Source organism: Muntiacus reevesi, chromosome 12 (genome assembly GCF_963930625.1).
Source record: "Muntiacus reevesi chromosome 12, mMunRee1.1, whole genome shotgun sequence".
In the NCBI taxonomy this organism is placed as follows: Eukaryota; Metazoa; Chordata; class Mammalia; order Artiodactyla; family Cervidae; genus Muntiacus; species Muntiacus reevesi.
In genome coordinates, this window is record NC_089260.1 from 24,183,156 (window position 1) to 24,255,244 (window position 72,089).

Sequence of the window (72,089 nt, forward strand, 5' to 3'; positions counted from 1 at the left end):
GCATTCTCACAACACTGGTTATAGATGAGTCAAAAATTAGCATTTAACTTACCCTCTTTGGGAATCCTCCCCTCTAGTTTCAGCACCTTTGCATTATAGTTTAGAAGAACCAATACCATACACCAGAGATGTGAAATCACAACACAAGCACCAGACCTGACCTGTGTTCTCCAAACTTAACTGTATGTTATCAGGTGTCAAATAAAAGAAAAATATGCATGTATCTTTATCTTTGTACCATTTGTTGAGAGCAGTTAACAGATATTTCTGTTATGTGACTGGGTTTTAGTTCAACAAAGTAGAAAATCAAACCATTTCTAGGTAAAGGAAACCGTATATAATTCTCGAATACTTTATATTTAACTCTGTGTGTGTATGTGTACACAGACACATGCACATCATATTCAATAAGGTAGTTATAAAATTCAGCTTACACTCCTATTTAAGTCTCTGTAGTAGCCTAGTGAGTGACTAAGGAGCCACTTTAACTAAGACATTAAGAAGTAGTGGCCTTATTTGTTAATAGCCCCAACTTGAGACAATCAAACTATTCTAAAAGAGGTACAGGTCAAACAATGTGGTACATTAATATCATGGAATACAACTTAGAAATAAAAAGAAACAAACTATAGACATACATGATAACATGGACAGATCTCAAGGGGATTATGAGTAGAAAAAGCTAACCTCAAAAAGTCATATACTGTTGCTATAACATTCTCATAATGACAAGATTATAGCTTCACTGTGGCTCAGATGGTAAAGAATCTGCCTTTAATGTGGGAGACCTGGGTTCCAACCCTGGGTCAGGAAAATCCCCTGGAGAAGGGGATGGCTATCCATTCCACTATTCTTTCCTGGAGAATTCCATGGACTAAGGAGCCTGGCAGGCTACAGTCCATGGGGTCACAAAGAGTCGGACACTACTGAGTAACTAACACTTTCATACAACAAAATTATAAAGAATACAGATTAGTGGTTGTCAGGGGTTAGAGCTGGTTGGAATAGGCATGACTCCAAAGGGGTAGCATGAGACCTTCCTGATGATGATGAAAGCTCTGTATCTTGACTGTAGAGATGGTAACACAAAAAGTGATAAAATGGCACAGAGTTATTCATACCACTGTACCAATGTCAATATCCTAGTTTTGATATTGGATTATAGTAATATACAAGGGAAAAATTGGGAAAAACTATATTTAGGTTGCATAAGACCTCTCGCCGCTATTTTTGCAACTTATTGGAAAACTATTGATATAATTATTCCAAAATGAAAGGTTAAAAAAAAAACAATCACACACTTATATACACAAAGAAATAAAATGAAACGGTCAATTTTATTCAAATTCTCCAAAATTTATACTAAATATGTTGTTTCTAAAAGGTTTCACCTTTATATAATGGTTTTATTATTTCACTTTTCCTTTAAAGCTTTTTCAATTTTCCTGTATAAGTTCTTCAATAGAAGCCAGAGTCCTGAGCTGCCCAGTTAGGAGCCTAAAATACACAAAGAGAAATCAACAGGGTGAAAAGAAATAATTTCTGAAAAGCCAACTTCGAAAAAAAAGTGACACTAGCATTTTTTTAGCCATACTTCTGCCAATCTATTCTCTACGACTTTAACAACTTCTGCAATTACTAAATGTGAGGTGTTTCAGAACAACGCAACAAAATACCATCTGATATAGTTTCTGACCAATTATAAGGTATAACAATGACAATATCACCAATATTATAACCCAAATCAATACAACTTGACCCTTAAGCATACAGAAATAACAACTACACAAGAGTTATTTTTCAGGCTCAGTTAATTCTACACTTGGATGGAATAGGCAAGGACAATAATGTTTAAAACTGAAGGACTATGCTAAGGAACCAACTCTGTTACTAAAACTTCAATCAGATGAGATCCTTGAATGCAGTTGTTTTCTAAAAACTTTCTACCCTCTAGCTGTAAGTAATCATAATGCCTGAAAAGTATTAGAGGTAGTTTGGAATCCCAAAATTTCACAGCTATTCAAATTCCTTTAATATCTAATATGTAGGATTTTTACCAAAAGTGGAAATCTATTTTTCTGACACTTATATATGAGTATCAGATAAAATCAAATTTTGTAAAATCAACACTAACAAATAATAAGATCAACATTTTTGCAGAAGCAGTTCTTTAGATTTAAAAGGAACACAAATTTCAAGCACTTGAAAGAGAGATAACACATGTAACTTATCATCTGCCAGTATCAAAATGATGTGTTGAAAACTCTAAGGAAATGAGATAATGAAGGCACACAGGAAGGGTAAAAGAAAAAAAAAAACCCAACTGTAATAAAACTAGGAACACATAATTTAATTTTTTTTGTTTTCTAACTAATGCATGAAACATCTAAGAAAAATCTTTTCAGTTTAGTGATTCTTAAATAAAATTACCCCCAAATACAAAATCAGATACAACCAAAATAAATCTGTTCTCAAATGATGCCCATGTAACAATTATATTAAATTACTTACTGCCAAATTCAAGACAACAAAAGATGTGTGGTTCTTACCTCTGACCTACTATTCTGATTAAGTTTCTTCTCAATATTCATGGCCAACATCTGGCTTCTAAATGAAAGGCTTTTGGTCTTTTCAATCACTTGCTGATAGGGTGAGACTGCATTGTTACCCATAACCACATGACCCTAAAATGAGACAGAAAAATTGGTCCTATAACGTTAACAACTGAGTTTCTCAAGTCGTAAGTATGACATCACAACCTAAATGTATGTTGCAAATATTTCTATGCACAGTACAGATGACAATATTCATCCAACAACAAAAAGGAGACTGCTGCTGCCTTAAAAAAAGAAACTATTATACAGTAAAACAAAAATTCTAGAATAAATGTCCTACAACTTCCCCCAAAGTATAATATAATCAGTAACTGATATCTAGTACATAGCACAGATAACACTCACTAATTTAGAATCAATCTTGGCATCCAGCCTTGCATTTCTAATCAAATTTACAATCCACCTTTCAGCTTCTTCTGGAGTCATGTTCAGTTTATCTGCCAACATGCTAATGAAAAAGAAAAAAGAAATAAAATGACATTAACTGAGTTAAAAACTTAGCTTTATATACACAGTCTTTGATCTATACTCTATATGGAAACTTAAGTACTTATGGGTCATCTTCTCTTAAGTATTATGACTCTTAAAACTGCACTGTTCATGTTCGTGCTATTTTCTTAAGCTGTTCACAATCTAGCTCGTTTCACCTAACAGATTTAAGGTTCTTGAAGGGAGGGCCCCATATTCTGTATTTACCCAAATCCTTCTAACTTCCATAAAAGTATCTTACTTAGTAGTGCTCCACTACTAATGATCTAAGGGAGAAAAATGTTGTATGATGTATGATGATTATAGACATTAAACCTATTACAAGGAGCATTAGTTATTAAGAACAATAAAATGCAGCACACAACTAAAATTCAGGGCTGCTGAACTTCATTTTCTTCTGCACAGTCTTGTGTCTGCACTGACACTGCACTTGCACTGTCTGCACCCTTGAACTGTACACTATAGATACCTAAATGGCCACTGAGTTTAGGGAAAAAGAGACATACATACACAGAGAAAACAGGAATGGAGGAGACAGGGGGAGAAGGAGAAAGATGACAGATACCAAGACCCTGATTTAAAGTCTTTGATGTCATCAACCAATTTGCATTTTCTAATCAATGATCAGAGGCCTCTTGAAAAAGAGGCCACTGCAGGGCTTAATTTACCAGGATTAATACAAACACAAGCCTTCATAGCAGGTAAGTCAGTCAGTCAAATAATGAAAGAGTATCTATGTATGTATGCATGTATAATATTTAAAAGGACAGTATACATATATGCATATACAGATGTTTAGACACAAATATTAACTCTTTCACTTGTCTTCAATGAAGATGTTATACACTTGCCAGATCTTCTAATATTATCACTACTTTAATGAAAAAACTAGAATATCAAAATTCTTAATCTGATAGCACTCCCAATTTTAAAGTATAACTTTTTAATACACTGGAAATCATATAGCTATCTAATTGCAGAGGTCTTAATCCAAAAGTAATCTATCAAGTTAACAAAAATACCTTTATGGGAATAATATAATCTGTGTTATCTCTATTTCATATTTACTGACAAAGAGAAGAATTTCATTCCAAATGTAAAAAGTTAGGCTATCATTAAAGTTACTGCTAAATCAATGAAGATAATCATTTAAAATTTATCCCTAAAATAAGTCTGAAGTTAAGAAACATCATGATGATGAGTATGAGCCAACTCAACCATAAAACTCCTTGGATTTACATGTGAAGTTCTGTTCTCTTTTTATGATCAATTTTGCCTTAAGTACACATTCTCAGCAAACAAAGAACATCAGTTCATGACTACTACTTCAATTTCATGATCAGGTTTCATTTTATTCTCTTTATCATTGTTCTCTAAGCAAACACTATTTTATTTATGTTACTAAAAAGAGGGAAGTGTGTCATTTTTTTGAAACAACCAGGCACTTTTTTGACTAGGAAAAATTCCTGCAGCTGCTGTTTCCTATGGCTTCTCAATAAACTCCCTGTTTTTCCTACTGGTACCTGACTTACTTTAGAAATGTGTACATTTCATTTTCTTCTGCACTGCTAAAGTAAGCAATTGCCTAATACTTTTAGATGAAGCTGCTACTCTAAAGGTAAAAAACATAGTTTCCAAAACATTATTTTATCAACTCCTGTAACAATTTCTCTTTTGTATGTCTCCTCCATTCCCCCAAAATACAACTCTTTAAAGTGAAGCCAAGACCATTTTACTCTAAAATGCACAAATGAAACAATCTGTACTAAATATATTAAAACTCCAATCTTCAAGATCTCCATATACCGCTTTTAAAAAACAGATATGTTGTTCCTAGTAGCTACTAACTGGGTATGGTCAGTTTTTAAAAGATTTTTAAAACTATAAATAAAGCTCTTTATGGAGGCTATTTACATAATTAAAATTATAATGAAACATTCAGGATTACTTTATTGGATACTATAAAGTGACTAAGAACTCAAGCAGAGTAACCAAGGCCTTGTAGTTGCATAATGTCTGCTGTGCTTAATCACTCAGTTGTGGCTGATTCTTTGCGACTCCATGGACTGTAGCCCTCCAGGAGTGGGTAGCCATTCCCTTCTCAAGCAGATATTCCCGATCCAGGGACCAAACCCAGGTCTCCTGCATTGCAGGCAGATTCTTTACCATCTGAGCCATTGAGAAGTCCTATCAATTATCTCTTTAACCACCGACTCTAACCGAAGTTCCCTACCAAACTCCTTTCATCTTGAAAGACTCTCCCCTCCACCAGCCACACTAAACCTCACTGTTCATTAATTATGACATGTTTTAAACCACTTCAGGGCCTTTGCAAATGTTGTGCCTTTTCTTTCAAAGGCTAATACACCTTTTTCTTCACTTAGCAATGTGTTACATGGGTATCAGAGAAAACAGTACCCTCACTGGCCTTCCAAGACACCTCTCCCAACCATTATATATCTGTTTAATGTTTTCACAATTCTCTGTTTTTTGCAGAGCATTCATAGGTAGTTTAGATGGTAAAGAATCCATGTGCAACTCAGGAGACCTAGGTTCGACCCCTGCGTTGGGAAGATCCCTTGGAGAAGGGAATGGCTACACACTCCAGTATTCTTGCCTGGAGAATCCCATGGTCAGAGGAGCCTGGCAGGTTCCAGTCCATGGGGTCGCAAAGAGCTCGACACAACTGAGCAGCGAACACTTTCACTTTCATAGAAAGTGTGAACTGAGTTGTGTAACTGAGTATCTGCTTTCATGACAGACTGTCCATGTAACCCAAGAGCATGCACCACAGCTCCCCTGTTCACGTCTATATATTCAGCGATTAGCACAATGCCCAGTAAAGAGGAAGCAATTAAAAAAAACTTACTGTCTGATTCCTACCCTAGTTACTAATCCAGCACAGGCTTTATGACTGTTTCATAATATTCTAACTAATCTGCCTCTTGAGTCTCACCTTATTATCTTACATAGTTGCCAGCTTAGTCCTAAAGCCCAACTACCAGCTTATTCCTAAATTCCTTTGAAAAATATGAGCCCTTCTACCAAAACAATAAAATTCAAACTTCCAAGTTTCATGGTTCTCTGCAATTTAGCTACAATCGAACTTTCAGCCTTCTTCCTCATGAATAACATAGCCCATCCAAACCAAACCAATTCTTTTTCTTTCCTGTCACTTATTCAACAAAATATGAATTGTGTTAGATGCTTGTGACAACATACAGTCTGTCTTCCACTTTTATAAAAGTTTAAAGCTGGGGCTGGGGAGTAGGGGACAAGCACCTAATCCTCCAAATATATAAACTATTTCAAGTGTAAGAAGGAAAAAGAGGAAGAAGCTATGTGAGTGTAAAAGGGTTTAACCAGTTCTAGTCTGGAGGTTTGGGGATAGTTTATGTATGGAAATATTTAATGTCAAGTTATAAAACAAAAGAAGACAATTTTATTCTGTATAATTCTACTCAGAATTTTCTATTCCTCTTCTTTCTTTACATACATATTCTAAGTCGTGTACTCCATCATGGCTGGAGCAATCTGAAAACATGCATCAAGACCCACAAACGTGTGCCTGCTCTGACTCATAATCCCACTTTGAGGATTTACTATTTTGCAATGTGCTTGTTGATCCTTTACTTATTAAATCAAGTCAAAGAAAAGTCTGAAATAAGTTCTGAGAAGTATTAGTAAATTACTGACACCCTCTCAGGTTATCTGGGCTTCCCTGGTGGGTCAGATGGTAAAGTGTCTGACTGCAAGGCTGGGGACCTGGGTTCGATTCCTCGGTCAGGAAGATCCCCTGGAGAAGGAAATGGCAACCCACTCCAGTACTCTTGCCTGGAAAATCCCATGGATGAAGGTGCCTGGTGGGCTACAGTCCATGGGGTTGTGAAGAGTCAGACATGACTGGGCGACTTGACTTCACTTCACTTCTCAGGTTATCTAGGCTACCAAACACTTTAAGAATAAGAGAACGTGGCAATAATCCAGTTTAAGTAACAGGAAAATACACACAGTAAAAGAAATTAAAATAACAGAGGGAAGTTCTCTAAGTCCACAATTCTCTTACATTTTGCTGATTTTATGGGGAAAAAAAAGTAAAGATTTAAAAATAAAAAATAAGTATCTTATTAAAGCTTGAAGACACAAAATCTTGCCTTTAGCTATCCTACATTGTGCTTATTCTATGTTATTTAAAATAATTCAGTTTATCAATTAAAAGACAAAATATTTCAAAAGGCAGAATTTCTTGGGAAAAAATCCTAATTCAATCTAAGCTTCAACTCAAAAATAACTTCCAGATTATTCAGATAACATTAAAATCTCAACCTTGTCTGCAGGTAGCTTAAGGAAGACATTTTAGGTTTAAAAACTTATATTTAAGACATGACACAATTTAAAACTCTGAGAAGAGAACATAGGCAAAATATTTCCTAACATAAACCATACTGTTTTCTTAGGTCAGTCTCCCAAGGCAATAAAAATTAAAGTAAACAAATGGAATGTAATCAAACACAACCTGTTGCATAGTAAAATAAACTAAACAAAAAGTCAACCTACTGACTATAAGAAAATACTTGCATATGATGTGACCGACAAAGACTTAATTTCCAAAATATACAAACAGCTCACATAACTAAATAACAACAGAAATACCTAATCAAAAAAAGGGCAGAAAACCTAAAACAGACATTTCTCTGAACACACACAGATAGCTAATAAGTGCTAATCATTAGGGAAATGCAAGTCAAAATTACAATGACCACCAGTCAGGATGGCCACCATTAAAAGTCTACAAACAAATAATGGAGATGGTGTGGAGAACAGGAACCCTCCCACACTGTTGATGGGAATGTAAATTGGTGCAACAACTGTAGAAAACAGTATGGAAGTTGCTTAAAAAACTAGAGTTGCCATATGACCCAGCAATCCCACTCCTGGAGATATAGCCAGACAAAAGCATAATTCAAAAAGATACATACACCCTCTTTGTTCATAGCAGCACACTATTCACAATAGCCAAGACATGGGAACAACCTAAATGCCCAACGATAGATGAACAGGTAAAGATGTGGTATATATACACAACAGAATACCATTCAGCCATAAAGCAGATTGTGAAATAATGCCATCTGCTGCAACACAGATGGACCTAGAGATATACTAAGTGAATTAAGTCAGAAAGAGAAACACAAATCCATATGATATAACTTATATGTGGAATCTAAAATATGACACAAATGAATTTATCTATGAAACAGACTCAAAGACAAAGAGAACAGACTTGTGGTTGCCAAAGAGGAGGAGGACTGGGGGAGGGATGGATTGGGAATATGGGATTAGCAGATGTAAACTATTAAATAGAGAATGGATAATCAACAAGGTCCTATTAAAAAAAAAAAGCACAGGGAACTATATTCAATATCCCATAATAACCCATAAAGGAAAGGAATATGAAAAGGAATATATATATATATATTTGTTGAATTTGTTACAATTATATATATATATAAATGAATCACTTTACTGTACAGAAATTAACACATTATAAATCAACTATACTTCAATAAAATAATACTGGAGTGGGTTGCCATTCCCTTCTCCAGGGGATCTTACCCACCCAGGAATTGAACCCTGGTCTCCTGCATTGGAGATGGATTCTTTACCGACTGAGCTATCAGGGAAGCCCATACAGAAATGAATCACTTTGCTGTATGGCAGAAATTAACACATTATAAATCAATTATACTTCAATAAAATAAAGATACATTAAATATTTTGTGTAAATCCCTTATTCACACCTTTTAGATGAAAAGCTCTCCTGCTCAAGTGACACAAGATACTCAACGTGTTTTTTTTTTAATGTGGATCATGTTATAAAGTCTTGAATTTGTTACAATATTGCTTCCTCCTTTATGTTTTGGTTTTTTGGCCCCAAGGGATGTCTGATTTTAGCTTCCCAACTAGGGATCAAACCACTGGACTGCCAGGGAAGTCCTCGAATATGTTAGGTAATACATAAAACCCCAAATGCATGTTTAGTCATTCAGTCATGTCCAACTCTTTGCAACTCCATGGACTGTAGCCCACCAGGCTCCTCTGTCCATGGAATTCTCCAGGCAAGAATACTGGAGTGGGTTGCCATGCCCTCCTCCAGGAGACCTTCCCAATACAGGGATTGAACCCAGGTCTCTCACATTGCAGGTGAATTCTTTACCATCTAAGCCACCAGGGAAGCCCAAAGCTCCAAACAGCCTTTCCCAAATCTTCAGAAAAAAGAACAAAGCTGGAGGCTTTACATTCCTTGATTTCAAACTATATCACAAAGCTACAGTAATCAAAAGAGTATGCTACTGGCATAAAAAGACACATAGATCAATGGAATAGAATAGAGAGCTCGAACTGAAGCATATATGGTAAATTAATTTATGACAAAGGAGGCAAGAATATACAATGGAAAAAGAACAGTCTCTTTCCAACAAATAGTGCTGGGGAAACTGGACAATTACATGCAAACAAATGAAACTGGACCAGTCCTCACTCCATATACAAAAATTAACTCAGAATGAATTAAAGACTTGAACATTAAGACTTGGAACTATAAAACTCCTTTTAAACACACACACACACAAGCAGTAAGTTCTTGATATCCATCATTGTGAGGATTTTTTACATCTGATACCAAAATAAATTCAAACACAAAGGTAACAAAAGCAAAAATAAACATCAAACTAAAAATAAAAAGCCCATGCACAGCAAGGGAAACTATCAACAAGATGAAAAGGTAACCTATCAAGTGGGAGAAAATATTGCAAACCACATATATAAAGGGTTAATACCCAAAATATAGAAAGAACACATATTAACAGTATCAAAAAAAGAAAAAAGAAAAACCAATTTGATTGAAAAATGGGCAGAGGACCTGAATATTTTTCCAAGGAAGACATACAGAGGGCTAAGAGGTACATGAAAACATGCTTGACATCACTAATCATCAGAGAAACACAAATCAAAACAATGAGATATCATCTCATACCTGTTAGAATGGTTATCATTAAAAAGGTAAGAAATTAAGTATTAGCAAGAATGTGGAGAAAGGGAAACTCTTGATGCAATGCTGGTAGTCAAATTGGTACAATCACTATGGAAGACACTAAATGGATTCTTTAAACAATTAAAAACAGAACCCAGCTAAAAATAGAACCCAGTATGACCCAGCTATTTCACTTAAATTTATCTGAAGGAAATGAAAATTCTAACTTGAAAAGATATAGGTAAACTCATGTTCACTGCAGCATTACTTATAATACCAAGCAACCTAAGTGGCCATCAATGGATGAATGAATAAAGACAATGTGATTACACACACAGTTATTTAACCATTAAAAAATTAAATTGTACTATTTGCAAGCTGAGGGCAGTATGCCAAGTGAATTAATCCAGACCAAAAAAAAAAAAAAAAAACACAAATACCATATGATCTCACTTATATGTGGACACTAAAACAAAACAAAAAATGCTCATAGATACAAAGAAGAGATGGGGGTGGATGGGACTGGATGAAGGGTCAAAAGGTACAAACTTCCAGTTATAAAATCAATAAGCCATGGAATATAATCTATAGCATGGGGACTACAGTTAACAGTAAATCTCATCACAAGAGAAAAAAATTGCAACTGTGTGTCAATGAACGTCAACTACACCTATTAAGGTGATCATTTCACAATATCCACAAATATCAAATCATTATGTCATACACCTAAAACTAATGTTCTGCTATATGTTAACTATATCTCAATTTTAAGAAAACTAGACAACAGCAAGTATCATTAATATCCTTAGTAAAATTAAAAACTGTGGAACTGCATTCATAAAATAAGAATAGAAAAAAAAAAAACAGAATGCTATAAAAAATATTCAGAAAAAGAAGAGTGACAGAGGTCTTTTGGAAACTGAAAAATAACATCAGAGACTATTTTTAATCTACAGAAGATTACTCTGGAAAAATCTCCCAAAGTATAGAAAACAAAGATAATGTGATGGAAAATAGAGAAATGATAAGAAAATTGGAAGTCTGATCCAGGAGGTCTAATACATGAATAACAGAAGTTCCAGAAAGAATAAACAATGAACATAAAGAAGAAACTGTTAAATAATTCTAATTCAAGAAAAATTCCCAGACCTAGAGGCCATGAGCTTCTGTCCAATATGAAGAGTTGATCTCCTTACTGGAGCCCATTATACAGAGTGAAGTAAGCCAGAAAGATAAAGAACATTACAGTGTACTAACACATATATACGGAATTTAGATAGATGGTAGCGATAACCCTATATGCAAAACAGAAAAAGAGACACAGAAGTACAGAACAGACTTTTGAACTCTGGGGGAGAACGTGAGGGTGGGATGTTTTGAAAGAACAGCATGTATATTATCTATGGTGAAACAGACCACCAGCCCAGGTGGGATGCATGAGTCAAGTGCTCGGGCCTGGTGTTCTGGGAGGACCCTTAGGAGTCGGGTGGAGAGGGAGGTGGGAGGTGGGATCGGGATAGGGAATACGTGTAACTATATGGCTGATTCATGTCAATGTATGACAAAACCCACTGAAATGTTGTGAAGTGATTGGCCTCCAACTAATAAAATAATATTTAAAAAAAAAAAAAAAAAGAAATAAAACCAGTCAATCCTAAAGGAAGTCAACCTCAACCTGAATATTCACTGGAAGGACTGAAGCTGAAGCTCCAACACTTTGTCCACCTGATGCCAAGAGCCAACTCATTAGAAAAGACCCTGATGCTGGGAAAGATGAAGGCAAAAGGTGAAGAGGGTGGCAGACGATAAGATGGTTAGAAAGCATCACTGACTCAATGGACATGAACTTGAGCAAACTCCAGGAGATAGTGGAAGACAGGGAAGTCTGGCATACTACAGTCCATAGGGTTGCAAAGAGTCGGACTAACTTAGCGACTAACAACAACAGTAAATATGAAAAATTAAAACAGACCTACAGAAAGGTGTATCACTGTAAAATTTCAGACAATGGGCACCAAAAACCCTCCTCCCTCCCCACTGCTAGAGAGGAAAACAAAACTCCTGTATGAAAGATGCTGCTGCTGCTGCTAAGTCACTTAGTTGTGTCCGACTCTGTGCACCCCACAGACGGCAGACCATCAGGCTCCCCCGTCCCTGGGATTCTCCAGGCAAGAACGCTGGAGTGGGTTGCCATTTCCTTCTCCAGTGCATGAAAGTGCAAAGTGAAAGTGAAGTCGCTCAGTTGTGTCCAACTCTTAGCAACCCCATGGACTGCAGCCTACCAGTCTCCTCCATCCATGGGATTTTCCAGGCAAAGAGTACTGGAGTGGGTTGTCACTGCCTTCTCTGGTATAAAAGATGAGGAATTAAAAAAATAAAAAAGTCTTCTGACCTCTACAAAACATTCTGGAGTAGTTTTCAAATGAGAGTACCATGCCTAGCAATACCACTACTCAAGTATGAAAGTAAAACACAGAATTTCAGATGTGAAAAAAGTTTACCTTCAAAGTACCCTACCTTCTAAAGCCACTAAAGAATATGCTTTACCAAGTAAGATAATAAAGGAAGGCATAATACTATGCCCAAGTCCAGATTTTTTTGAGGAAGATAAAACTGATAGAATAATCGATTTTGAAAAGAGATTTATAAACTGGCAAAGAGTCTGAAGCAGAATTAATGAAAAAGTCATTAAGGAAAACAACAAAGCAAATGGTGGGAAAGTGGCAATTATCAATTCCAGAGAAAACAAAATACTGAATACTAGATAAACATACTACAAATCTACCTTATTTGAAACAAGGTGCTAAATTAACTCAGCACAAGTTCAGACACTAATACACAATTAATAAAAGATTAAAGAGTTGAGAAAAAGTCCCATAAACAAGTAATAATCTCAAATACAATAGGGATGGCATTTCAAATAAGTGGGAGAAAACAGCTTTTCAATAAATCATGTTGGTTATTTTGGGGACAGGGAGAGGAGCTACTTTCTATTTCCAAATAAGTCCTTGATGGATTCAAACAGAAGAAATAAAGTCACAGAGGTCCTAGAAGAAAATAGGTGAATCGCATATAAACCTATTATGAGAAAGAACTTTTAAATAAAATACAGTCAGTACCATAGGAAAAGCTTAGTAATAACTGACTAAATAAATATGCAAATCATTCCTTTGGCATGTGTGTGCATGCTCAGACACATCCAACTCTCTGTGACACCATGGATTAGCCCAGTAGGCTCCTCTGTCCATGGAATCTTTCAAGCAAGAATGTTGGGAGTGGGTTGCTATCTCCTAATTCAGGTGATCTTCCTGACCCAGAGAGCTTCCTGACCCTGTGTCTCCTGCATTGGCAAGCAAATTCTTTAATACTTTGCCACCTGGGAAGCCTTCATTCCTTTGGGGCAGAGGGGAAAAAAACAGAATTCTAAGTGCAATTTTAAGGCATGAAAAAAATTTATTTTATCCTCTATTCAATTTCATTAGTAAAACATATCCATAACTCTGAGCAAAAAATCAGATACTTTTCTTCTTTCTGGGAAGGCATTAAGATCAGTCATCCCACCTAAGAACATAAGGTATATAAATATAATCTAGAGAACCAATTAGGCTTTCATCAACTCTAGGCTGATTGTCTATCAGGTTTTCAATGACTAATCTTTTTGACAGTCTCCTTTTTCTGAACCCTTCCATAGCCCTTACCCTGATGTATTTTAACCAATAAAGATTTGGGGTCCAGAATTGCAGAAGCTTATCAATTACCTGTTTCATAACCTGGCTTTCCAAATTTTAGTTGATAAGCAATTTATTTAAAAAAATACTGACTTAAGCCATTAAGTTATGGGAAATCTCTGGCCTGTTTTCCACTGAAGACTGTGGCTAACTATTTTATATATCCAAAGAGCTCCAGTCTCTTATAAGGATATCCTATGACAAGTAATTAAAAAGTAAGCATTAAGTGTAAACTGTATTTAACTGTAAGATTAGGAGGAAATAGGAGAAAAAAAAACAGGAGAAAACTGAGAAATGAAATGCTCTGTACGACAAATGAAAATTCTCACTGAATCTACCAACATCTCATATGGTCAAAAATGACACTATATTACTTGACAATTAACACAGAAATACAATGATAATGGCTGTTAAAAATAATCTCCATCTGGAAACACACCTTTTATCTCTAATATCAAAGTATAATTAAGTATAAATTGCTATATGGTAATAAAGCCTTTAAGAAAAATATTAAGATCTCAAATGTTACTGAATAAAATAAGCAAAGTGGAATGACTTCATAACTTAAATGCAAGAGCAGTTGGCAAATACATACTTTTGTGAAAAGCCAAAACTAACCCCCATAGGGAAATTATATTAATGTATGCTCCAACATGTTTATCATACACATTCAAAATATTACTTCCATACTTTGTTTTTTATCTACAACTGAAAACTGGTCCAAGAATTATTCCAGAACAGCTTTTAAATTTCAGACACACCATATCTGATAAACTATTCAGCTATACTAAATTAAATCCCACCACAGTAATCTTTTTTGACAGATATTGCATACTTCATGGTAAACAGATTTGTAACTTATCCTATAAATCTATAGGGCTGTGTATAAACTGATAAAAACATTCTTAATACGCATTTTTATAAAGATAAGACTATCACATGTGCCATTTAGTGAAGAATCCTATCAACAGAGAATGTTCCAAATCACAAATGGAAAAGGGTTATTTAATAAACAACCACGGGTTTTATAATGCTGAATAGCATGATATGTGTCCACTAGAGGAAAGAAAGGAAGACAGAGACAAATCCTTCCCCCTAGCCCTAAAAAAGATCAAATGTCAAATACTACATTAATTAGAAGCAGAGATAGGCCAGCGTAAACTAGTAAATGGAGTGATCTGTCATAATTAGTATATTATGGAAGAGTCTATTCTTAGTATATGATGGAAGATATTTTAGAGAGCTATCAGGGTTCAGTGAAACTTCAATCCAAATTACTTCTCTGACTTTTCTGTATACAAATTATGTCCATGTTATTCTAATTACTCTGTATTTGTCTTCAAAATGCCTATCCTAATTATAATCTTATCTTTATTTAACATCTGTTTCTTCCTCTGGATTTTAAGCTCTGAGGCTGTGTTCTCTACTTTCTATCCAGTGCCTGGCACTCATTCACATGTGTAATATTTTTTTCTTTCAAAAACTGTTACAGTTAAACTGCTCTTAACTAATTAGATCATAATCCGTATCATATGCATTTATCCTCTTCAGAAAGAAGAGGACTACCTTGAACACTACTTTTTAAAAAGTTTTGCACATCCTTTAAATGACAAAATTACAGAAATGGCAAAGAGATGAGTGGTTGCCAAGGGTTCATAAGGGGCGAGAGGGAAGTGGGTATGGGTAGAAAAGAGCAATCTGAGGAATTTGTGTGGTGTCAGAAATGTTCTATATCTGAATGTATCAACATCAATAGGGTGGTTGTGGTATTTTACTATGGTTCACCAAATGTTACCATTGAAGGAAACTGTAAAGGGCACAGAGGATTTCCTCATTAATTGCTACATCAGAATTATTGAGAGGAGCTCTGAAAATTACAGGTGCTGAGATCTGCCCCTTCCCATTCTGAGAATGCTTTAATTTTTTAGGGGTTGGACCTGGGAAGTTTTAAACCAGATTCTCAAGTCTTCATCCCAGAGATTCTGATTCAGAAGGTCTGTGGTAAAGCCAGAAAAATCCATTCTTAAGTTTAAGTTATTGGTGGTTTTTTAAGTTCTCCAGATGATTCTGATGTATAGCTAGGTTTAAAAACCTTTGAACTAGAGAACAATAATTTTTTGTATGTACTGTATGAATGTAAACAATAGCTAGTTTGGTCATTATCATGGATTCCAAGTCCCTGGTGTCTAACTGAAGATATTTGCTGTATTTATAAAAGCCCAACTTAGATGCTTAACATTACTTTCAGTCATATTTCTAACCCCTTAAAGCAGTTCTAAAAACATGAAGAAGCCTAGGCCACTGGAATGAGTCCTACTGGTCCCCATACTCTCCGGTACCACCCCCCAACCTTACAATCTGAGATATCACTGTTGCACTAAGAAGAACTATTTATTCACATGAAGCTGTACTTTATTACACTTGTCCTCTACCCTGTTAATTCACTGCATGCTAAAAACATTAAATCACTCATTTTTCAATCCATTACCCTAGCAGGCTATCACTATGTGCCTAAAAAAATTTTGTGACCTGATGCAATGGTTCTCAATCTTGGATGTGCTTTGGAATAATCACCCTAGCGGGAACAGTAAAGTAGCCCTATTTAGTGTAACACAGAAGCCCTACACAGCATAACACAGAAAATTGGATTCAGAAAGTTTGTGGTGGCTTCAGAGAATCTATATTTGTAAGATAAAAAACAAAACTCTACAGATTCTGGACAAAAAAATTAAACACTGTCTCATGGTTTTTCCCATCTTTATCCTCTGGCTGAAATGATACACTAATGACAAATTAGTCTAAATCGGCTATTTCTAAAAATATCAATTGCTCACAATGAAAAAGAAAGCATTTATAACCAGGGTCAAGACAATGAATGTCAGAGAACTATTAGCTCAGAATCTTGTATTCAGTAAGCTCTAAGCTGCTTAACGTCTCTGAGCCTTCAGTTTCTCAGCTATAAAGGGGGAGCTACAAAACAAAGGAGTTGTACTGAATAAGTGTTTCATAAAACTGGGTTTCCAGAGTCAGTTATATGGTTCCACTGAGTCAGGAGGAAAGCTGAACAGAAGTACAGGCAAAACAAGGGCAAAGGGCTCGTCCTTTATCTGCTTGTGCATATACATAAGTATGTATACTTACATAGATAATACTGCATTTCATGACTAATGACTGTTAGGAATTTCAATGTATTCCTTAAGGGAACTAGATCGGGAACCAGATTTTTAAAATTACATCAGTATGTCTGCTAGCTATAATAAAGTACTAAACAAGGTCAAAGCTTCAACTCCCAAAGGAAAAGACCCATGTTCACACTATAATTCTAACTCTGAATAACCACTTCAATGACAACCCACTAAAATAAGGCAAGCAAGAATGGATGACTTAGTGAAAACAAAAGGCACTAAAGAACAACTTTGGTGTACATACAATGCCTAAGAGGCAAACATTAACGTAGGAAGTTTTTAAACATTTAAGGAGCATTTACTGTTTGACTTCATCTGTGGTCAAGGGGCACTGCTATTTTTCAAATTCTAATACATAAAATCAGTTTCTAATAAGCTTTGTAAGTTTCACAATTTTTTTCCCAACAATTTCCTCACACAACAGAGAAAATTTCAACTGAAATTCTCCATAACTTTTCCATGTTTCAACATTTTAGGATGTCACAGGAGTTTACTATGAGAATTCAAATATATAATTAAATAAAATAAATTCAATTAACTAAAATAATTACCAAATGTGGTCTTTTCAACAGCATTTCCAAATTACTAAGGACTAATTCCTTAAGTGAACTCCTGCTGAAAACCATTCTAAAACTGGTCATTGCTCTTTTCTCCCTATGTAACGGTATAATAGTTTCTCTTAAAAGGTAACTCTCTGACAATCATAATACTGCCTTGAAGTAACTTTCAATAATCATGCTTTACCACACATATGGAAAATAAGAAGGATCTGAAGCATCCCAGAATTCAAACAAAAGTTAGGATTTTTAATAAATCACTATGACATTTCCTTTTTCTACTACAGCACAGAGAAATAAAATAGAAATACAATTAACTGGAATCCTAGTAAGTGTAACTTTACAATAAAGGAAAGCTTATAGGAATTTACAAGTAGAAAGTATAGATTAAATCAGTATTCTTACTTAATGCTGATACACTGATGGATGCGACAAAAAGTCTCAAATATGAAGAGACGGGCATTTTCAATGAAATCCTCAAGACAAGCCACTAAGAAGAAATCATTCACTAGCACCTATATGAATAAAATATAAGAGGAAAAAATTATTAAGTGCCAATGAGCAATTTTAAAAATTTGTCTCAAATACGTTCTTTGTTCTTTACTCATTATCCCATTCACTACAACTCTTTCATCTAATATCACAGGTTCTACTTCATAGCACTTTTTAGAACACTATATTCAAGTCTCTAACAATGCAAAGAAGATGAAGCTACAAGAAAAAGAGTTAAGAACTACAATGTTTCCTAGTCCAACTGATGACCTAAACAACCTTATGACAAAGTAGCTTTGTCCTGTCATTAACTTATATAAATGCTCTGTAAATAATGTATTTCCAGCTTTTTAAAGTAGATATGGACTAAAGATATGCATACTTCTCTGATAACAAGTAGACCAGAAACCCACAGGAGAAAAAAATTCAAAGGGTGACACCTATTTCACAGATGTATCATAATTAAAAGAGAATATTTTAATTTCAAGAATAGCAACCAAGTGCCCCACTGCCTGGCACAGCATAGATACGTAGTATTACAATAAACACCAATATTTAATAATGTCACATTTGATTGCATGTACACAAGTTATTACACCACATATACACAAGTTGTTACAAATTTTGTTCAATGTTTGAAAATCATCTCTAAAGGTATACTTATGTAATTTTCTTTTCCTTAGACAAATAAGATCTTAATCCTTCAACAAACTCTTCCCCTTTCTGGGCTAGTAATTGTGTTCAAAAATGAAACCAAGAGCTAACAATTGACAGATTTGGTAAATGCATTTAACAGGTAATTCTTAGTTTTTCAAAACTTGCAAACCAACTTACTAAAGAAAAAGACTGTAAGCCCAACTCTTTTGGATGCTCTGACAGTACCTTAGTTTCTGCTAGCTAACAGAAGACAGTTTAAAATTCACTCTTAGCTTGACTGATTTATAGCAAATGTTAAAATACAATCATAAGAAAAATTTTAAATTAGGCCTGATTATGTAATAAGCTGGAATCACAACTGTGATGTAAAACTTGATATAATCTGCCTATACATATAAAGCATTTCACGTATCTATTCATTCAGGATAAAACATGAAATTATGCGTGAATTTATAAAGTGCTTAATGTTTTAACCAACTGTTAACAAAAAGGATAGACACATAGTAATAACATTAAAAATGTCTTCAACCCAATACATTTCTAAACGGTGTGCCATCTTAAGATTAATAAATATTTCTGACATAATTAATAAAACCTAACCCTGTTAGGTTAATTCTTATAATACCTCCAAATTAAAGAATTATTATTAATTTGTAGCAAAAATTTATACTTACTGATTCACATTCCCTTAGCTTTTTCTGAGCCCCATCAAAGTCAAAATTGACATATAAGCATTCAACAAATTCTGTAATTGGGTCTTTATATGTGTAAGACTCCTGTAAAATTAAGTCAAAGGTTAAGTTGGACTTGATTCAACACTGTTTAGTAGTAGGCTGCCCCCAATCTTCCTATTTTCTCCTCTCTTACCATTAGTTTCTAACAAATTACCAAGTACTATCTTCTCAAAGCAATTGCTCATATCCTAATTCAAGGCCACTTGACTTTATAATCTTAACTTTATAATGCCTTCTAAACCAAGTTCTCTAAATGGTCATCCTAGAACCATTCCAAAAGCTTTCAAATTCCTCTACTGCCAAAAGTCTCCCTTAGTCAATAAACAGTGATGAACATCTCCAAGTAAAAGTGTATTCATATTCTGATGAATAAAACTGCCTTTTTCTATCTAAATTATTCTTAGATAAAATAAATATTTAAGTTCTTTTTGAACCCACAGTTAGTTTTTGTCGAGAAATTCACTAAAAACCAAGCAGTAGTGCTATAGCTTTTGCACAACATGGGTACTATTAAAATTATGTAAAGATTAACTACTCTGGTATTATGTAGGTAGTGCCCTTCAAAAAAAAATTCCAGGCTCCATATCTCCTTTACTCTTTGCAGTAAGAGCAACACTAATACACAATGTATATTAAGTATCCAGCTAGCAGAAAGCAGTATTCATTCATGCCACATCTACCATAAATATATCTTGAACTGAAAGGCAGTGTATTTGGCAGCCCCATTTGGGGCTCTTTTCATATATTTTTAAAGATTTTTACCCTACCAACAGGGGCTTCCCTGATAGCTCAGTTGCTAAAGAATCTGCCTGCGATACAGGAGACTCCAGTTCAATTCCTGGATTGGGAAGATCCTCTGGAGAAGGGATAGACTACCCATCCCAGTATTCTTGGGTTTCCCTTGTGGCTCAGCTGGTAAAGAATCTGCCTGCAATGTGGGAGACCTGGGTTCAATCCCTGGGTTGGAAAGATCCCCTGAAGAGTGGAAAGGCCACCCACTCCAGTATTCTGGCGTGGAGAATTTCATGGACTGTATAGTCCATGGGGTTTCGAAGAGTCGGACACGACTGAGCGACTTTCACTTTCACTTTTTTCATCCTAAGACCTAAGAGTCCTACTTCTTCAAGAAAAAGAGGTTAAAGTTTAGGCACATTTTAAAAATCAATAAGATTTTAGTTTTTACCTGTTGAATAACTTTGACCAGATCTTTTAGCACCTGCCGGCGTTTTCGAACATCTTTGTTTGTTATGACTGCTGTGGTCAAATAGCGAAGAATATGTGGACACATCGTTTGAATTGCATTAAGATACCTAAATAAAAATATGAAATTTACTTAATAACTTATCCAGTTTTTCTAGATCTATAATCATCTGTGATTTAAAGAAAACACTTGAGCAGCCCATCAGACTGCACTGTTTCAGTAACCAAGGGTTGTAAAAAATTACAAGTAAGTATTATTAGGGCCATTTTCACCAAGAAAAAGTTTAAATGGTAAGAATGCCAGCTGGTATTTCTCAATTTGGAGTGAGATAAGAGACTCAAGAGGTAAATAATTCTATTACCACTGCTGAGTAAAAGGATTTTTAAAGGCCCTTATACAAGCCATCAGTCTGTTTCAAAAGATTTCATTTACCTGTAAGAACAAATGTGAGAAAAGTTATGTGCAAAACACTCCTCGTAATTAAGAGAATCAGGCGCTTACACAAATTAAATTAAAAAAATTAACTTCAGGGGATGGAAGACTGGAAACTATTCTGATGATCAGCAGTTGACCACCCTTGGTCATTTGGTGCTTATCCTGTATTTCCTGCTCAATTTCCTCTTAAAGCTCCCTAATTTTTATCCAGTAAGAACCTCTGAGCACCAGGTTGAAAATATTTATCAATAAAGTCCATTTCTCTGAGTTGAATCTTCAAGCTCCAAAGTACCCATTCAGCTCTATCTCCCAGCACACCACTGACTGCCTCCTGCTTTCCTCACTTCTTATAGCTCACTCCACATGAACTGCTCTCCCAAACATATCCCCCTGAAAGTCTAAATTCTAGTCATTCTTCAAGATCCAGCAGGGAAACCTTATCTCCCAAGTTCTCCCAGACTATAATGTTAATAAATCTCTATATTTTGTCATATTGTAGATACCCCATAAAATGTTGTTTGAACTCATCAGAGGACCCTAGAATCTGATAATAACCTAACATTTAGATAAAATCTAGTTCCACTTAGTCCTCTTTAAATTCCCTCTAAACAAGGCAAGGTATAAAAATAACCCACATTAACTCAAGAACAAAACAATTTCTAAGAAAAGATAACTAAATAAATCAGCTAAAAGCTTCATTATCTGAAAAATTAAGTCTGAGTTTTAGGCAGAAAATTTTAAATGCAATGTTCGTTATTCAGCACAAGTGACTGCCTCAATACTCTTACCAGAGAGATGGTGTATAGGAGACCATGATTGGTTTTCTTAATCAGATTTGAAGTAGGTAGTTTTAGTATACATTTATGGAACTCATTCATAGATTTATTCATACAAGATTAAAATTTATTTTTTTAACTTATCCTTTCTTTATATTATTGCATTATGTATAACTTCACTGTTTTTATTGGAAAATGATGTCCTTAAGAAATCATCTCTCTCTATGTGAGTATATAGCAGGATTAGAAAATTATTGTGAAGGGCCAGATAATGAATATTTTAGGTTTTTCAAGTCAAGAGGCAAGACTCAGAATATTAATCAAGCACCTATATAAAAATAAAACAAATTTTAAAAATATTTTATTATAGAAACTCAAAATATAATCGTTGACTACAAATATTTACAATTCAAGTCTACCAATTAAAAACAGTAAAATTCCCTTAATAGGGTAACTTTGCTTAATTGGGTTCAAATTTAGAGATCCCTATGAAAATTTATTACAAATGTTTATTTTTTAATGCTAATCTGCAACAAGATTTTACTTACATATTTAACTCCTGACAATGATTTTTCAATGTATGCAGGTACTACCAAACATTGGTATCAATGATAAGACTTTAATTTAGCATATTTATCACTTGGGGAAGGCTTTTATAGAATTCTGGTAAGATCTTTTGATATTGACTTTTAGCTATCATTACATTGCAAATAAATCATTTCAATTGCACAGTTAGACGGATTTTCATACACAGAAACTTCCTCTGTACTTACAATGAGATCTGAAACTTTTTGGAAATGTAACTTGAGCTTAAAAAATGTGTCTGCTACAAATCTGTGTGGGAATGAAGGTCTCATTTCTTCTTTAAACTTTTGAAAGAACAGGAAAGGTTAAAGCAGCTAGACATTACTTAGGATTCATGCTATGTTACTCATCATCAAATGCCTGCTGCAGTGTAAGTCTGCATGTAAGTACTGTTCAGATTTGTAATTTCAGGTTGAATTAAGAAACATTAAGTCTACAGCAATATTTAACTTCCAGAGTCATTCAGGGCTTGCTCATAGTGGTTGAGGAAAATTTTTTGTTTAGGAAAATTTCCATCTTACTCCAACCTAGAAAAAGTCACAATAAAAGTTTTGCCACCGCAAAACCATTTTATCATTGTGGTACTAGGGAAAGTCAAGATATTCTATCGATCAAACAAAAATTCAGGGACCAAGAACAGTTAAGCCCACAAGAGAAAATGAAGTTCACTGCTGATGCTAATGGTTTAATAATACACCATGGATTCAGGAATCTTCCACAAAATACATGGAAATGTATAGTGCAATGGATAACTATAGGCTTTCAACACCTCACATTTTCACAAGCTTTGTAAATTTGTCCAATAAGAAGCAATTTTCTCCCCTACATATATTTGCCACCAATATTTTTAACACAGTTTAGCAGATTCCACTTCAGGTTGTACTCAAATAGTCTTTTCTTAACTCTGAAAATATTTTCAACTGTAGTTGTTCCACAAACTATTCATAAAGGCATGTTCTTCAGACACTTCAAATCCAACAGTGATTCCTCAAACCAACAACTAGCCATATTGATAAACATCTATCAACAGAATCTAAGAAATCACTAAAAAATCATATACTTTATTTTTTAATTGACTACTGATGTGATGCTTCCAATATCTTCAATTCTAAGGAACAGTTCTCAGTACAAGGCTGTAAGTTTTAAACAAATTCTTTTTTTCTGGACGTACTTTTTTGGCTGCTGCAAATGAACAGAACTAGTAAATGGCTTTCCTTACTTGGTTAACAAAAGAGCTGTTCAGAAACTTACTTTGGTTGAAGCCTCATTTTCCTTAATTTTGTGAGGAAATTCTGCTGCAATATGGTTTTAAATTTCCTAATTTTTCTGAGAGCTTTTGGTAACCAGTTGGGAATATTGTAATAAGTGCTTACGGCCTGGTTATATGGATGAACACTGTACACTTTTAGCATATCTACACTGTCAGTCCAATGCTTTGCTTTCTAATTTGAAACAAAATATTTCCACTGCATTGTGCCTTAAAAGTTAAGCACATCTGAAATCCACTTTTCTCCTGTTGTTTTGGCATGATGAGTATGCACTGGTAAGATGTTGCAGTGTAGGGATACACATGACCCTTGAAGAGGCAGCATCACTGGGATTCAAACAGCACTGAGTAGCAGCGAAGCCAGGAGAGAGCAACAATGTGTGACCATCTCCATCACAGCACTTCTTCTCGCCATTACTGTCTGAAAGCAGACACAGATTATCTCTGCATCTCTCCATGTCCATCTATCTCTACACATGCACAGATCAGATACATCAATATAGATTAATGAATATGTGTTCCAATAAAAACTTATGGACATTAAAGCTGTAATTTCTTAATTTTCATATCACAAAATATTTTCCTTTTCATTTTTTTCCCTAACCATTTAAAATGCAAAAGTCATCCTCAGATTGCAGGCCATGAGAAAAAAGGCAATGGATCACAATTTTTAGCTCACAGTCCATAGATTTTGGTATACAGCATTACCACAGTAGACTTCCAAACACAGCAGGGAATTCCTACCTGCTAGGACAGAAGTGATCCTGTCTATGTATGGGTGTAAGTTATCTATATTGATTAGTACAAAAAGTAAGGGAGTAAGGATTAAGGGTGATTCTGGGCAAGTCATCTCAGTTTACACTTCTGTAGGATCAGTAATTACATGATTTAGTTCAAATATAAAAAAACCACAGGAAAAACAGAAACAAACAAAAGAAAAAACTGCAGGTATCACTATTTAACAACCTGCTAGTAACCACTGTGCTCTTCTATTGTACATCTTTTTTATCATTCATCTCCTTTCTTCTTTATCAATCAAAACTTTAAAGTCAAATCAATTTTCATCTTCTTCTAACTTCTCCAGGTCTCACTGGTGTCATAAATTTATAGTGTTTAACCACACAATACAGCTATATTTAGTTAAATATTTTCTTAAGCTACTTGTGTTATTTGTTTGGATTATAAACTTGTAAGAAAAGAGCCTATACCTCCTCTATTTTTGAAATCTAACTTAAAATTATTTTTCCTTTAAAGAAGAGGTTCAGTATTTATTGTGTCCCAAAGTACAATTTCAGGATGGTCAAAAGCAAAGTTTATTTTTTCTCTAGCACAACCCTGCTCTAATTGTATAATTTTATGGAAGTGTTCTTACAGTATTTTTTAATTAAAAAGTCAGAGTGTTTAGTAATCAAAGGATAAGACAAAATAAACCACCAAATAAAACTCTCCTCTCAAACATGCTTATACTCTAGTTGGGGCAACAAGGTAATTTTAAGTTTTTTTTAGAATATTGTCACCCTGCTTATTTAACTTATATGCAGAGTACATCATGAGACATGCTGGGCTATAAGAAGCACAAGCTGGAATCAAGATTGCTGGGAGAAATATCAATAACCTCAGATATGCAGATGACACCACCCTTATGGCAGAAAGTGAAGAGGAACTAAAGAACCTCTTGATGAAAGTGAAAGAGGAGAGTGAAAAAGTTGGCTTAGAGCTCAACATTCAGAAAACTAAGATCATGGCATCTGGTCCCATCACTTCACGGGAAATAGATGAAGAAACATTGGGAACAATGGCTGACTTTATTTTTCTGGGCTCCAAAATCACTGCAGATGGTGACTGCAGCCATGAAATGAAAAGATGCTTACTCCTTGGAAGGAAAGTTATGACCAACCTAGACAGCATATTAAAAAGCAGAGACATTACTTTGCCAACAAAGGTCCATCTAGTCAAGGCTATGGTTTTTCCAGAGGTCATGTATGGATGTGAGAGTAGGACTATAAAGAAAGCTGAGCACAGAAGACTTGATGCTTTTGAGAAGACTCTTGAGAGTCCCTTGGATTACAAGGAGATCCAACCAGTTCATCCTAAAGGAGATCAGTCTTGGGTGTTCACTGGAGGGACTGATGTTGAAGCTGAAACTCCAATACTTTGGCCACCTAAAGTGAAGATCTGACTCATTTGAAAAGACCCTGATGCTGGGAAAGACTGAGGGCAGGAGAAGGGGATAACAGAGGATGAGATGGTTGGATGGCATCACCGACTCGACGGACACAGGTTTGGGTGGATTCTGGGAGTTGGTGGTGGACAGGGAGGCGTGGCATGCTGCGGTTCAGGGGATCACAAAGAGTTGGACACGACTGAGTGACTTGAACTGAACTGAATTAAAGTTCAAGTATAAGGCAGGCACAATATTCAGGACCTTATGTAGGAAGTACACGTGAGCTAGATCTTGAAAAACAGGGAGGCTTTGAATTGGTACAAAAAAGAAGAGAAGGGTATTTCCAGAAAGGCTAAAAAAAAATTAAAAAGGCTAGACTTAGTATAACTGCAGAGGATAGATTTTTAGAGATCATCCTAAGCTAAAGCAAGTAAAACACTTGCATAAAAAAACTTTTATTGTCAGGAACAATTAGAAAGTTTCGGAAAAATAACGGCAGATGGTAAGTGAGGACAAATTCTGGACACAATCTAGTTGACTGTTAACAGTAAAACTTGAAATTTCTCAGGAAATACACATTGTTTTATTTAGAAAACAAATCAAACATTCTTTTGCTAATTGAACTTTAAATCTTTTTTTACAACTGGAGAGTAACGAGAGCATTGTATTACATATGCATTCTTCTTCCTAATAGCACCTACATTTGGTGGCAAAGCCTCATCTCTAATAGCCTACGAACACTGTTCCAGCTTACACTTGATACCGTATCTTATATATCATATTACATTTAAAAGTTCAACATTTTTCAAATGTGTAAATCATCTCCATTTTAGATTCAGAATAAATTATGGCAGAAATGATAATGTATATGATGTAAGAGACTCAACCGGCAATGGCATCTAAACTTTCACTTCAAGGACAAAAGTATAAATAATCTTCACAGTACTTTTTGTACTTTAAAAAATCCTGAAATCACAATCTATATAAACTATCAACTTAACATATACTCAACGAACCACATTAAACTGTATTCCTGTGCTATCAGAAATTAAAAACAGAAAAATATGATACTTTCTCCATTAAAACCTACTATATATCAATGACAATTGAAAAAGACATACTGACTGTAGAGACACAAATACAAACTACACACTACTTACTAAAACCTACTCTACTTAAAGAATATGCAACCTAGGAAAATGAATGAAACAATAATCTGTCAAGCCAACTGGGTGTATTCTCACACGAAAAAGTTATAATCAGGCAAAAATGAGACTATGTCCTTAAGACATTACTAATGAGGAAGAAAACATGATGGCAACCTGACCCTATGGCAAATGAAAACGGTAAGTACCATATTTTGGAGTAATTTTAAAGTTGTAATACTGAGTTGGGAGGATGAAAATGTTTAACATTTACTAATACATTGCTAATTTTATTTTCACTGCCTTTGTTCTGTTTTTCTGTACTTTTAATCAAGGTTTTAAAAGTTGAACAAGTATTCAAGGCTATGAACTAATTTCTGAGGGCTACTTTGGCAGGTATTTCATAATTATCAACACTTAATCTCTTTGATTCAGTTATTTATAAAACTTTTAATAATGCCCAGTTTTACTGTACTTTTGTCTAGGAAGCACATGCTATGAAATCTCTAGTTTTTAAAAACTTATTCACTGATTTTTAATGGCATAAGGTATTCTTTTTTATACATGAACCCATGGAAATACAAATGAAAGCATTAAGCTGACTTACAGAATATAGCTTCATAATTAACTATCTTAATTCTAAGTTGTTATTTCAATTATATTTCTATAACCATGAACCTTTATCTTACTTTAAAATTTAAAAAACAAATCTATTTTATTCATTGTTTTCCTTTGTAAAAGTTTGATTTTTTATCTTCAACAAAACTTTCTGCTATCTCAAGCACTACCTTTATATTTCTAGTATTTATAATAAATGATTCTACTAAGGAATTAAATAGTTTTAATTATATAAAAGCCATATGGTTGTCAAGAATGAATCCATACTATTTCTCCTTGATTTATATTATACAATTTTTATAGTGGGTTTGAATATTTTTTACTTTTCTTGTTTACTTTCTTAAAGATGTGTTTTTAAATCAGCTCAATAATATCCCTCTCTGGATACATATGGAACTACGAAAACTACAGGAGAGTGAGTCTACCTGTAAGCAGTAGCGTGGAGAGCCAATTCCTAGGGATCCCTGTAACTGAGTACAAGAAAACCTGTCCTTATAACCCACCTGCCAGGTATCAAGATTAGAGCCAGCTATTACAGTGTCCAATGTCTGAATCAGGTTTGCTCATTTAGGGAAGGTTCACACTCCCACTCATGACTTTAGAGATAATAATAAGTTCGTAAGACAATCTTTCAGGTTTATTAGTCAGAATGGAGGCAAAACACTACATGACAATTTTATTTTTAATCTCTTCTCATTTGAATGCATGTCTGATTAACCTCCATAAATACTGAGAAATATATCCTTAATTCTTGAATTTGAAATTCTCATAAAACATCTGTTTTTCATAACATGCATGGATAGTTTAAAATTAAAGATAGGTAGTACTCATCAATTTAGTAAGAGAAAACTACCATATCAGGAAGACTTGAGAACTTGATAAAAAAATATTTAAATCAACATTGGGGGCCAGGAAAGAATGAAGATGGGAGCAAAGTGAGAGGTAGTGATCTGAAACAGAATCATAAAAAGAGAAGTATAGAAAAAAAGCAAATCTTGGAAAAGCCCACTCAAATATTTAGGGTGACATACACACCAGAACATGTTTATGACCTGGATCCTGGATAGACCTAGTGACAAAAATATTGTGGAAATGGATATGTTAATCTGATGGTGCTATTAAACATTCTAGTCACATAAATTAATATTCTATCCTGATTCCAAGTATTCATAAAGAAATCTTCTGTACTCCATAGCTTCCTATATAAATATTAAACCTATAGGGTCAGAACAATCTGGTCAATGTTTCATGTTCTTAGTCCTCTTTGCACTTCTCATAGCAAATGATGGCATGTTGAATTTATCCATCACTTTTTTGAGGCTGGTTCAGCTTTTTTCTTTGCAAACAAACACCTAAAATACTACCAAATAAAGTTGTGGGCTTCCTATACCAAAAGCCAGAAAAAAATATAACATCCTTGTAGGATCTCACTTTAGTACACAGTGACTTTCCTTTTTTGACCTTTTCTAAGAGCTTACTTAATGCAATAAATGTACTATAACTTAACTTTCCAGATTACAATCTATTATTACTTCCAGCAAACAGTATGCAACTATAAAATTTTGGGGCTTCCCTGGTGCCTCAGACGGTAAAGAATTCACCTGCAATGCAGGAGACCTGGATTTGATCCCTGGGTTGGGAAGATCCCCTGGAGAAGAGAAAGGCTACTCACTCCTGTATTTTGGCCTGGAGAATTCCATGCCATGGACTGTATAGTCCCTAGGGTTGCAAAGAGTCGGACAAGACTGAGCAACTTTCAATTTCCTACAAAGAGGGTTTCTTTAAGGAGAAACAGCAGCTCAGATAGAAACAAGCTTCTATGTCCGCTTTAGCAACTATTGTAAATCGAGATGGCATACCCGAATGCTATAAAACATCTCTAATAAAATAAATAACTGTAAACCATGTAAATTATAAAAAATTTTATCTCTTACAATTTACATTGAAAATTTAATGCTGGAATCATATACTGTCTTCTACCTCACTTAAGGCCATGTAGTTTTTGCTTTTTTAAGGAAAGATCAAAATAATTTCCTGTTACAAAAACTTCCTGCCTGTGTTCAGTTTTAACAAACTGGACTAGTGTATCATGATAGAAGGGCTTCCCTTGTGGCTCAGTTGGTAAAGAATCCGCCTACAATGCGGGAGACCTGGGTTTGATCCCTGGGTTTGGAAGATCCCCTGGAGAAGGGAAAGGCTACCCACTACAGTATTATGGCCTAGAGAATTCCATGGACTGTATGGACTATGGGGTCGCAAAGAGTTGGACACAACTGAGCGACTTTCACTATCATGCAATACTGACTAAATACACTAATATTGAACTTAAGTTGTAATATTAATACAGAAAATAAGCCAAGCAGATTTCTGATAAAAGTGCTTCTATTTGCCAGATTCAGGGGAATATTTAGCATTTAATGCAGAAAACACAATTCATACCATTTAAAAATGGCTCCCTGTTTCTACATTTAAAAATTACCGGCACTTCTTGGTTGGCAAATATTTTTCATCTTTATCACCACCAATAACTTAATTTCTCTTAAATTTCAAGTTCAGATGTTCATGTTAACAACTTAACTGAAGAGGTCAAATATTTCAGTCTTAAAAATCTTAATAAACTGGAGCATTTAAAGAACATGGTTGCTGATGTGACCTGTTTAGATTATATTTCATCAACTTATGCAAAAATATTGCTAGAGTATTACTGCCTTATTTTTAAAACTTAGAAAATCACACAAAAAAACAAAAAACAGGTTGTTCAATGTTCACTGATTTTATATTAAAAGGGTATTACAGCATCAATCCCTAAACTATACTTCTGTAAAGTAAATATACATTTTAGAAAAATATTAAAACCTTAATTTGACAGACAACAATTAGCAGAAATCAAGTGAAATGTATTAGGATCTCTATCTTAATTTAGGTGAAAAATAAAAGAAATATGTCTCAAAGTATTTATGTGTGATTTAGCCAACAATGCAGTTAATAAGTCATACCCAAAAACAAAAGTTAATGCAATCTTGTGTTAAATTAATAAAAGCATATGTACTGGTCACTGAAGCTAATGCTGCAACTGCTTTCTATAAAGCTTAGATAAATTCTAGAATAAGCTTTCAATTTTAAACATCCATATTTTTAAAAGGCTATGAATAAACAAATGGTAGTTATCTAAGAAAAGCAGCCATAATACTATAGAACATAACAAACTACATTACGTGATAAAACCAGAGATATTTAGCTTGAAGGAAAGAAAAATAAGGAAAATTATCTTCAGGTATCTGAAATATTTCCATAAAGTAATTCTTGTTTTCTGTTGCTCCAACCAAAATATTAAGAAATAACAGGCAGAAGATTCAGAGGCATTTATCTCAAATGGAAGAATAAATTTTAAAAAATGATTTCTACCTAATGATAGAACAGTATAGTTCACAAAGCAGTGTTTTTCTTATTACCAAAAGCTGGATGATAGAGCAAAGATGATATAAAAGGGATTCCTGGGATGTATTATCTTCCTTCCAAATCATACAGCCTAAAGCCTTCTAATTCTGAGGCTTTCATGCAAGTATGAATTACCTGGATTACTGTTACATGGAAGATTCTATTCAGTTCTTCTAGGATAAGGCCTGAGATTCTGCGAAATACTGATGCTGGTGGCCCAGGGACCACACTTAAAGAGCACTGTAAAGGGCTCAGAATATACTTTTATCAAATAATTTACTTAAGAGTTATATGTAAGCTTTTTCCATGAACAAGCACATCTACCACATGAAGAGGGGAAAAAAATGTGAAAACAAATTTAAATGTTAGAGAGAAGTACATTTTAAATTTTGAAAATTCCATTTGATTTCATATAATTAAAGTGGAAATTATACAGTGGGGACTTCTCTGGTGGTCCAATGGCTAAGACTCTGCAGCTCGGATGCAGGGGGCCCAGTTCAATCCCTGGTTGGGGAGCTAGATCCCACATGCCACAACTAAAACCTCCCCCATGCCACAACAAAGACCCAGTGCAGTCAAATAAATAAACAAATAAATATTTTTAAAAATACAGTGAAATAACTTACTGTGGCTGGTAAAGGAAGAGATCAATGATGTTATCGCGCCCTTTGGGGTGATTGAAGAAAACAAACAGGGACCAATGAATGAGCCATGTCCGCTGCTGAAGAGACTGAAGTGGAGAACTCACAGACTAAAGGATTACAAAATGCATACGAGGAAATATTAACATATGAGAAAGAGGGAGGGGAATAAACATTGCTGATATTGGAATTTTAGTTAAAATGGTAAGTCCAGTCCCCTAGACTACTCTGCTCTCTACATGACCCTTGACATTCAAAATTTCCCTGTTCTCAGAGACAAATTCAACAATGTCCACTAAGCCAATTTTACAGAGCCTCTAAGTTACACTCATTTCAGAAAATATTTTTAAAAGCAAGTGCTAAATTAAATACTCCCTAAAAAGGGGTTTTATTAAACACTAAAAGGAGATGAAAACTGTCTTCTGCATAGGACTTTCAATAAAGGGTAGCACCAAGGGTATAATGTCATTTCCACTGAAATAGGTAAAAGAGGCATTATAGCTCTAACAAAAATGAAAGCTGAGCTATTTTCTCTAAGAACCAAAAGATGTTGGACAACTTTCTTCAAGGAGATTCAGTAAAATTAATTAACCCACTAACCCACTGTGATTTTTAAGTCAGGTCAACATTTTAGTTTAGTCTTCCTCCCTCCCATTCTTCCTTTCTTTTAAAAGTACACAGTGCTTTTCCTATCAAGAAGTATGAAGGATAAATAGAAATTTCAGAGAATCACCTTAAAAAGGTGTAACTTACATTATTATCTATGGTCTCTTTTAGCCGTGTCAGGTCTTCCATGGCTGCATCCCAATTCTGCATTAAGATTTCCGAGGCCAGTTTTCCCCAGAGTGAACTCAAAGCATTTCTATCTGTTGCTGGAACCTGTTGAAGCCATATAATTAATTAGATTCGGAATACTCTGGAGGACTAGATAATGTGTATTTTATACCCTACATATCCATCCAGCCTACTAAAAAATCTAAAGCCCTCTTCCCAAAATTGCAGATATATAAGCCCTTTATTTGGATCACACTGGTTAAACTGACTCAAACAGCTTTCATTTAACTTAATTTACTAAAAATACTCAGGTCTTTAATATTCAGTCTAGATCAGAAAATAAAGAGTAACATAAAACTAGGATACAGCACCAGTGTTTTAGCATAATCCATTTCAGATAATTTAAATAGGGTTCCCCTCGTGGCTCAGATGGTAAAGAATCTGCCTGCAATGCAGGAAACCTGGGTTCGATCCCTGAGCTGGGAAGATTCCATGGAGACGGGCATGGCAACCCACTCCAGTATTTTTGCTTGGAGGATCCCAGTGAACAGAGGAGTCTGGTGGGCTACAGTCCATGGAGTTGCAAAGACCTGGACACAACTGAGTGACTAAGTACACAGCACAGCACATACACAATTAATCAAATTTTAGAGACGTAAATCTTTGCCGAGTGTTAAGATTCAGAAGCAATTTGTTACTAAAAATTCCTGGAGTAAAAGATGTGGAAATAAAGACTTTTGGATCTCATTTACAATTTAAAAAAAATTTTCAGAACAAAAATTTTCCAAATTATGTTACAAATGGGAAAAGCCATAGAAAAGAAGGTATATTGGCTAATAACATTAGTAATTATTAAAGGAATATGCAGTGAGCAACAAAAATTCATTTTCTTATGCAAACCTAAAACTGTGAAAGGTAAATAAAAATTTTTAATCCTCATTAAAAAAAGAGGGCAGACATGATGCATGGAGAGCATTCACTTGTTGAAAATTATACCTCTATTCATAAAAGCTATAAATTTCACACTGCAATTTTAACCTACAAAAAAAGAGAAATGAGGGCCATGCCATCTCCTCTTGCCATTCGCGGAAGAGTATCATAAACCCAAACACCTGTAAGGACTAGGCTTGCCAACAAAGGTCCGTCTGGTCAAGGCTACGGTTTTTCCAGTGGTCACGTATGGATGTGAGAGTTGGACTGTGAAGAAAGCTGAGCGCTGAAAAACTGATGCTTTTGAACTGTGGTGTTGGAGAAGACTCTTGAGAGTCCCTTGGACTGCAAGGAGATTCAACCAGTCCATCCTAAAGGAGATAAGCCCTGGGTGTTCATTGGAAGGACTGATGCTGAAGCTGAAACTCCAATACCTTGGCCACCTCATGCAAGGAGTTGACTCATTGGAAAAGACCCTGATGCTGGGAGGGATCAGGGGCAGGAGGAGAAGGGGACAACAGAGGATGAGATGGCTGGATGGCATCACTGACTCGATGGGCATGAGTTTGAGTAAACTCCGGGAGTTGGTGATGGACAGCGAGGCCTGGCATGCTGCGATTCATGGGGTCACAAAGAGTTGGACATGACTGAGCAACTGAACTGAACTGACTGAACAACAAAAACAAGTAAAGCCAGACTCTCAAAAAGCAAGGCAAAGAAAAGTGGATTATACAATGACTCTGAACTGTTCTAGAGCAGCAGAAGCAAGTGAGTGTACTGGAGGCAGAATACCTTTTTCATTGAAGCATTTACTTGGTGGTATTAATTGTAAAGTACTATTAGTACATATCATAATTACAAGTTAAATAAAATCATATGGGCAGAACTGGAAATCCAACCACCAATAATTTTGGCTATACCACTATAAACAGCTGAACCATCTGTGTTTTAGCTTCCTTATCTATAGAATGAAGATGCAATCAGAACCCACCTCAATTGTTCTATGAGTTAGAGGACATAATACATGTAAAGAAGATTACATCATCATCTGACACATAATATAAACTCAGAAAATGTGAGTCATTACCAAAATGATGATGAGAATAGAAATGACGATACACAGTACTATAGGTTGCCTTAACTATGAGGATTAAAACCACACCTAATTCAGACTTGGCCTATACTGAGATTTTTCCTTTGATGGCAATAACTAATTCAAATATACTGAAAAATATATAACAAACTCTTAGAACAGGCAAACTCTTAGAACAGGCATATAACAGAGACTAAATTTGCAAATTAAAATTGGAAACATAATGAAACCACTGGTTCTTATTATTGTTACAATTTATGTCCACAAAAAACTTGTATATGAGTATTCATATCTTTATTTGAAACAAACAAAACCCAAAACTAACCCAGATGTTTACTAATGAATGAACAGAAAAACTAGTATATTTTCCTAGAATGTAAAGAATCAAACTTCTGATACATACAATAACACAAACACATCTCAAAAACTTGCTAGTCAAAATATGCCAGGCACAAGCTTATAAATATTCCTCTTAATATGAAATTCTAGAAGGCTACTCTAATATGGATGGAAACCAATCAGTAGATGAACAAGAGATGAGGTATGACTGCAAATGGAAACAAGGGGGCTTTCTGGGGTAAAATATTTTTTATCTTGACTTGGTGGTAGCTGCACAGGTACGTGCATGTTAAACCTTACTGAAATTAAAAACTTGACACAAATATCCATAAAACTATTGTTCAAATTACAAAAGATAAGATGTTTGATCCTTACAAAGAAATCGAAGTACTAATATTTCACTGAAATTTAAGACGTCATCAATTTTAAGGTGTATTATTTTAGGTCAATTAAGGACACATCCCAATTTTAGACGTTAAAATGGGATGAATAATGTATGAAATACACATCTTTTACAGTGACATTATCAAGCAGAACACCATCAGATCCAGATCTTCAGTCAAGATTCTAAAACTCAAAATAAACAAATAAATACACTAAAAAAAGAAACGAAAAGATTTTAAAATCCACCAAATCATCATTAGTCAAACTTTCTTGAGTCAAGGAAAAGTACCTTTAAATTGAATGACAAGTACTTAAGAGTAGCAAATTTTAAAATCTGAGTGAATCACGTACACAAATATGATCACAGCATCTTAAAATTACTTTTATTTCAAATAGCTATTGGATGAGGGGAGGGGTTATATATTGAAGCCAGACTAAAGACCACAGTGAGGGCAAATTCTAACAAAATAATTAAAATACTGTGCTAATAACTTTCAAAACAAAAAAATTTCCAAAATTCCTACCAAATTTGCTCCACCATTTCAATTTAAACTAATAAATTTCTTATAGCATTATTCAAAGAAGTTTCACAAACAAAGAGGGTGCATTTAAGTACTAGCTGGTATTTTCTAAAAGCTACCAAATCTTTTAAAAATAAAAGTAGATTCTAGGGTCACACAGCTTTAATTTATACAACACTAACCTACAATAGGTCACTCAGAGAGTCAAATTCTAATCTCAGATCATAGTTACAATGGTTCTTTCATAGCTTATGTTTCCCTAACCATAGATTTAAAAGAATAATCAACCACTAGGAAAGAATTTAGAAATGAAAACAGGTCCTTTGCAAAAAGATAAAATTAAATAACCAATAAGCAAAAACACCGACATTATTTATCGCAAATCTAATACAGGATTTTTATCTTTGCTACTAAGAAGATCTCAAACAAATACATAATTTTATAATGGTGTCTATCTATATCAAAAGAAAAACTAAAATAAACCAGCTTAAAACTTAGCTTGGTTATTAGCCTTTATCAATATGCCAACATGAAGTAATCAACTCCATGTAACTCAATTTTTCTGTGGCACAAGATGGGACAACTTTAAGGTGAATTGCACCTAATTTCTGAGTACTGTCCAATCACTGTATTTTGATTCTTAACATAAAACATCAATTTTGTATCCAGACCATGGTATTCAACTACTGGAATGTCATCTGAATTCTATCATAAGGTATGCCAGGAGATGCAAAAGCTTAAGATCAATCCAGAATTTTTTAAAGATAGGAAACCAACCGAGATCTTCATATTTTACAAAAGTAAATATGAAAACTCTGAAAACTTTTTAAGTATACACCATCTATCTGAGCCACCAGGGAGGCCCCATACATGAATCACATGCAGAAAGTTTCAGACTAAACCACACTACATAAACACAACAATACTATTAAAACTAAAATATGTAATATATGTTAGGATAAAAAGCTTTTTGTAGCAGCGCAGCACGTTTTTTAATTCCCAAAAGGTTCATGCATACTACTCTGGCTCAAGTCCATGTCATTACAGTTGGCTCTTCATACCAACCTGCTTTCAAGGGTGGATATGCTAGAAGAGTTTCAATATCTGGATTTCCAGCAGTTACCTTAAGTTTCCATGTCTTAGCAAAATGGCACATTCACTCACTGACCAGCAACAATAAATTTACTGTGCTAGAACTCTAACACGACACTAAATCTTCACTCTCAAAATTCACTCCCAGCATTAACAAATGATATGAATAACCAACTCTTTTCATGTACCTGTAATCATATCAGGCTTCTGATTTTACAATCCTCTCCTAAGCTGTTTACATTTCCAAAGTAATCAACTTTTGCTCTCTTAAATCCTTCATAATATTAAAAGTAAAACTGATGGAATTTTCTGATAAGCCACTACAAATTTAGCATCATCCATTACCTTCAATGCACTTGCAAGCTAACCACAGCTAAACTGCAAATTAAGAATTCATTTACAAATGGGAGTAAAAGGAAAAAAAAATTTTTTTTTTTTTCAAATCAAACTTAGAAATAAAGTGAAATCTATTTCTTTGAAAGGATGGTACTTTTAAAAAAACAAAGTTGTCTTAGTAATTTTTTAAAGATTTATTTGACTTAACACCAAGCTCTTCCTTCCCTTGCAAAAAAAGCAAAATTTAATTTCCTAGAAAACAACCAAAGATAGCAGCCATTGAATCTTTTCTTTGTGACATGTGGGGCTAAAAGAAAAAGGTACCAGAAAACAGAGACAGAAAGAAGGGACTGTTCCAAGGTTGGAAAACAAAAAGTCCCTGTCTTAAGAGTTCATTTCCCAACTTCTAGGATTAACTAGAGTTATCAGAGATGTAAGCAGTTTCTTACTAAACCAAAGTAACAAATTATAATTTCTCAAATGAGAGGCTAGTTAAAACGAGAATTTTGGAAATTTTAGAAGGCATTTATTAATATAATTACCTAAACAAAAGGTAGAATGAGAAAGAAATCTGTCAGTGTGAAGCCTGATTTTTCCTTTAGCTTCACACAACTCTCTTTACCTGACAAAAGCAATGAAACTAGAACTTGTCAAATAAGACAGAACTGCTATTATCTAGCAATACCATTTAAACTCATCTACTCCCTACAAAAAATGGGGGAAAAAATCTGAACTTTATGGTCTAATACCTGAGGGGCGGAAGTAAGTAGAAAAAGTTACTATTAAGGCATAAAATTAAAAATATCATTAGAATTCCACAACTGTTTAGAACAAGTTCAAGGAATACGTGCAGCATAAAACACTGAACTAAAATTAGCAATAATAGAAAAAAATAATAAAATAAAATTAGCAATAATAGATTTACTCACTAAAAATTAAGTAATATGCCACCCACAATGTGCCACTCACTGTGCCGGGCAGAATTATTATAACAAATCTATTACATGATAGAACTCTAAGGTTAAAATCTACAGCTATTATAAAATGACAAATTAGTGGTTCCTACTTTTGGAATTCAAGGACAAGTTAAATCAGGGCCTTATATCAGGCCCTGATATAAGGTTTCCTGTTTCTCTCTGGCTTTTGTTGAAAGTTTATTTTTTCTTTGGCCAATGATGGCTGAAAACTGAATGGACAGACCCAAAACTATAGGCCCATTTTGAAGAACCAAGGCAACCTACAAAAGAGAGGGAAAAGGAAAAGAAAAGATTACTTACCAACACTCTAAAGAAGTAAAGATATTCTGCTGCTCCAGAGTAATTTCCACATTCATACTGGAATTTTGCATACCTGTACAGTGTATCTAAATATTCCTGCCTGAACTAAAAAAAGAAAAAAGCTTAGGTTATGCTTCTTAATTTGAGTTTTAAGATTCAAACCATTTATTCTTTCAAATGTCCCCAGATAGCAATTCTTTCAAAAATTGATCCCTCCTCCACCCAGCCCAATATCAGAAAACCACATGACCCTTAAAATATATATTAGGAATTATTGCATTTCACATTCACAGTTCTGGTCTTGAGTTATGAATTGTAATTCACTGTTGTGATACAAATTTGAATTACAGCCGAAGGTCTGATGTGTAAATCCCTTAGCTGGTAAAGGAGCTTAGACAACTACCTAGCATATGCATCCCTGTTAAGATTTTCTGATTCTGTATAAATAATGTGTACAGTAAATTTCAGTTCTCTGCAAAAACTCGCCCCCAGAGTTTATGATGCAAACCAAGTGAAAGAGAAGAAATCTAAGAGAAAGGCTCCAAACTAGAACATTAACAAATATATCAAAACATTTTACATGTTTTGATATATTTGATATATTTGATTACATTTTCTAGAAACTAGAAAAAGTAATCATGCACAGTGGTCAACATGCCTCCTGTTAGAGTAATTACGTGTTAAATAAAAAACTTGAATGCAAGCCAAATAATTATATGCAAATGATTACACACACACTTTGAGTTAATGCAAGGGAAGGAGACTGGAAGATGAGTAGGCAAGCCTATAACATTCCTTTACCTGAGGATTTATAAAGGCCTTGATAATGTCAAGGGCTACTACATTCCACAAGGCAGTCAAAGTGTTACTTAATGCGATTCCTCAAGGCATTTTAATTCAAATGTAGTTCTGTTTTACCTACTCATTAATCCATCAGAAATACAAAAAGCTAACATGTTATCTAAAGGTAATTACAAGCATATTATTTTCCAATCAAGAATAATTTTTAAAAACTAAAGCTTATGTCTAACACATTAATCGGGAAATTACATCCTTTTCAAGCCATGAATCTTAACTATTCAGCGCTGTTCTTTAATTACCTTTTACAACATGACAACAGTGTTTTTTTTTTTTAAACAGTTTTTTAAAAGACCACTTACACCATGCTTGTCTGCCAGGTAGTCAAACAGCATCCGACCATCCCTTAATAAAAAAATTTAAAAATTACTGTATTTCACAGGCCACAGAAAACAAGCATATTCAACTTCTATCTTATTACTCACATAAAGCCATATAATCACTTTAATATTTAACACTAAAAATAAGACTTCCAGAAATAAACAGAACATTACATGCTTTGAACATAACGAACAGGAACTCAAGGAAAACTAAAGTTTAAAATTTCACTTTGAGATTTCTTAAGCCCTAATTGAAAACCGTATGATCTGATTCACCACATGATCTCAGTTTTTCAGGTAATAAAACCAGAACACTCTGACAATTCTTATAGTGACATCAGTGAGATCTATTTAGCTGGTAACCTACTGAAAATGAAAGCTATTTGCTCTCTTGAGGACACATTTCTAATTGATAATATATTAGAACAGAGAAGGAAATAAATGTACGATACAAACAAGCACGAATTAATGATATGTATTAATTTTGCCTCCTCCGCAATGTTAGCATTTTTCATAAGGACACTGATTTGGCAAATTTATAAAACTAATAAATCATGCTTAACTTACATGCTATCTATGCTACACATTCTGCTGCTGCTGCTAAGTCGCTTCAGTCGTGTCCAACCCTGTGCGACCCCATAGATGGCAGCCCACCAGGCTCCCCGTCCCTGGGTTTCTCCAGGCAAGAACACTGGAGTGGGTTGCCATTTCCTTCTCCAATGCATGAAAGTGCAAAGTGAAAGTGAAGTGGCTCAGTCGTGTCCAACTCTCAGCAACCCCATGAACTGCAGCCTACCAGGCACCTCCGTCCATGGGATTTTGCATTCTGTCAATATAAAATTCATACCAAAGTGTCAAAAAACCCAATTTAACTTTTCTAAAATTAGCATAACTTGAGATGCTGGCAGCCTGGAAAAAAAAAACTGGTGACAAAGACACCAAGGGACAAATGACAGGTGGCAGAGGTGCCTACCTTCTGCGCATTTCCAAGAATGAAACCATTCCCTTATGTTTACTGCAAGGATGAATACTGCTGCATGTCTTTGGGAGCATAATTTTACTTGAAGGTTTAATGTGGAGGGGATATGGACATATTATAATAATAGAAACATTTACAAAATTTTAACATAAAAAGGTTAAAAAAATAACCTCACTTAACACTTGCTGTAGATCACAGTGAAGAACTTTGTGTTACACCCTTTATATTATAAAGTATATAATCACTATCCTCTAGCTAACTGGGTATTTCTGGGCAAGTATGAGAAGTACAGTGCTATATGTTCAATGACATTTTAAAATGGGGAATTGGCGGGGAGAGGTTATTAATGTGAAAATGAAAAGGTTATAAATTTAGATATGATTTTAACCCACAATTCCATTCTTTCATTTATTTCCAATTTATTGTTTATTAAGACACAAAGAGTTCTCTCTTTTGAATATTTGGTGAACAAATCTATATTATCTTATTCATACCCTAATCCAATTACTTCCCAGTTATTAAGTGACTAGACCAAGCTTAGAATTTAAATCTTAAATTTTCTTTGTACCCTAACATCTAGATTATTTCAGCTGTCCCTTTGTGGGCACTTACTTGGGACTTAATTCTAAGTGTATACAAATAAACACAGACATACAGAGAAAGCTACATACAAATATATGAAAACAGAGATAACAGCTTTGTAAGATAACTATCTTTGTGAGTACATAGATGCAGCATAATGTGGTACGTTATAGAATGGTACAGTGATCATATATTACTGCTGCTTTTCTAAAAAGAAATACCTGGCAACACTTTCTCAAATCACAAATACAGTCAATCACTCTAAAAATCTGGTTCAATGATGTATCATAAGAACTCAAAGTGTAGCATGCTAAAATCCTGAACTCCTCCTCAAGTGAGTATACTGATAGAAAACATTTTCCATGATGGCAATATTCAATTTTAGTAGAAGACTTTTAACATTTTTAATGACACAAAGGTCTTCACTTAGTAAAGTCAGAGGAAGGTAACATGCTTTCTGTGGAAACCGAACAATAAGGCTACTTCTAGCTAAGAGGAAGTCACGAATAAAAAATAACCTATCAGCTTTCCACCACCCTCCCTGGGCTGGGTAATGAATGAGATGCAATGTGATAAAGAGAGCTCAGGATTCCCGAACAGGTCCTCCGTAGGCACAGAGCTTTCCAACCTCAGAACTACTGACATTTTGGGTTGGGTGATTCTTTTAGGGGGAAAGGAGGATAATGTCTGATGCACTGTAGGATGTACAGCAGCATTCCTAGCCTCTCTCTAGATGCCAGCAGCACCTCTCCAGTTGTGACAACCGAAGATGTCTCCACACATTTCCAGAAGTCCCTGGGAAGAGGGGTGGAGCTGCTCAGTATAGTGAGATTTGGATTAACTGGTCAAGAAGTTCTAAAAACATTTAGTATTATCAGTTATAACTAGGGACTTCTTGGTCCCTACACAATAAGGATAAATGAAAGTAAACAGACAAAGTGATCTTTTAAACCATGAACTTTTAGACTGAGTTACTAGATAAAGCATGAATTAATGTTTGTATTAATCCAGAAAAGAGAATTTTAGAATTCAAATTAAGGAGAGGTTACCTGAAGGCAACAGAAATAAAAACAGAAATAAGCATAGAGGACCTAGTCAAATTTATAAGCTTTTGTATAGCAAAAGAAACCATAAGCGAAATGAAAAGACAATCCACTGACTGGAAAAAATATTTACGAATGATGTGACCAACAATGGCTTAATTTCCCAAAATACAAACAGCTCATAAGGGAATTCCTTGGTGGTCCAGTGCTCAGGATTTCTCACTGCTATTGCAGGAGGAACAGGTTTGAACTCTGGTTGGGGAATTAAGATCCCACATGCCACAAAATGTGGCAAAAACAAGCAAAAAAAAAATGACAGCTCATATAACTCAACAACAAAGCAAGCAACCCAATTGAAAAAGGGATGAAGGTCTAAATAGATACTTCTCCAAAGAAGTCATACAGATGGCCAACAGGCATATGAAAATGTGCCCAACACTGCTAATTATCAGAGAAATGCAAATCAAAACTGCAATGAGGTACCATCTCACACCAGTGAGAATGGCCATTATTAAAAGGCTAACAATAAATGCTGGTGAGGGTGTGGACAAATGGAAACCCTCCTACACTGCTGGTGGGAATGCAAATTGGTGCAGCCACTATGGAAAACAGTATGGAGGCATCTCAAAAAACTAAAAACAGAGCTACCATATGATCCAGCAATCCCACTCTTGAGCATATATATAAACAAAACTGTAGTTCAAAAAGATACACGAACCCCTATGTTCATAACAGTGCTATTCACAGCAGCCAAAATATGAAAACAACATAAATGTCCAATAACAGATTAATGGATAAAGATGTATATATAATCAATGGAATACTACTCAGCCATAAAATGAATGAAATAACACCATTTGTACCTAAATCATACTAAGTCAAAAACAGAAAGACAAATATCATGACATCACTTGGATGTGGAATTTAAAATATGACACAAATGAACTACAAAACAGAAATAAACTCAAAGACACAGAGAACAGACTTATAGGTGCGGGGGTGGGGGGTGTAGGGGGAGAAGGGAGGATTATTAGATGGAAGCTATTATATATATAATGGACAACCAACAAGGACCTACTGTACAGGACAAGAAACTATTTTCAATATCCTGTGAAAAAACCACGCTGGAGAACACAAAACATACATATATGCATAATCGAATCACTCTGCCGTACAGCAGAAATTAACACATCTTAAATCAATGCAACTTCAATAAAATAATTTTTTAAAAAAGAAAGAAGCTACCTGGTTGACTGCATTTGCCTTGTAGTTTCTGGATCTTCAAACATCTTCACAATTGGTTCAGTTTCTGCTTGAAGCTGTTTCAGCTGTGCAACAACAGTTGTTCTTTTTTCTCTCAAAGCTGTTAAAAATGCAAAGGAGTACTAAAAAGTTATATTATACTGCTAACTATGAGGATGAATTGGACATTTTTCAATCTATCTAAATTGTGCACATATTTATTTCTCCCCAACATATTCATATGCCAGAAACCACCAACTTGGTAACTCCCCCAGAACCAATTTGTTTCTTTCTATCATCACAAAGTCAGAGGGAATCCGCTTCTTACTCTCAAAGAAAACTAAGGAATGTACAGATACAGTCTGAAAGAAGCTCTTGAGGAAACAATTACCTAACTCTACATTTCAGAGACTTCATTCTCGGTGTTTTTATATTCGTTGTCATTGCATTCTCTCAGGAGATTATCCTAGTTTCTGAAAAAGGCCCCAAAGGGTTTACATACATTATTACTACAGGTTTTCAATTAGATTGAATGGAATTTAAATCCAGTCAGTAACTTCTTTCTTCACTATAAATCTAGTTCGGCCATCTCTCACAAACAATTCTATAGTTTCTTTTTACTGCATTATGAAGTCAGAGAAAACTTGCATGTAACCTATCCTGTTAGCATGTTTTAAAGTTTCAGAGAAATATTGTTTACTTTCTCACCACAAATTAAAATTTAAAGAGCTATGGTTCTTGCAGGAAATTTTAGTAGAAGTCAAAACAGTGATTATGTTTAAGGTAATAATTTCTATGTTATATATTACAAAGTATATACTAGAAGAGTGTTTCTAACACACAGAGGGAATCTGTGATCAAATGTTGAGAAATGTCAATTTAAATAGAGCAAATTGTTATTTCTCTACTAAAGAGTTAGAATCTTTTAATACTACTTGCAGTGTTTCTTTTTGTTTTTAAAGAATATCTACTGCAGAAGGCAATGGCAACCCACTCCAGTACCCTTGCCTGGAAAACCCCAAGGACAGAGGAGCCTGGTAGGCTACCCTGTCTATGGAGTCGCAAAGAGTCGGACACGACTGAGCGACTTTACATACTTGTTACTACAGAAAACAAGGATTTAGAAAACACTATACCACAGTATAGTAGTTCCCTAATTTGAGTGCTGGTCTTTGGCCAACTTTCTTTCTAAGTAAATCTGTGCACAAGAATTCGCATCTCTAACAAGCTCTCCGAGGTGAGCTGAAGATGCTGGTTCTGGGGACCAAGCTTTTGAGAACCATGGCTATTCTCAGATGCCTCAAGACAAAAAGGAAATCTCTAAGGCACACAAGATGCTAACTGAAAAAGTCAGCAAGCCAAAAAAACTGCAACATTCCCAGATAATTCTAAGGAAACAGTCTGATTAGTAAGTACAACTTTGATGATGCATACTATGAACTGAAAGCATTTATGATCATATTTTAAAGTAGATTCACACCTTTTACGGTAAGAAAATACTCTTTTTGAAGACCTGCAGTTTTTATATTTATTACCTTTCACTCAACTTTTAAATCATTCAAATAATTATTAAAACTTCTGGCTAACGTTCTTTTATAAATCACAGAATGTTTAATACACACGCCCTCAGCTCACATGTCAAACTTCAGATGTAATGACAAAACTTACCATGAGGAATGTCATCAGAATAAAGGTTTTTGTACACATCCATAGCGAAGTCTACCATGTTGGTGTCGCTAAGAAGATCCAGTTTCCCTTGTAACAACTCCTTTTCATTATATATCTGCAAAAAAAAAAAGATTTACTTTCTAATGAATAAATTAAAGTTCCCTCAAAAAAAGTAGTTAATAGTAAGATTAGTGTACCCGGAAACATATCCTAAACCACAATATTTTAGCAAAATATCATATACTATTAATTCATGCTCCTACCAGAAAGGCAAGCAATCAACTTCCAGAGGCAAAATATTTTGTTTACCTAACATCTTTAAAATAAAGCAAAACCATTCTCACCAACTTCTGATCTTTTATGTGTCCCTACAAGTCATCTCTTAGCTTAGAAAGAACAAGGCTATGGGTAAACAGACAACCAAGCATAGCAACCCCACTGAGGAGCACATGGGACAGCTGACACCTTCCACCATCAGGTAATTAGGATCAACTCTTAAATGTTTTACCTTCTTAGTCACTCTCACATCCACAAGATGCCTACCCATTTCTCCTTGAGGCAGTCTCTCCTTTATATTACACACACTTTTTCTCCAAATAGTTAAAATCCTTCATAATGCTTTCCATCCACACCCCTGAAACAAAACTAGCACCTATTCTGTCAATCTTGGCATAACAGGTTTTCACTTTGGCAATAAGTTCAATAAACATTAATTTAGCCCGCAGTTCTGGGACCAAATAGATACATAAGCAAACTCACATAAACATGATGTGTACTGAGCAACATGTAAGGATTTTACACAATGGCATTCAGGGAGAGAGACGGTAATGTTAATTCAAAAACAATTTTTAATCAAGAAGTCAAAATGATAACATTTCAGCAAAAGATTTTTGTACTAAATCTAGTTTTGCCATGCAAAGAAAAATGCAGATAATTTCTACAACATTTTACTACCCATGAAAAGAAAAGATAAAGGTGGTCAAATGGTATAGCCGTGAGAGCAAATCTGAACCTTCCAAACTATATGAAGAACACCCACAAAATATTAAGAAAGACAATCCAATTGAAAATGGCTTTAAGATTTTACTAGGCACTCCACAATAGTATACCCCAATGGCCAATAAACACCAAAAAAGGTCCTCAACCTCATTAATTCCTCATTAAAAGGAAATATAAATTAAAACCACACTAAAATCTAAAAAAACTGACATTATCAGTGTTAGTATAGATGTAGAGAAACTGAACAATCACTCTGCTGTCAGAACTACAACATCTTTGGAAAACTGTTTTTACCTTCTAAAGTTAAAATATTCTTTAACCTAGCAATTCTACTCCTAGGTACCCAAAATAAATGGGTGTATACATTCAAAGGACATTACCAACACTGTTCCCAGCAACGTTACTTGTAACAGCCAAGTCTATCAACATTAGAATGAATAAACAGCAGTATACTCATACACTGGATTAACATCCCAGATTGAAAATGAATGAACTACTGCCACCCTAACAACTTAGATACATCTCACAATGTTGAAAGAAGTCATACAAAGTAGTAGGTGCTGGTGAAAGCTTAATTCCATTTATATAAAATTTTTAATGGCCAAACTAATCAAACTAGTGCTTACCTTTGGGAAAAGTGAGTAATGACTAAGAATGGTCAGAAGAAAGATTTTTAGGAAGTTTGCAACATTTTTTGATCTGGATGGTGGTCACACACAAGTGTGCTTCCTTGGGAGGAAAAAAAGCATTTTATTTGCTCACTATTCTGTACGTACATTATACTTGGTAAAAAGTTTACTTAAAAAAAAAAAACAACCAAAAACAACAACAAAGTTTCCTTTCAGTTTGCCCTATGGAAACTCTAACCTTAGGTGAATACATCCTTTTCCTGGCATGTCACCTGTCCTCATCACTTCATCAATAGCCTTTAATTTGTAATATTTTTCCCAACTGTAGATCCAAAGTATTGTTGCTCTGCGTCAGACCTCAATGGCCCCTTTCTACACCCGCTTATATCATTGTCTCTAAATTTTATCTTACAGACACACTTATTCTGTAAAGAAAAGACAGTAAACATTTTAGATTTTGTGAGTCAAAACCCCAAAATCAAGAATATTATATATAAGTACCATAAGAAAGAAAAGTTACAATTTTCTTTTTGAAATTAAAAAATATAACACAATAAAAATTTTTTGCAACACAGTTCTACTAATGAGAATGGAATTCTTTCCATTTTTTTTTTTAAAACAGGAAGAATTTCACTTAACTGGTGTACAGTTAGTGTTCTATGGTTGAGAAGTTGCAAATGCTCATCTGTTAATTTTTTTTTAGCTCAGACCATACAAAACAGGCAGAGAGGGCTGTATTTGGTTCACATGCTACAGTCGGCCAATTCAGTCTATCTACCTCTTGAAAACAACTCCTACTTATTAATAAACTAAAAATCTTTCAACACCACTTCTTACTATCATCCTCTAGAAATCCAACATCTGCACTGATGATTCTTCAAAACCTCAAGCCTTAAAGCTTCTTTATCCTGAAAATTATAACAACTTTCATCCAGTACCTCATCTCTAACATTTCTAACTTAAATTCATCACCTCTTCTACTACTGTTTCTGAATTGCTTGATCACCCTCAACACACCCTCTGTTCTAATTTTTACAGTTTGGCTGTCACTTTCTACGTTAGTTTGTATTTCCAAGCTCTTCTCTTTAATGTGTGCTCAGTCGTGTCCGACTCTTTGTGGCCCCAAGGACTGACTGCAGCCCACCAGGTTTTGACTATCTTAAAGCTCTTCTCTGTATCATTTATTCCATTCATTTTCTCCAACCAAATGGAATTCAATATCAATCGCTAGCACTGGAAAAATTTATCTCTTTTCTATGTTCTGGCTAAGGTTAACTATAAAATTTTCAGAACTAGGCAATAATGTTATTCAATCACATCTCTGCTTTTCTCAAATCAGCAATCCTTTTTGATCAATCTTGAGATGCATTTATCTACCACACATTGTCTACGCTACTCAAATAACCTTCTACTGTTTCTCTCATTCCAAGAATGACCACTTATAAACGTAAGATTTCCAGTCAAAGTTGGGCTCTTCACACTCACCAACCCCTGCACTTGTCTTTGGTCAGTTTCTTCAGTCACCATTTCCATGCTTGACCTCACTCCTCAAAACCCCAACTGAAGGCTTCACTCCGCTCTCATACAGGACAGCCTAGCCTCCTCCTATAGGAAAACACTTTGGAGTACTAGTTCATGAATTTTTCTAACTTACCCCATGAGCGTGGTGGTACTATCAACACTTGATGCATGAGAAAAGGTTTAGTCAAGATGGGAAGACAGCTCCCAAGTGCACCAGAGTACCGACAGACAGGATCCAAGTCCAGGTCTCAGTTCACTCCCCACGCTCTTAAAAATGACCTGGCCTTCTACTTCACTTGAGAATAAAGAACACCAAGCTTCAAATAAGTATTCACACATTTGTTAAATAATCATGAAAAGCCTTTATACCAGACTCTGCTGAGAACACAAGGGAGAAAACACAAATTCTGCTCTCATGGAGCTTATATTCTCCAACATACTATAAATATATTTCATGAATACCCTCATCATCACTGAGTATCTATCTATCCTAACCATCTAGCCTACAAAACTCAGATTCCCCTCCTCAAAATCCTTTTTGGTCACAGAATAGTACCTCTCCAATTTTGATAACACTCCGCTAGTACTTCTTTGACATTTATTACTCTTGGACTTATAATTACAGACCTTTCTCCACCAAAGGGTAAGTTTTTCAGTGATGAGATTTTATCTTGGATTTCTCATAATTCCATGGTAATCCTATACTTAACGGCCGATAGATAAATATTCCAGCATCTTTTGCCTCTCGAAGTATTACAGCCATCTTACCAATATTCTCTCCAAGAAAACATGTTTTGAGCTGTTATTTCCCACTGATTCTCAGCTCTGTTCAGTTTTGGTCTTGCCCAATGAAAAACTTATTTACACTTATGTATTCCTCCCTTTCATCTGTCTGCCTTGAAAAACCAAAGTGTAAAGTACATTAAACAAGAAGTCTGGCTAGTTTAGAAGCAGAGAAAATATTTTTCTATTCGTTGATCTTTGGTGAATTTTCCTCAATTACCCAAAAAAGAAACAGAAGGCAAACTAAACTGCTTTATTCAAGCTCTATAATATAGATTAAGTACATCCTATAAAAGAAAAATCAAGACAGAACAAAGTTTTATATGGCAAGACATTCTTGAGCAGTTATTAAAAATAAACTTGGCTGTTCTCTAATTTCAACAACTATAAATTTGTCTGTAGGTTTTTAGAATAGGTTAATACGAATTTGAGGGTTATACCTGTCCAAAGCACCATGGGAAAATCTGAAAACTTATCATAACAATTTAATGTTTATTTGTAGGGCTTTTAAATTTTTTTGTTGTTCGAACACACAAAATCTACTTCCCAAATCTAGTGTGCCCTAAGTTGACTCGAGTTTTAAACTGCTTCTGGAAACAGAATGCGTCTATTTTTTCTGGTCAATATTCTAATTCTTTCCTCACAGCAGTATCGCTTTAATATAACTACTAAAATGCACCAATTTCCCAATAAACGAATATGCAACTAAGATTTCGAAACTTTTAGGGCTGAGACATGTTTTTAAATGAGGTCCAGAACCAAATACTTTTTCAAGGTATCTTGAATAGCTAAATGAACATTAGCGACCAATTCCATGACTCCAAGTCCGTACATCTATACGTGGAAAACCAACTTTCAAAATAAAAATTGCTCGTTTATTATTTTTGGGGTCCCCCTTCCCATCGAACAAAACATGCGACGCTTCTAGGAAGTGGCTATCTACAGAAACACTAAACTCCTCGCAAAGGACTCATAACTTTACGGAAACCAAGGGACTAGATATATAAGCGTAAGAAAATCATTCCAAACCAACCGGCACGGAATAGCACAGAGCCAAAGCCACCTTTCCTACAGTGCCCGGGAAAAAAAAAATTAATTTTTTGCTTTTAGACGCCAGCTAGTCAAGCATTACTACGGCAGAGCCTGCCAATCGTCAACTTCCGAGAGGAATGACGCGGAAGTCCCTAAGGCACCGGCACCTCAAGAAGTGAAGAGGAAATCACTCCCTTTCGCCCGAGTTGCGTGTTGTCACCTTAACCCAGCTCACGGCACAATTCCGCGTAGCTAATCAACAGGGTTGACGCTAAGCTACTAGCAGGTCCTTACAGCCCGTCTCAAGACCAGACTCGCGGCCGCCTCACACGTGTCAGGCCTAAGGCTACCGCCACTGCTTTTTGGCCTAACCTCGCATCTCACACACTCCCCACACCTTCCGCGCGCTCAGAAAACCCCTTACCTCTTTTACGGAGAGAAACTCAAGCAACGGAAAGACTAAATGCCGATCTAAAAAGTGCGCGATGCGAGTGGTCAAGTCGTACTCCGCCATCTTGCCAAGGAAAAGGAAAGTGTGCGCTCGCTAAAACTTTATTGATAGCGCCGACAAAGGAACAAACAGTCCCGAACTGCGCAAGTGCAGTGGCTAAACCAGTCAAAGAAAGGGGCGGGGTTCAAACTCGAGCGCTCAGAGAACAATAGCGCATGCGTGTGATCCTCCCTCCCTAGTTCCTCCCTCCCTCCCGGCCACTGTGGGGCTGGGTGGAGTGTCAGGCGAAATTTCTTCAAGACCAATAGATGTCTTGAAGTTGTTGTTTAATCCCTGAGTCCTGTCCGACTCTTGCGACCCCATGGACTGCAGACCACCAGGCTCCTCGGTCCATGGGATTTCCCAGGCAAGAATACTGTAGTGGGTTGCCATTTCCTACTCCAGGGTATCTTTCCAACCCAGGGATGGAACCCGCGTCTCCTACAAGTCTCGGCATTGCTGGCTGATCCCTTATGGCTGAGCCACCGTTGCGATCAGTTCCATTAACAAATACTGAAAACTCAAGAATTGATTGGCTGAGACAATGTCGTTTGTATTGGAGGTGCGGTGGAGGACAAGATACTGAGGCTCCTGCTCTCCAGAAAATCACACACAAGGAGGAACAGCTGAATTTATATTTGGTGTATAGTAATCATTTCATAAGCATTTGTTAAATTAAGGTAGGATGGGTTTCTAGACAAAAACTACAAGTGAAATAATTTAAGATTATAGTAAGAGCCATAACTTGGTGTGTGTGTGGGTCATGGAGTGAGGCGATGCCAGATTGGGGCTTTTTAATTATGGAGTTTAGAGAAAATTCAGGGTTACAATTTAGCCGAAGTTGTGGTAACAGGGGCAGATGAACAAAATTAGAGCCTGGGTGAAAACATGCCTGGTGGAAGCACAGCAAAGACAATGAGACAGGAAAGGACTTGGTGTTTTTCAAAAACTGAGTAGCCTCTGTGACTGGAGAGTGAGGTTAAAGATATGGAGAAGGGCCAGGTGATGATTAAGGTAGGGAATGTAAGCTTTATTCTAAGTACTCTTGTCTCCTTTGCCAGTTCCTTGTCATCTTTCAGGCCTCTTCATTTTGGAGTGCCTTGGTGTCTTTGACCTCTTCATTCTTCCTAGAGCATGCTCTAGGCCATTACCCTAAGTGCTGTCATCCAACCAAAAGGCAATCTACACATTGACAACTCCCTAATTAGAGCCGCAACAAGACTAGTAGTTAACAGCCAACTCAATATAACATTAATGTGTCCAAAATCAAATTCCCTATGTAATTCTCTGGGCAAAACCTACTTCTTTTACACTCTTCTCCATCTCAGTGAATGCCCACTTCATCTGTCCAGTTCAGACACAAAATATTTGAGTCATCCTTGAATTTTCTCTTATTCTACATTGACCCCACCAACAAATCCTCTGGCTCTACATTTAAAGCAGGTCCTGATCAATCAGTTCACAACACCTACAAGATTAATGCCTACTCCAAACCACTATTATCGTGATTTTTAGAATAGCCTCTTCACTAATCACCTTGCTTTCCCTCTTTTCATCCTCTGGTTTTTACTCCATGCAGTGGCCAGAGTGACTTTTTAAAAATAAACTTTTTATTTTGTACTGGGGTAGAGCCGATTAATAATGTGATAGTTTCAGGTGACCAGTGAAGGAACTCATCCATATATATACATGAATCCATTCTCCCCCAGACTCTCTCCCATCCAGGCTGCCACATAATATTGAGCAGAGTTCCATGTGCTGTACAGTAGGTCCTTGTTGGTTATCCATTTTAAATTTGTGCAGACAACCATTAGTTTGTTCTCTTAAGTCTGACAAAGTGACTTTTAAAAGTCAAATTATGCTCAAAATCCTCCAGGCCTTGTAATCTCACTCAGAGAAAAATGTGTAAGTCTTTAAATAGCCTGTGCATGCTAAGTTGCTTCAGTTGAGGCCAACCCTTTGTGGCCCTATGGATTGTAGCCTGCCAGGCTTCTCTGTCCATGGGATTCTCCAGGCAAGAATACTGGAGTGCTTGCCATGCCCTCCTCCAAGGGATCTTCCCGACCCAGGGATCAAACCTACATCTCTCGAGACTCCTGCATTGCAAGCAGATTCCTTACCACTGAGTCACTGGGGAAGCCCCTTAAATAGCCTAAAAATCCCTAAATCATCTGGCCTGATTACCTCTCTAAAACTTTTCCATCTCCTCTTCTTGATCCTTCTACCCTAGTCTACTACTCTACTTTCTATCTCTAAAGATTTTCCAATTCAGGACTTTCATATGAATGGAATACTATTATATATGACTTTTTGGATCTGACTGTTTTCACTTTGCACCATGTTTTCAAGGTTTATCCAAGTTGTAGCATATATTAGTAGTTCATTCCTTTTTAGGCCTGAATCATAGTCCCTTACACAGACATACCACATATTGTTTACCCATCCATCTGCTGATAGACATTTGGGTTGTTTCTACTTTTTGAGTTCTATGAATAATGCTGCTGTATACATTTGTGTACACATTTTTATGTGTATGTAAGTTTTCAGTTCTCTTAATATTCAGAGGTGGCATTTGCTGGGCTGTATGGTAACTCTTTAATCATTTGAGGAACTGTCCGAGTATGCTGTCATTTTGCATATAATTTTCCACTGGAGGAAACTAAGTAAAGGATATGTGGAATCTTCATATTATTTCTTACAACTGCTTGTGAATCTATGATCTCAGAATAAAAGTTTAATTTAAAAAATGATTCCTAGACTTTGAGCTTAAAAAACTGAATACCTGCTGGTGAAGGTGGGTGGGGGGGGATGACAAAGGATTATGTATGAGTGCTAAAATCAGGAATTCTGTTTCAGACAGAATAAGATCCCTATTAGATATCCAAGTGATGCTGTCTGGTATGCAAGTGGAAATACTATTCTGGATCAGTTCATATAGTTTAATCACTTATCATGAGTAGAGCCTTGTACTAGCTGTATTCAAGGATTTGAAAGTACAACATGATCTTGGCCATAGTGTCACTTCAGTATTATCGGGAAAGCAAGGCTGAATTTCCATGAAGCAGAGAATAAGTGATAGTCTAGGGTGCTGTAATATAGGGAATAGTCTCTGTAGCCTCTAAAAGTTGAGAAATTATAGTTGTAATATGAAGTTTCCTGGATGACCAGAGACCAAAGTTTTAACAGAATATAGAAAGGAAAAGAGGGGTCTTCCCAGGTGGCGTTAGTGGTAAAGAACCCACCTGACAATGCAGAAGACACATGAAATGCAGGTTCCCTGGGTTGGGAAGATCCCCTGGAGGAGGGCATGGCAACCCCTTCCAATATTCTTGCCTGGAGAATTCCATGGACAGAGGAGCCTAGCGGGCTATAGTCCACTGGGTTGCAAAGAATCCCACATGACTGAAGCAACTTAGCATGCATGCAGGAAAAGAGAACATTAAAGAGAGAAATTGTAGGAACTGAGGCTTCCACCAGAAGGGAGCTTCAACAGAGGAGGGAAGGAAGCAGGTAGAGTATGGAAAATTGTCAAAAAGGAACAGTGAGCATCTTTGAGAAGCAGAGAGAAATAAGATGCACTTCAATTTGATTATCACTTTGAACTTTTACCATATTCAAGATACTAAGCTAGGTGTTAAAGGGAATATATAATTTGTGAGAGCTAGTCTCTGGCCACAGGAACTTTCACTCTAATAAGGGGCAATTGTTCATTCAATATAAACTGAATGCTTACAATATGCTGTGCACTGGTCTAGGTCCTGGGAATATGTCAGTAAAGAAAACAAACTGCCTTCTCTAAAGAAGCCTATATTCAAGTTGGGGGAGACAAATAAAAACATATTAACAAATGCATAATTTGGTGGTGATAAATGCTATGAAGAACAATATGCAAGGTAAAGTTAAAAAATGATGGGAAGTGTTGTTGATTTATATAAAGTAGCCAAGAAGGCCTTTCTGATAAAGTAGAATTTGAAAAGAGATCTGAAGGAAGTGAGGGTGCCTGTGGCTGCCTAGAGGAGAAAAACTCCAGGTGAAGGAACATTAAGTATAAAGGTATGGAAGTAAAAGTGCACTTTGTATCCTTTAGGGATAACAAGGAGGCTTGAAATTCAATAGCTGACTGAGCAAGAGAAAGTGTGGAAAAAGATGAGTTCAGAGAGGGAGTGGTGGGGCAGATGACATAATGATTTGTAGGCCATAGTAAAGACTGGATTGCATTCTGAAGGAGATGGGAAGCTATTGGAGGGTTTTGAGCAGAGAAGGCATATAATCAGAGTTATCCTTAAAAAAGCATAACTATTTAGGACTGTCATATGAATGTAGTAATATAATATATGGCCTCGAGGGTTTGAAAGACGGTGGGGAAACAAACATATATGCAGAGGGACCAGTTAAGGGACTACTGAAATAACAAACATGATGATGGTGGCTTAGATCAGAGTGGTAGCACTGAAAGAGTTGTGGACAGTAGTGAAATTCTGACTATTTTCTGAATGCAGAACTAGCAAAATTTGCCAGTAGATTAGATGACAAGGGTCCAAGATAACTCTAAGGTCTTTCTAGACCTAGAGACCATTTGCTGAGGTAAGGAAGGATGTGATAGTTGCATATTTAAAGGAGAGAAATTAAGAGTTGGGCATACTGTGTTTTGGATTTCTATTAGATATCTAAGTTGAAATATGGATTAGGCAGTGGTGCATATGAATCTGGAATTCAGGAGAAAGGTAAGAGCTGGAGACAGAAAACTAGATGTTACAGAAAACACAAGACCAGGGCTAAATAGTAGAAAGCTTCTGTGAGGAATGTGAAATTTATCTGTGGTCATGAGGAGCCTTAAAGTAGTTTTGAGTGTGAGAGTAATAATCTTATCTGTGTTTCAGGAAGTTAATTCTGACTGTTGGGTGGACAGTGGATTGGATAGGTGAAACACAGCCAGGCTGTGGAAAATCTTCAAAACCAGACTGGGAGACTTGGATTTAACCAGATAGGCATGGGAGTCACTCCTAAAGTTCTTCAATAGAAAAAGACATGAAGACAGTGGTATTTTGTCCTTTAAGATTATACTAGAAGTGATTTATAAGAAGGATTAAAGTTGTGACAAATTGGAAACTCTGCTGATTTGCCTGGCTTTTCCCTTGGAATTTTCCTTGCTGGTTCGTGAAAATATCTTGCTTCTTTTTATAAGAGAGATTCAGCCCCAAATATGGAAAATATGACTTTATTGCTTTAGTCCCTTCCTAGTGTTTTAGTTAAAAAGAGATGTTACAGAGGAATGACAAGCAAGGCCTCACCTCGTAGGATATCAGTGGTATCAGAAGAAGACTTTCTCATGCATTCATCAGATACCTTCACAATTTCTGTTTGCTGATCACCATGTCAGCCTCTGGGGAAACAAAGAAAGAGAACCAATCCCATCCCAAAAGGAGTTTATGGTTTAGTAGGGGTGACAAGCTGTAAAATATAAAAGAATCAGAGCACCATGTGAGAGAGTCTGTGCACAGTGTCTGGAGGAGGAAGTGATTCGCTGCCAGAGAAAACTGGGGTTTCACTGGGAAGATAACACTGGGCTACCTCTGCCTGAATAGATGTTTAGCTGAACAAGAAAAGGGAAAAGAATATTTCCTGAAGAGGGAAGATCAGGCACACAGACTTGACCTGGAGAAAAAGTGATCAGAGACTTTGAGAAGGTCTTTACGCCTAGAGGGTAGCATGTGTGATGGTGAGTGACAGAACATTCGGCTCCGTTGAGGGCTCAGGGCTGAATTGTCAAAGGCTCTACAGACTATACTGAGGAGTTTGAATTCTATCCTGCAAGCTCTTTTTTCCTGATAAATCCTTTAGCATTTCGCTTCAATACACTGTCCTCTTTCTAGCTCAGGCTCTGATCATCACTCACACATTATTGCGACTATTGCGATTGTCCCAAGTCCTGCACCAATCAAGCCTGTCATCGACCCTCCTGTTTGGATGACCTAAATGTATATCTAACCTTGTTATGGGCTGAATTGCGCCCCCCTCTCCTGAAAATCCCCATTCATGGATCACAGCCTTGTTGTTGTGAAGGGGTTTGTAAAACTCAACGAAACTATGAGCAACCCAAGATGGACAGGTCATAGTGGAGAGTTCTCATAAAATGTGGTCCACTGAAGAAGGGAATGACAAACCACCATGGTATTCATACTGAGAGAACCCCATGAATTATGAAAAGGCAAAAATATATGACCCCAGAAGATGAGACCTTCCCCAGATTAGAAGGTGTCCAATATGCTACTGGGGAAGAGCAGAGGGCAATTATTAATAGCTCCATAAAGAAGAAAGCTGATGGGCCAAAGTGGAAACAATGCTCAGTTGTGGATGTATCTGCTGGTGAAAGTCAAGTCTGATGCTGTAAAGAACAATATTGCATAGGAACCTGGAATAGTAGGTCCCTGAATCAAGGTAAATTGAATGTAGTCAAACAGAAGATGGCAAGAGTGAACATTGGTATCATAGAAATCAGTGAATTAAAATGGACAAGGATGGATGAATTTAATTCAGATGATCATTATATCTACTACTGTGGGCAAAAACCCCTTAGGAGAAATGGAGTAGCCCTCATAGTCAACAAAAGAGTCTGAAATGCAGTACTTGGGTGCAACTTCAAAAATGATAGAATGATAGTTCATTTCCAAGGCAAACCATTCAGCATCTCAGTAATCCAAATCTATGCACCAACCACTAATGCTGAAGAAGCTGAAACTGACTGGTTCTAGGAAGACCTACAATACTTTCTAGAACTAACACAAACACACCCAAAAATGTGCTTTTCACCTTAGGGAATTGGAATGCAAAAGTAGGAAGTCAAGAGATACCTGGAGTAACAGGCAAGTTTGGAGTAAAAAATGAAGCAGGGTGAAGGCTAACAGAGTTTTGTCAAGATAACACACTGGTCATAGCAAACACCTTTTTCCAGCAACACAAGGGACATCTCTACACGTAGACATCACCAAATGGTCAATAGTGAAATCAGATTGATTATATTCTTTGTAGCCAAAGATGGAGAAGCCCTATACAGTCAGTAAAAACAAGACTGGGAGCTGACTGTGGCTCAGATCATCAGCTCCTTATTGCAAAATTCAGGCTTAAATTAAATAAACTAGGGAAAACTACTAAGTCATTCAGGTATGACCTCAATAAAATCTGGTACGATTATACAGTGGAGGTGACAAAAACATTCAAGGGATTAGATCTGGTAGACAGAGTGCCTGGAGAACTATAAACAGAGCTTGTAACACTGCACAGGAGGCAGTGACCAAAAACATTCCAAAGAAAAAGAAATGCAAGAAGGCAAAGTGATTGTTTGGGGAGGCTTTACAAATAGCTGAGGAAAGAAGAGAACTGAAAAGCAAAGGAGAAAGGGAAAAATATACCCAACTGAATGTAGAGTTTCAGAGAATAGCAAGGGAAGATAAGACCTTCTTAAATGAACAATGCAAAAGTAGAGGAAATCAATAGAACTTGAAAGACTAGAGATCTCCTCAAGAAAATTGGAGATATCAAGGGAACACTTCATGTAGGATGGGCATGATAAAGGATAGAAATGGGTAGGACAAAACAGAAGCAAAAGAGATTAATAAGAGGTGGCAAGAATACACAGAACTATACAAGAAAGGTCTTAATGACCTGGATAAACACGATGGTGTGATCACTAACCTAGAGTCAGACCTTCTGGACTCTGAAGTCAAATGGGTCATAGGATGCATTACTAAGAACAAAGCTAGTGGAGGTGATGGAATTCCAGCTTAGCTATTTCAAATCCTAAAAGATGATGCTGTTGAAGTGCCACACACAATATGTCAGCAAATTTGGAAAACTCAGCAGTGGCCTCAGGACCAGAAAAGTTCAGTTTTTATTCTAATCCTAAAGAAAGGCAATGCCAAAGAATGTTTAAACTACTGAACAATTGCACTCATTTTGCATGCTAGTAAGCTCACTTGCTCAGTTGTGTCCAACTTTTTGTGACCCCATGGATTGCAGCACACCAGGCTTCCCTATCCAAACCAACTCCCAGAGCTTGCTCAAACACATGTCCACCGAGTCGGTGATGTCATCAAACCATCTCATTGTCTGTCGTCCCCTTCTCCTGCTGCCTTCAATCTTTCCCAGCATCAGGGTCTTTTCCAATGAGTCAGTTCTTCCCATCAGGTGGCCAAAGTATTGGAGCTTCAGCTTCAGCAATAGTCCTTCCAGTGAATATTCAGGATTGATTTCCTTTACTTTTGACTGGTTTGATCCCCTTGCAGGGACTCCCAAGAGTTGTCTCAAACACTACAGCTCAAAAGCATCAATTCTTCGGCACTCAGCTTTCTTTATAGTCCAACTTTCACATCCATACATGACTACTGGAAAAACCATAGCTTTGGCTAGATGGATTTTGTCAGCAAAGTAAAGTCTCTGCTTTTTAGCATACTGTCTAGGTTGGTCATAGCTTTTCTTCCAAGGAGCAAGTGTCTTTTAATTTCATGGCTGCAATCACCATCTGCAGTGATTTTGGAGCCCCATAAAAAATAAAGTCTCTCACTGTTTCCATTGTTTCCCCATCTATTTGCCATGAAATGATGGGACCAGATGCCATGATCTTAGTTTTTTAAATGTTGGATTTTAAGCCAACTTTTTCACTCTCCTCTTTCACTTTCATTAAGAGGCTCTTTAGTTTCTCTTCACTTTCTACCAAAAGGGTTGTATCACTGGCATATCTGATATTATTGATATTTCTCCTGGCAACCTTGATTCCAGCTTGTGCTTCATCCAACCCGACATTTCACATGATGTACTCTGCATGTAAATTAAATAAGCAGGCTAACAACATACAGCCTTGACGTATTCCTTTCCTGTTTTGGAACCAGTCTGTTGTTCCATATCTGGTTCTAAATCTTGCTTCTTGACCTGCATACAGATTTCTTAGAAGGCAGGTAAGGTGGTCTGGTCTTCCCATTTCTTAAAGAATTGCCCACAGTTTGTTGTGATCTACACAGTCAAGGGCTTTGGCGTAATCAATCAAGCAGAAGTAGATGTTTTTCTGGAACTCTCTTGCTTTTTTGATGATATAATGGACGATGGCAATCTGATCTCTGGTTCCTTTGCTTTTTCTAAATCCAGTTTGAACATATAGAAGTTCACGGTTCATGTACTGTTGAAGCCTGGCTTGGAGTATTTTGAGCATTACTTTGCGAGTGTGAGATGAGTGCAATTGTGTGGTAGTTTGAACTTTCTTTGGCATTGCCTTTCTTTGGGATTGGAATATAAACTGACCTTCTCCAGTCCTGTGGCAACTGCTGAGTTTTCCAGATTTGCTGGCATATTGAGTGCAGCACTTTCACAGCATCATCTTTTAGGATTTGAAATACATCAACTGGAATTCCATCATCTCCTCTGGTTTTGTTTGTAGTGATGCTTCCTAAGGCCCACTTGACTTTGCATTCCAGGATGTCTGGCTCTAGGTGAGTGATCCTAGCCATGGTTATCTGAGTCATCAAGATCTTTTTTGTATAATTCTTCTGTATATATTCTGTGTGTATATATATATATATATATATATATAGTATATACAATAGTATATGTATTGTACAACTTGAATTGTACAATACAACATATATTGCACAGTACAATATATATTGTATAGTTTATATACAGTATATACAATATATATACAGAATTCTTCTGTATATGTTCTTGTATTATTGCCACCTCTTCTTAATATATTCTACTTCTGTTAGGTCCATACCATTTCTGTCCTTTATTGAACCCATCTTTGCATGAATGTTCCTTTGGTATCTTTAATTTTCTTAAAGAGATCTCTAGTCTTTCCCATTCTATTGTTTTTCTCTATTTTGCATTGATCACTGAGGAAGACTTTCTTATGTCTCCTCGCTATTCTTTGGAACTCTGCATTCAAATGGGTATATCTTTCCTTTTCTCCTTGGCCTTTTGTGTCTCTTCTTTTCTCAGCTATTTGTAAGGCCTCCTCAGACAACCATTTTGCCTTTTTGCATTTCTTTTTCTTGGAGATGGCTTGATCACTGCCTCCTGTACACTGTCACAAACCTCCACCCATAGTTCTTCAGGCATTCTTGTCTATCAGCTCTAATCCCTTGAATCTATTTGTCACTTCCACTGTATAATAGAAAGGGATTTGATTTAGGTCATACCTGAATGGTTTTGTGGCTTTCCCTACTTTCTTCAACTTAAGTCTGAATTTGGCAATAAGGAGCTCATGATCTGAGCCACAGTCAGCGCCTGGTCTTGTTTTTGCTGATTATATAGAGCTTCTCCATCTTTGGCTGCAAAGAATATAATCAGTCTGATTTCGATATTGACCATTTGGTGATGTCCATGTGTAGAGTGTTCTCTTGTGTCGCTGGAAGAGGGTGTTTGCTCTGACCAGTGTGTTCTCTTGGCTAGTAAGATTATGCTCAAAATTCTTCAAGCTAGGCTTCAGCAATATGTGAACCAAGAACTTCAAGATGTGTAAGCTGAGTTTAGAAAAGCCAGAGGAACCAGAAATCAAATGACCTACGTTTGTTGGGTCATAGAGAAAGCAAGGAGAAGGCAATGGCAACCCACTCCAGTACTCTTGCCTGGAAAATCCCATGGGCAGAGGAGCCTGGTGGGCTGCAGTCCATGGGGTCGCAAAGAGTTGGGACACGACTGAACGACTTCACTTTCACGTTCATGCATTGGAGAAGGAAATAGCAGCCCACTCCAGTGTTCTTGCCTGGAGAATCCCCACCAGGCTCTGCTGTCTATGGGGTCACACAGAGTCGGACACGACTGAGGCGACTTAGCAGCAGCAGCAGAGAAAGCAAGGGAGTTCCAGAAAAACATTTACTTCTGCTTTCCTTTATTATGCTAAAGTCTTTGACTGTGTGGATTGCAACAAACTGTAACATTCTTAAAGAATTGGGAATACCAGACCACCTTACCTATCTCCTGAGAAACCTCTACACGGGTCAAGAGGCAACAGTTAGAACCTTAAAGGAAATGACTGGCTCAAAATTGGGAAAAGAGTAACAAGGCTGTATATTGTCACCCTGTTTATTTAACTTATATGCAGAGTACATCATATGAAATGCCAGGATGGATGAAGCACAAGCTGGAATCAAGATTGCAGGGAGAAATATCAATGACCTCAGGTACACAGATGACACCACTCTAATGACAGAAAGCAAAGAGGAACTAAAGAGCCTCTTGATGAGAGTGAAAGAGGAGAGTGAAAAAGCTGGTTTAAATCTCAACATTCAAAAAACTAAGATCATGGCATCAGGTCCCATCACTTCATGTCAAATAGAAGGGGAAAAAGTGGAAGCAGTGACAGGTTTTATTTTCTTGGGTTCCAAAATCACCACTAATAATGACTGCAGCCATGAAATTAAAAGACACTTGCTCCCTGAAAGGAAAGCTATGGCAAACCTAGACAGCATATTAAAAAGCAAAGACATCACTTTGCCAACAAAGGTCCATATAGCCAAACCTACGGTTTTTCCAGAGTCATGTATGGATGTGAGAATTGGACCATAAAGAAGACTGAGCACTGAAGAATTCATGCTTTTGAATTGTCATGTTGGAGAAGCCTCTTGTGAGTCTCTTGGATAGCAGGGAGATCAAGTCAGTCAATCCTAAAGGAAATTAACCCTGAATATTCATTGGAAGGATGATGCTGAGGTTGAAGTGTCAGTAGTTCAGCCACCTGATGTGAAGAGCCAGCTCATTGGAAAAGACCCTGATGCTGGGAAGGATCGATGGCAAAAGGAAGAGAGGGTAGCAAAGGATGAGATGGTTGGATAGCATCACTTACTCGGTGGACATTGGTTTGAGCAAACTCTGGGAGACAGTGAAGGACAGTAAAACCTGGCATGCTGCAGTCTCTAGCTGCAGAGTGGGACATGACTTAGAGACTGAATAACAACTCCTGAAATTCAGGCTTCCCTGGTGGTTCAGTGGTAAAGAATCCGCCTGCCAATGCAGGAGACTCCAGTTCTATCGCTGGGTCAGGAAGATCCCCTTGAGAAGGAAATGGCAACCCACTCCAGTATTCTTGCCTGGGAAATCCCATGGACAGAGGAGCCTGGAAGGCTACCATGCATGGGGTCACAAAAGATTCAGACATGACTTAGTGACTAAGTAACAACTGTTGAAATTCATAAGTTGAAGGCCAAGCCTCCAACTATATTTGGAGATAGGATCTTTACAAAGGCAATTAAGTTAAAAAAGACTTCATTGGGATGCACTCTAATCCTATATGACTGTGTCCTGATGAACAGAAAAGATTAGGATACAAGCATGTACCATGGAAATACTATGTGAAGACACAGGGAAAAGATGGCCATCTGTAAGCCAAGGAGAGAGGTTTTTGAAGAAACAACCCTTCCAAAATATTGACCTTGAACTTCTGGTCTCCAGATTTGTGACACAAAAAATTTGTGTTGTTTAAGCCACACAATCTGTGGTACTAATAGACTCTGCACTTCCTATTTCATAGAGTATATTATAAAAATGTCTTAGCACACTCTATAAAGTTCTTTAGAAACTTCTCTCTCTGGAGTCATATACTCCTTCCATGCTAACTTCTGCTCAGGTAAGTCACCAAATTTATTGTTTCTCTAGATTAAGAAGCAAGAAAGATTCCCCCAAAGCAACCTAACTCTACACCTTAAAGAACCAGAAAAAAGAAGAACTTAGTCCAAAATTAGCAGAAGAAAGGAAATAGTAAAGATTTAGAGCAGATATAGATGTCTTTGTAGTCCCAATTTCTTAGTACCTCATATATATCAAGTACTCAACAAATGCTATAGAAATGAATAGATATGCATAGAAACTGGATATCCAGACAACATATGCTTGATAGAAATTCATCCATATTTTAGAATAGTCTAATGAATATCTGTCACTACTATAGTGGACACATACTCAGAATTCTCATGTCTTCTGGTTCAATAGCTCTCTTTGATATTTCTAAATAATGCTAAATAACATTATGTTTAATCCAGCTACCCTTTCTACATACTGCATGCATATACCTATTGGATTTTAACATGTCTGCCTTTTTCTTACTTATATTTCCCACTCATTTATTCAACATGCCTGACACTGTACTAGATCCTGAGAGTGAAAAAATAACTAAAATGCTATTTCTACTTGAAGGAGTGCTTCCCTGGTGGTTCAGTGGTAAAGAACCCACCTGCCAATGCAGGAGACATGGGTTCGATCCCTGGGTTGGGAAGATCCCCTGGAGGAGGAAATGGCAACCCACTCCAGTGGGAAATTCCACGGAGAGAGGAGCCTGTCAGGCCATGGCCCTTGGAACTACAGAGAGTTGGACATGGCTTAGTGAATAAACAACAACAGCATGAAGGAACTCTTGATGAGGCAGAAGAGACAGATACCTAGACAATTTATATTTCAGTGTGGTAAGTGCAATTATGAAGGTGTACATGGAGTATTAATATAGTGACTTAGTTAAATCATAAGCACAGACACAGCTTACGTCTACGTGTTTTCTAAGTCTCCCCCTGCCCCCAAATAATTATTGCTTCTTGGAGTGTGTATCTTGAGAAGTTGACTTTTTCCTGACCTTATTCCTTTTCTCTGGGGGACCTTATTGGCACTGTGTACTGATTCCACCTAATGCCTGTGAGCATTTCCAGAAGCCTCAATTCTGCTGTCATCCTCATTAAAGAATCACACAGAGAGTAGGTGCCTTTGGAGGACTTAAATCCCCTTTTTTCTTCACTTACCACCTCATATAAAGCTAGGATTGACAGCTAAATTTACCTTATTTGGAGATGTTGTAATATGTGAAGTGAAGGATATTGGGCAAAGGGAACCATCACTGCTCTTTTTCATCTTTCCCCGATGCTAGGACCTGGAATGTGGCGATGCCATTCTTGGGGTAAAGTAGCAATTCCCAGTAGTCAAAAGTATCTCAGAGGAATCTGAAAGAGTTGTGATGAATCTAAGAGTTGACAAGCTAATATAAACCACTAGCCACTTCAGGACATAATTCAAATACCTATGTATCTGTTCAAATACTTTTAACTCTGTGTGTCTTTCATAGAGTATTCTGTGCCTGTGTTATCTGTCTTTAAAAATTCCTGCAGTCCAAATAAACGTTCACTGCCTGCTTTCCAGACTAGCATGATTACTGACAGGAAATGGTAATACTGAAATGCAGTACAGGCTTCTAATCATGACAATTATCACTTGAACACATTCTCTTGTGCGATAACAGCCAGCTTCAATTATCTGGCCAGACATCTTATTTAGCATTTATTTGAAAAATCTGACATGAAAAATATGGGCTCTTTAAGAAAGTAAGTTTTTAAAATATTTTCCCCAGTACTTTGTTATGTCTATCTCAAGCCAACACTAGAATCTACCGCCAATGAGGGAATTAAGCTAGTAGAGCATGCAAGTCAAGTTACTTTTGATATAGCCAACAATGTAGAAGTACATATTAAGATTCTATAGGGAGACAGGCAGAATTTTCAGCCTAAAACCCAAATAGGTAAACAGAGTTTTCAGGGACGCCAGAAGGCTAAAGCAGAAGAGTTAACGAGGAACGGAAACCTCTTTTATGCCGATGGTATCCTCTTTGCCATGTTGTATTTTCTTAACTGTTTACATATCTGTTTCTTCTGCTAAAGTATGAGTTCTTAAGATCAGGAGTGATCTTAAGATCATTTATGCCTGTGTCTATGTCTATTTATGTCTATACCCATGTACCTTTTGAAGAAAATGATGTAATGGAAAGGAGGCCCTTAGAGTAGAACAGCAACTGGGGTTCATGTGACAGCACCTAAATATTGTAATATTATCCAACTGGGACTTCCTGGTGGTCCAGTCGTTAGGAATCTGCCTTTCAGTGCAGGGGACATGGGTTCAATCCCTGGTCAGGGAAATGAGAGGTCACAAACGGTACAGCAACGAAGCCCACGTGCCACAGCTAGAGATTCTTTGCGCTGCATGATGCAATGAAAGCTCACACATGCTGCAACTAAGACCCAGTGCAGCCAAATAAGTAAATATTTAAGAAAAATATTATCCAGCTTTCCAGATGACTTGAGACTATGCATGTGGTTAGAGAGGTCTTCCCTCATTTTCCTATTTAGAGTAATTCCCTCCAACATTACTTCACCTTGTTAACTTCCCTCCCAATGCTTATCAATGTTGTTGTTCAGCATTGGTTTACATCCTGCTCATGCGCGAGAGCTAAGTTGCCGCACAAGTAGGACAAAGTAGAGGACGTTCTAGTGGGTAGGAAAGAGGGCCAGGGCATTCCGGAGAGCAAGACACCAAGGTCTGGACCACTGCGCAAGAGCAACAGCAGAGGGAGCATGTTGGAATTGGAAAAGCTTTTCTCCACCAGTCTCACTGTAAAAAGGCGAGGAGGGGTGGGGTAAGGACACAAACACACACGTAAAACCCACAACCCCCCCTCCCCGCCCCGATTTCCCATAGAAATGAGCATGAGGGGAAGTATCCAGGGAAAATCTCATACAAAATTTATTATAGGAAAAAACAAGGAGAAAACTAGCATTCTTACAGGTGGGAAAAGCAGGCCAGGAAGATGTGCCCACAAAAGAGCCCAAACTATAACCTACTATTTCAAAACAAACCTAAGAGACATTAAGCAAATGATTCAAGATGTGAAAGAACATCATAAATCAGAATTAGAAAGGCTCAGTATTGAGGTGACAGAACTCAGAAAAGAATTAACTTATTAATTAAGAAGAATTAGGTTAATGAATACCTTAAAAGTCATAGAAAATGAAAAGGGGAAGTTTTTCATTTTAAAGGAGAAATTAGAGAATTTTCTGGCAGTTCAGTGATGAGGACTCAGTGCTTTCACGGCTGTGGCCCGGGTTCAATCCATGATCAGGGAACTAAGATCCCGAAAGCAGTATGGAGCCTGCTTGTTCAGGTGCTGCTGAGATTTATTCTCCTCTCAGAGGCTTCTCCTTCCTTACTATGCCTCCTATCTGAGCACCAGCCAGTCTCAGGTTTTGGAGTCACGGAGTGGCTCAGCGGCTCTGACCCCCGCAGCCCTGCGCAGGCGCGCGCCGGCGGGGGCGGGGCCAACAAAGCACGTGCTCCCTGGTCCACTGCCCTGTCGCTGGGCCTGCTGCGGCTGTGCTGGGAGCCACACACTCCTGATGGCCAGGCACACCTGCCCGCAACTGAGTTCCACTGCTTTGCAGCCGTAGCCGGTCAGCTTCCTTCCTCCAGCACAGAACTCTGAGAATCTGTGACTGTTGTGGCCATACCCATTTGTATTTTGGGGCTTTCGAGGTGGTTCAGTGATAAAGAATGTGCCCCAGTGCAGGAGCTGCAGGAGATGCTGGCTCGATCCCTGGGTAGAGAGGATCTGCTGGAGGAGGAAATAGCAAACTGGTATTCTTTTTGTTTTTTCACACTATTCATGGGGTTCTCAATGCAAGAATGCTGAATTGGTTTACCATTCCCTTTTCCAGTGGACCACATTTTGTCAGAACCCTCCACCATGACCCGTTTGTCTTGGGTGGCCCTGCATGGCATGGCTCATAGTTTCATTGAGTTAGACAAGGCTGCCATCCGTGTGGTCAATTTAGTTAGTGTGGTTTTCATTCTGTCTGCCCCCTGATGGATGAGGATGAGGCTTGTGGAAGCTTATCCTGATGGGACGGGCTGGCTGTGGGGAGAACTGGGTCTTGCTCTGGTGGTGAGACCATGCTCAGTTCAGTTCAGTCCAGTCACTCAGTCCTGTCTGACTCTTTGCGACCCCATGGACTGCAGCACACCCGGCTTCCCTGTCCAAAACCAACTCCCAGAGTTTGCTCAAACTCATGTCCATCTAGTTGGTGATGCCACCCAACCATCTCATCCTCTGTCATCACCTTCTCCTCCTGCCTTCAGTCTTTCCCGGCGTCAGGGTCTTTTCCAATGAGTCAGTTCTTCCCATCAGGTGGTCAAAGTATTGGAGCTTCAGCTTCAGCATCAGTCCTTCCAATGACTGTTCAGGACTGATTTCCTTTAGGGGCCATGCTCAGTAAATGTTTAACCCAATTTTCTGCTGATGGATGGGACTGTGTTCCCTCCCTGCAGTTTGGCCTGAGGCTAAACTATGGTAGGGGTAATGGCAGTAATGGAGACCTCCTTCAAAAGTACTTATGCCAGCATACTGCACCTCCCAGGACTGCAGCTGCCAGAGTCCCTGTTTCTGCGGCAGGTCACTGCTGGCTCATACCTCCACAGGAGACACTCAAATACTCAAAGGCAGATCTGGCTCAGTCTCTTGTGGAGGTCACTGCTCCTTTCCCTGGGTCTTGGTGTGCACAAGGTTTTGTTTGCACCCTATGTTTGTGTCTCTGGCAGGTTTGAGGTTTAATTTTAAGTGCAATTGTGCCCCTTCTACTGTCTTGTTGTGGCTTCTCCTTTGCCCTTAGACGTGATGTATCTTTTTTTGGTGGAATCCAACATTATCTTGTGGATGGTTGTTGAGCAGCTAGTTGTGATTTTGGTGTTCTCCCAGGAGAAGATGAACACGCATCCCTCTACTCCACCATCTTGAGATCGTTTTATTCAAAATCGGAAAAGGAGTATTTCAAGGCTGTATATTGTCACCTTGTTTATTGAACTTACATGCAGAATACATCATGTGAAATGCTGGGCTGGAGGAAGCACAAGCTAGAAGCAAGATTGCTGGGAGAAATATCAATGACCTCAGATATGCAGGTGACACCATCCTTGTGGCAGAAAGTGAAGAGGAACTAAAGAGACTCTTGATGAAAGTGAAAGAGGAGAGTGAGATAGCTGTCTTAAAACTCAACATTCAGAAAACTAAGATCATGGCATCCAGTCCCATCACTTCATGGCAAGTAGATAGGGAAACATGGAAACAGTGACAGACTTTATTGTTTTGAGCTCCGAAATCACTGCAGATGGTAACTGCAGCCATGAAATTAAAAGATGTTTGCTCCTTGGAAGAAAAGCTATGACCTTTCTATACAGTGTATTAAAAAGCATAGATATTACTACGCTGACAAATGTTTGTATAGTCAAACCTATGGTTTTTCCAGTAGTCATGTATGGATGTGAGAGTTGGACCATAAAGAAGGCTGAGCACTGAAGAATTAATGGCTTTTGAACTTGGTGTTGGAGAAAACTCTTGAGAGTCTCTTGGATTGCAAGGAGCTCAAACCAGTCAATCGTAAAGGAAATCAACCCTGAATATTCACCGGAAGGACTGATGCTGAAGCTGAAACTCCCATACTCTGGCCACCTGATGAAAAGAGCCAACTCATTGGAAAAGACCCTGATGCTGGGAGAGGGAAGGTGGAAGGAGAAGGGGAGGACAGAGGATGGGATGGTTGGATGGCCTCACTGACTCAAAGGACATGAGTTTGAGCAAGCTCTGGGAGATGGTGAAGGACAGGGAAACCTGGTGTGCTGCAGTCCATGGGGTCACAGAGTTGGACATGATTGAGTGACTAAATAACCAGTATCCTTGCCTGGAGAATCTTACAGACAAAAGAGCCTGGTGGGCTACAGTTCATGGGCTTGGACACAAGTGGAACACTTACTGACTAAAAAACAACAGCTTTGTGGTAAATGTTACCCAGGTGCTTTGGCTTCTCCATGTAGTTGCTGTACTTATGTGGTGGTTACTTGTTACTGGTTGCTTGTTTCTTCCTTTTTGTTTTGTAGAAATTCAAAAATTTAAAACCTGGGTTTCTGCCATCTCTCCCATATACCTGATAACTGCGTTTAAAGTTGGGAGAAACCTGGAACTAAGCAGGTACAACCTCACACAGGCTCCTTGAGTTAAAGAGTAAACTTAAATATTTATCAAATATGTTGCTCACCTCTTTATCCCTATCACCATTTCCCATACATATAGCAGCTTATTTCTTTCCTAACCAGCTTTGCTGTATTCAGCTTTGCCCTCACCCTTCATGCTTGGTCTAAGCAGTCTCCCAAACATAGGAACATACACTCTCTTTCCTACCCTATAAACCCTAAACTTCTTAGGAGGACATGCAAACCGTCCATCATTGAACTTTTCTCTCTTTTGTCTGACCTCCTGTTGCATAAACTTCAAACCCTATGCATAAATGCTACTAGTCTGCTTGTGATTATGCACATATGCCACATTGTTTCAGGACTCAATGCTTTTGTACATCCTATTGCTTCTGCTTGGAATGCCTTTTCCATCTTTCCCCTTACTGCTGATTCTTATTCAGCTTTCCAGACTTAACTGCCCTCCTCTGGGATCTCAGAGTTATCTTTTAGTTCTTATCATTTACCAGGTAAGATTTGTATAATCTAAGTGTCTGTTTCCTCCACTTCATGGTAAACGAGGCACCATGGCTTAGCTTTGTGATCCTGCAATCATGTTTAGTGTCCTGCATGTAGATAATATTATCATTTTCACTGGTTTTTGCTTCTGTCTGTCCTTTCCGAGTCATTTTATCTGCTCTTGGTACTTCAGGTATGCTCTATATCATTTACTACCATGGTACATTAAAAGAAAAAAAATATCAAATTTCTCTCTCTAGCTCAGCCTGAGCTCCAAAGAATTTATTTACCTGCTTAGGTAATGTCTGCACTTGTGTGTCTCCCAGGAATCCAAATCAAGACTGAACTCCACATTAATGTCCTCTTTCTTGATCAATGGCACTTTGCTGATCATGCCAGAAAATAGGAATCATGATAACTCATTCTGTTTTCTGAACTCCCTAATCATCAAGTCTTTCTTTTTTTTTAAAATGTCTTTATTGAATTTCTTGCAGTATTGCTTCTGTTTTATGTTTTTGTTTTTGTTTTTTTTTGCAAGGCATGTGGGATTCCAGCTCCCTGATGAGAGATGGAACCTGCACCCCCTGCATTGGAAGGCGAAGTCTCAGCCACTGGACTGCCAGGGATGTGCCCCTAATCATCAAGTCTTCTTAATTCCACTCACCAAGCCCATTTTGGATCCATCCTTTTTTTTATTCACTCTCACTGTACCACTTGCAGCCCTATTATCTATCACCTGAAGCCATTTACAATAGATTCCTAATATTATTCCTCCATGCATTTTTTGTTTTCTCTAATCTATTTTAAATATGACAGACAAAATAGCTCTTTGAAAGTGAAAACCTGATCATATTGCTTACAGCCAATTAGTGGTTTTTCATTTCTCTTAGCGTGAAGTCTGAAAATCTTTACATTGGACTCTGAGTTCTTGTTCTTCCTGTTGCTCACAGGCTTCCTTTAAATTCCTCAAATCCAGTCAACTTCATCTGTCACCCAGTTATTCTTCCTCTACCTGGATGCTGCTCTCCATCCTTCTTCTCCCTTACTAGACCAGACTCATTCTTTGACTTTAATATAGTAAACATTTCTCTGGTCTTTATAGTTTGAGTATTTATGTATGCATCCCTAAACAACATAGTTTACTTTTGCTTGTTTTTGAACTTTAGATGAATGAAATCAAATTACATGAATCATTTTATGACTTGTATTTTATATTCAACATTATATTTGGAGGACTCATCTATATTGCTGTGAGTATAGTTTGTTCATTTTCATTGTTCTGTAATATTCCACATTTTCTTGAAATCTGTTCTAGATTCAGTGAACTTTAAGGCTGTTTTCAGTTTGGGGATGTAATGACCTATGAACAATGATGCTATGAATCTTATTATACATATACCCTGGCCTACCTGTATGCCTGTTTCATCAGGGTATATAGCTATGACCTTTGGCAATTAAGGCCAAATTGTTTTATAGTGAGCATCAAGATTATCGCCATATCAGGAGTATATGAAAGTTATTATTGCTATACATCCTTGCTGACACTTTTTAATTTATACCAATCTGATGGAAGTATGTTTTGCATATACTTTTTATAATAAACCTGTGCTTTATAAAGTAATAATATGGCAATAGGTGGTCATTGTTTCCAAAGATGACCACAGCAATACCTTCAACCCCACATGCCTTTCTGCAACATGATTTTGGAGGTTTTCCATTAAAAAGTAGAGTCTGTTTCTCTTCTCCTTAAATCTGGGTTGGCGCCATGACTTGCTTTGGCTTCTAGGTACAGATCTTAAGAAGCCTGGCAGATTTCACTTTTACTCTTAGGGGATCCAGCTGTGATATAAATCAGTTCAAGCTAGACTACTTAATAATGAGAGATTATGCAGAAACAGATCAAACCAGTCCCCAGCTGTTCCAAATACCCCAGCTAATAAGTGAAGTCCCAGATACATAAGTGAAGCCATTTTATACATTCTAGCCTCAGTAAACTTTCAGATCAATGCAGCTGCATGAGTGAACTCAGCCAATACTATCTATCTAAATAATAAATGATTTTGTTTTAAGCCACTAAGCTCTGGAGATTTTGTTATATAGCAGTAGATAACTGAATCACAATATATATC

General features: G+C 36.8%; 1 protein-coding gene across 1 annotated transcript; it reads right to left on the minus strand.

Moving 5' to 3' along the window:
• Window positions 1-1,318: 1,318 nt before the first annotated feature.
• EIF3E (eukaryotic translation initiation factor 3 subunit E) lies at window positions 1,319-50,733 on the minus strand. The gene is made up of 13 exons (XM_065902709.1): window positions 50,584-50,733; window positions 45,196-45,310; window positions 43,531-43,648; window positions 39,664-39,706; window positions 38,504-38,608; window positions 32,511-32,636; window positions 31,743-31,867; window positions 20,671-20,797; window positions 19,428-19,529; window positions 18,010-18,119; window positions 2,961-3,063; window positions 2,550-2,684; window positions 1,319-1,497 (listed from the first exon to the last, which is right to left on the minus strand). The coding sequence occupies exons 1-13, from the start codon at window positions 50,671-50,673 to the stop codon at window positions 1,459-1,461; spliced, it is 1,338 nt and encodes a 445-aa protein (XP_065758781.1). The 5' UTR covers window positions 50,674-50,733; the 3' UTR covers window positions 1,319-1,458.
• Between the last annotated feature and the right edge of the window lie 21,356 nt (window positions 50,734-72,089).

Coding starts and splice junctions, on each gene's coding strand:
- EIF3E (XM_065902709.1), bottom strand. CDS start 50,673: ATGGCGGAGTACGACTTGACCACTCGCATCGCGCACTTTTTAGATCGG. Junction 38,609..39,663: donor ACCTGGCAGACAAGCATGGT/GTAAGTGGTCTT, acceptor TTCTTTTTTTAG/TTCAGGCAGGAATATTTAGA. Junction 31,868..32,510: donor AAGAGACCATAGATAATAAT/GTAAGTTACACC, acceptor GTAATCCTTTAG/TCTGTGAGTTCTCCACTTCA.